General features: G+C 42.6%; 1 protein-coding gene and 1 long non-coding RNA gene across 5 annotated transcripts; both read right to left on the bottom strand.

The window, feature by feature from the left end:
* Positions 1 to 3,024: 3,024 nt before the first annotated feature.
* LOC133804034 (uncharacterized) lies at positions 3,025 to 35,992 on the bottom strand. Of its 2 annotated transcripts, XR_009878277.1 has the most exons (4): positions 34,300 to 35,992; positions 33,648 to 33,709; positions 33,407 to 33,548; positions 3,025 to 3,571 (listed from the first exon to the last, which is right to left on the bottom strand). It is a non-coding gene; the product is annotated as an uncharacterized LOC133804034 (long non-coding RNA). The 2 variants fall into 2 exon arrangements; XR_009878276.1 differs by lacking the exon at positions 3,025 to 3,571 and having other exon boundaries at positions 32,742 to 33,548.
* LOC133804994 (uncharacterized) lies at positions 19,194 to 27,348 on the bottom strand. Of its 3 annotated transcripts, XR_009878737.1 has the most exons (4): positions 20,540 to 27,348; positions 20,119 to 20,443; positions 19,876 to 20,033; positions 19,194 to 19,797 (listed from the first exon to the last, which is right to left on the bottom strand). XR_009878737.1 is itself a non-coding variant. In XM_062243094.1 (3 exons), exons 1-3 carry the CDS (start codon positions 20,258 to 20,260, stop codon positions 19,573 to 19,575), a joined length of 525 nt encoding a protein of 174 aa, XP_062099078.1. In that variant the 5' UTR covers positions 20,261 to 20,524; the 3' UTR covers positions 19,194 to 19,572. The 3 variants fall into 3 exon arrangements, 2 of the variants coding, with proteins under 2 accessions (XP_062099078.1, XP_062099079.1); XM_062243094.1 differs by lacking the exon at positions 20,540 to 27,348 and having other exon boundaries at positions 20,119 to 20,524; XM_062243095.1 differs by lacking the exons at positions 20,119 to 20,443; positions 20,540 to 27,348 and having other exon boundaries at positions 19,876 to 20,101.
* Positions 35,993 to 72,089: the final 36,097 nt, after the last annotated feature.

The following is a 72,089-nucleotide window of genomic DNA, read 5'->3' on the forward strand; positions in this document are numbered from 1 at the left end:
TCATGAGTAGGATACCGCTGTTCATACTCCTTTAGCTATCGCGATGCATAAGCTATAACTTTCTCATTTTGCATCAGTACGCAGCCTAAACCCATCCTCGATGAATCACAGTAAACTACAAACTTTCCTTCCTCTGAAGGAAGACTCAGCACAGGTGCAGAAATAAGTCGTCGTTTCAATTCTTGGAAACTGTTCTCACACTTCTCTGACCAAACAAACTTCTGATTCTTTCTTGTCGATTCTTTCATTGGTGAAGAAATCTTTGAAAATCCTTCCACAAACCGCCTGTAATAACCTGCCAACCCAAGAAAACTTCGCACCTCTGAGGCGTTTCTTGGCCTTGGACGGATCCACCTTAATCCCTTCTGCGCCAACTATATGTCCAAGAAAAGTCACCTCTAGCAACCAAAACTCACACTTCTTAAACTTGGCATTTAACTGATGCTCCCTTAACCTCTGCAAAACCTGACGAAGATGCCGCTCATGCTCTGCCTCTGAACAAGAGTATACTAGAATGTCGTCGATGAAGACAATGACGAACTAATCCAAGAAGTCCTTGAACACCCTATTCATCAAATCCATAAAAGCTGCCGGGGCATTGGTCAAACCAAAAGACATGACCAAGAACTCGTAGTGCCCATATCGCGTCCAGAAGGCCGTCTTCGGTATATCCTCATCTTTGATCCCCAGTTGGTGAAAACCAGATCGTAGATCAATCTTTAAGAACACTATCTTTCCCTGCAGCTGGTCAAAAAAGTCATCAATCCTTGGTAGAGGGTACTTATTCTTGATAGTCAACTTGTTCAATTCTCTGTAGTCTATACACATTCTTAGAGTCCCGTCCTTTTTCTTAACAAACAACACTGGACCGCCCCATGGTGAGTAACTAGGTCTGATGAATCCCAAATCTAGAAGCTTCTGCAACTGTATCTTTAGTTCCTTCAACTCTGCTAGTGCCATTCTATATGGTGTCCTTGATACTGGCTCTGTCCCCGATGATAACTCAATAAAAAACTGAATCTCCCTACGTGGCAGCAATCCCAGTAGCTCCTCAGGGAATACGTCCAAAAACTCACAAACCACCCTGGTCTCTCCCGGTCTTGCTGGCAACACCTTGGTAGTGTCCACCACACTAGCCAGAAAACCTATACATCCACCCTATAACAAGTCTCTAGCCCTCAAAATCATGCGTACGCGGGGTCCACACACTGCACCCACAAAGACGAAAGGATCCTCGCCCTCAGGCTCAAAAGTCACCATCTTCTTCCTGCAGTCAATAGTAGCCCCATATCTGACCAACCAGTCCATCCCTAAGATCATATCAAAATCCTCCATGTCTAACTTAATCAGATCTACCGAAAGTTCCCTACGATCAATCATCACTGGCAGTGCTCTAATCCATCTCCTAGAAACTACCAATTCCCCTGTAGGCAACAAAGTCCCAAACCCTGCAGTCCGATATTCACTAGGTCGACACAATCTATCAATCACTTTACTAGAAACAAAGGAATGTGTAGCACCAGAATCAATCAATACAGTAAAAGGAGTGCCGGCGCTAGAAAGCTAACTTGTCACTACCGAGGGACTAGCTTCGGCCTCTGCCTATGTCAAATTGAATACTTAAGCTAGAGTCAAGCTATCCACCTTTCCTGCTTCACCTTTCTTCACTGTTGGGCAGTCTTTCCTGAGATGCCCCACTGTTCCGCACACAAAATAAGCTTTGGCCCTACATTCGCCCAGATGATGCCTTCTACACCTCGGGCACTCTGGATAGGTCTGCCACGCCTCGCCGCCACCCTGACCACCCCGACCCCTCCTATCAGGACCAGCAGCGGTCGAAGTGTCAGGGGTCTTTCTCTTGAAGTCACTGAGGCCTCCGCCTCTACCTGTCCCTAAATAAGGAGGCACCACTCTACGGCCCTCGCGCCTCATCGCACTTTCCCTCCAAATCTTGTTCTCCGCTTCCTCAGCGGTAAGAGCCTTCTCAACGGCCTGGGCATAAGTTGTTCCTCCAGGTACCGTTGTAATCCTAACATCCCGGGCTATCATAGTATTAAGCCCCCTGATAAATCTATCTTGCCTAGCAGCATCAGTAGGCACAAGATCTGGTGCAAACTTCGCAAGCTTGTCAAATTTTAGGGCATACTCTGTAACAGTCATATTTCCCTACACCAAACCCACAAACTCATTAACTTTTGCTGCCCTGACTGCAACATTGTAGTATTTCTGGCTAAACAAGTCTCTGAAGCCTTCCTAACTCAAAACAGTGACATCCCTGGTATGTGAAGCCACCTCCCACCAGATGCGGCATCCTCTCTCAACATATATGTGGCACAGGCCACTCTGTCATGCTCCTCTATTCTCATAAAATCCAGAATAGTCAGCCATTGCTAGGCCTTCAATGGATCTAGTCCACCCTCAAAGATTGGGGGTTGCTGCTTTCTGAACCGCTCATATAACGGCTCCCACCTATTCCCAATCTCTCCTGACTGTACAACTGGTACCACTGCAGGTGGTACAATAGGGGCAGCACTCCCTGATGGAGCCTGCTGTCGCAGTAGACGAATCTGTTCATCTTGGCTCTGTAATCGAGCTTGCATATCAGCCATGAGTTGCTGCCAGTTCTCAGGAACTGGCAGAGGAATCTGGCCCTGGTTATCACCCCCGGTCCCAGACCTAGTGTCGGCTAGCCGTGCAAATTTTCTTGGATGCATAGCTATCCAAGTCAATCTGCAATCAACGACTCGGCATTCAGACCATGATGATAGGGCAAAAGCTTCTCCAAAATCCATCAAAGGAACATAACCAATCCCAAACACTCAAAATATAGGCATTCATCCACATGCACCGGCTGCTGATAAGCATGCCCCAACATTACCACACCACAACTAAGAGAAAAGCATTCACCAATACACAATGTGCAGTTAATCATCCAAATCTTCATTTACATGCACCGCAATGCTAATAAGCATGCCTTAATATTTTCATACAGCGGTCAAGGGCCAGGCCCTATCAGTATCTCATACATTCTATTAATCTAATGAACAACAACATTCATAATTCATTCCAAGCATACAAGCATATAAGCATACATACACATTACCAAACCCTGAATCGAGCTTGTCTCTAGCAGCGAATGTACATGTCTTGCCGATCTTCAGGAACCCTTAAACCTAGGACGCTCTGATACCAAGTTGTAGCACCCTCGATAGCCAAGACCCCTACATTGTGTATTTATAAAGGTGCAGGACTTGCTAATCAAGTCATTTAGTTAAAACGTGATACTAAAACCACTAATGAACTAGGGTTAAAAGGTTTTGGTCTCAAAAGTGTACATTTTATATAACAAAACATTTTACACATAGGATCCAAAAAAAAAACAGCGTTCGAAAGTCAATTTACAAAATTTCCAAAGTTTAAACAACCATTAGCCATTCTAAGGCAGAACAGACGTTTCTGGTTCCCTTGTTCCTATTTTCCCCCCAACCATGGCGGTTGAGCAGCTGGTCATGTACATTAAGCTCACAGAGCTCTCTAAGTCAGGGCTGATCGAGTTTGCCCTTGCCTTTACCTGCACCACGTAGCACCCATGAGCCAAGGCCCAGCAAGAAAACATAATATGCATCACAAACAACAATAACAAATGAATAATCCTTTAAGCGTGATCAAACAATTAACACTCATATTAAACACATAGCACGTACTCAGGATCAAGGATACAACTAAGCATTAATAACCATCAAGTTACATGTTAATCAAGGCCAACTACTTAGGTCGCACCCTCTGTTTACCCCACTGACTCTGACCCGCTTAAACCGAGCTCAGTGCATAATAAGCTGTCCTCGGGTACCAGTGCCCGAGCCGCGCCCTGTGCGCTAGTGTAACCTTGGGCACTCTTAGGCTGTGGTTTACTGTTTACATGGCATAATACCATCCTTTCAAAGTATACATATTAGGGAACCCTTAGTCCCATTACAAATATACAACCGGCTGTAGTTTTCTTTCCTTTAATTTCCATGTTCATTGACTACGAGCGACGACTCTCGAGCACGATCCGCTTCCCAAGCCCTAACTTAGCACCTAGTCACAACCAAGGTAATGGATTCCATTAATACTCAAATAACGGTTTTCGGGTATAATGCTAGCTTCCGGGACATTGAATTCCGCCAGACACGGTGGTGGAATCGATCCCGAGCACCCTAGGTTAGGTTCCCACGCTTAAAATCCCCAAAAGATCAAAGATGCACCTAAGGGTTGCGGCCCCTGAAACCTAGACGCGGCCCACCCCTGAAAAAGAAACCAAGCCCCTCTGAAGGCAGACACGCACCGCGGCGCTCCCCTTCGGCAGAGCCTCCCTGGCTCCTTTGCCTCGTAGGGTCGTACTGCTCTAGAATAGAGTCGCGGCCCAACCTTCCAAGCCCAGAAAATCCACCATTTATAACATCCTAACCTTATTCAAAACCACCCTAATAACAAAACCCATTAATCACAAGACTTTTAGCATGATCCTAACAACATAATCCAACAGAAATTCAGCTTAAAAACCTCTCAGAATCCCATTTTGATTTCTAAAACCCAACAGCTCAAAAACACAAAAACCAGTCATGCAAACTCAGATTTTAACCTATAAATTATGAATTGAAGCTTACCTTCTTTGATGAACCATTTCCTTAATAATTTATGAGCCAAAACTCAAGCTTCTCAGCTCCAATTCAATCCTTAAATATTCAAACCATAAATACCTTTAATATTCAATCAAAACTCAGAATTCTAATCCTCAAACATAAAACTCAATTCTTACCTTGGCCTTGTTTGAGTGTTCCTTGGTTAGAGCTAAGCTAATTCCTCAAACTTCAGTTCAAATCCTCTGAATTCCAGCTAAAATTTCTAAGTTCTGTGTTTTTCCTTTGAGGGAGAGAAAGAGAGGAAGATGGATGTGTCTGTCTAATTTGTTCTACTGTTTTCTAAAGCCTCTTAAGTCTATCCTTAAGTGAGTAAGCTAATCCCAAGGCTCAGGGTACCGAAAACGTCCTCGAGGGCAAAATGGTAAAATTCCCCAAAATTCCCGCCTAAGCTTCCTAACCTCAAATATATCTCCATATATTTATTTCCATAACCCGATAGTCTAAATAACCACCCGATACCTGAAATACCCCTGACTTGTCCAAAGTCAAATATTAAGCCCCTTTGTGACTTTCCCGCTAACTGGCTCCCTAGGATCGCCTCAAATCGCACGCTGCAGATCTACCCACATAATAATGTGGTTCTCACAGATATAACATTTAACCACATTTACATTCATATAATCATACAGGAATGCTTATCATATAATCATGCATTAAATCAATAAATTCACACATAAACCAATTGTGCCCTCCCGGCACACTAATCAAGGCCCTTAAGCCATATTAGTGATTTTGGGTGGTTACAGTTACCCCCTCTTGCAACAGACGTTAATGTCAGAAAAAGGCAAAGTGGGTCTCATAAGTCCCACAGGAATAACCGATCCAAACCAAGTCAATCAGTCAGAACTGCCACCCCAAGTTCTGTGCCTACAACGCGAGATCGCCAAAATGCTCAACCTAGTCGCCCTCATAGGGGTCATCAAGATGTCAGTCGATCGATTAGAACCGCGACCCCAAGTTCAGTGCCTCCTTTATAAGCGCCTAGGAATGTTTCAGCAAACCCTCCTGCACCGTGATCGGATCGTGAGGCACAGAGAGCTAGAAATAATGGGGCAGAACAGAGGCAGGCCAATTTAGTTCGCCCTGATGGGACAAGGATTGCCTCGCTAGTAAGGCATCCCATGTCACCTATTACACATCCAACACCACCTCAGCCTACGCGAGACACTCCTGCTTATGGAGACAGTAGGAGAAATCCTCCTCCGTCTATCCATACCTATGTCCCACAGACACGTGTTGAGAATCCGGATCCTCGGCCTCAACCACGAGTTGTAAGCTTCGTAAATGGAAGTTATTGGACTGAAAGTCGTCAAAGTGGTAGGTCCGAGGGCGATCTAAGAAATCATCTAAGTTCGGCACAAAGCCCTTGATACGATCCACAGCCTAATTTGTGTGATCGCCTGAATTCGCAGAGAAGAAATTCAGCTCGATATGAGGGTATTAGTTATACTCGTCAAGAGGGAGGTCCTTCTGAAGTACGTGATAATGGGAATGCCCCAAAAAACCAAGCTCGATCTTGGAGGGACAACAACCCATCAAACACGTATGATAGGATGGGAGCTGTTGAACAACCCCAAAATAACCTAGGGACCAGGGACAAAACCCTTGAGAGGCTAGCTTAGATGGAGGAGCAAATGAAGAAGCTCTTATCTGGAAAAGACAAAGAAGATTGTGACTCAGAGGATGAGCTCGAGCTTTTTGCCCCAAATATTGCGGCGGCCACATATCCGATGGGCTTCATAATGCCACACTTGTCAAAGTTTGACAGAGATGGGGATCCTTCTGATTACCTTGGGATGTTTAACACCATGATGATGGCCCACAACGTCGAACTCGATCTAAGGTGAATTTTATTCCCCTAAACTCCGATTGGGCCAGCCAGGCAGTGGTTTAAATAGTACAATAGGCATTCAATTAGCTCGTGGAAGAAGTGTTCTGTTGATTTCAAGAGAGCATTCAGGGCTTCCCAGACCTCTCGGGTTAAGGCTGATTCATTAGCTAATGTAAAGTAGCAACCTGGTGAATCGTTGAAGGCATATCTAAGTAGGTTTGCCAATGTCGCTACATGAGCTAGAGATGCCGACGACAGCTCCAAGCTCATGGAAATAAGGATGGGAATCCTTGTTGGAGGCGACCCGTGGCAGATATTACAGAGAAAAGGAGTTAATAGTGTGGACGAGTTCTTGGCACGAGCTCAAAGATGGGTTAACCTGGAAGAGGCACGAGCTTCTGTCGCAGGAAGCAAGCCAGATTCCTGTCCAGCCCGTTGGAACAGTAACAGATGTTGCAGCTATGGCTCAAACCGTTATCCAGAATAACCAAGGGGGAAATAACAAGAGGAAGGGAAATGGTGAGTGTGACCAGAGCAGAACAAAGAAAAATAAGTCCGGGGAGAAATTCAAGCCTATTTACGCAACCTATACCGACCTCACGGATACTAGAGAGCGCATCTTCCTAGCCAATTCTACTCGTCTTCCATGGAAGAAGCTAGAACCATTGAAAAACCAAAGAGTGAAGAGAGATTCTTCGAAGTTCTGGCGATTTCACAATGATAATGGTCATAACACTGATGACTGTAGACAGTTGAAGGATGAGATTGAGACTCTCATCAAGGCGGGACCTTTGGCCCAATACGCCTGAATCGAGTGGTCCCTAGTCAGCCCACTGGACAAAACCCTCCATCAGCTCCTGAAGCTCCAATCAATCAATCCGGAGCTCAAGCAAATCAGGACGACCCTCCTCCGATAAAAGAGGGAGATATAGCCACCATTTCGGGAGGACCTCATCTAGCAGGCACGAGAAGAGGTGCCCAAAAGAGGTACATTAACGAACTGAAATCCCATAACGGAGTGGAGTTCATCGCGGAACAGCAGTTATCAAAACAACAGAGATTGGAAAAACAACCAATCATTTTACAAAAGAAGATGCTAGCCATGTCTAGTTCCCACATAACGATTCTTTGGTCGTAACTGTTCAACTCGCCAACAGGAGAGTACGGAGGACACTAGTAGATAATGGGAGTTCTGTGAATCTACTTTTTAGGTCCACCTTGGAAAAAATAGGGTTGTCTGTAACTGAGGTGAAGGCGACCTCAATGATTTTATATGGGTTTTCTAGTGGAGGGTCGGCTGCCATCGGAATCATCGAATTAGTGGTAACATTGGGAGAAGGTTCACGAAATGTCTCCAAGCTGCTTGAGTTCGTGGTAATCAACTGTCCAGCCTCTTACAATGCGATTTTAGGTTGTCCTGCGTTGATGGCATTTGAAGCCATAACCTCTATCCGCCACCTAGCAATCAAGTTCCCCTCGGCTGTAGGAATATGCACTGTTAGAGGCAATCAACTCACTGCCAGGGAATGCTATAACATTTCTATGAAGGGAAAATCACAACACGGGCAGCAAACTATGGTCATAACTGACGGAGGTGAGGAGTCCTAGGGAGTTAAAGGTACTTGTGGGACGCAAGAACCTCAGCAAACAGAGGATAGTGACGTCGCCCCACGTTAAGACATTGACCCATGAATGGGTGAAGATAGGTCAGAGCTCCAAGCCATTGAGGAGCTCGAGGAAGTAAGTATAGACCCCAAAGAAGCTTCAAGACTTGTTAAGATTGGAAAAAATCTTGATGATGAAAGGAAGAAGGAGCTGATCAATTTCTTACAAAAGAATTTGGACGTCTTCACATGGTCACATGAAGACATGGTGGGAATAAGCCCAAGTGTAATCTTGCACACTCTAAACTTGTACAAGAACGTGCCTACAAAATCCCAAAAATAGAGGCGTTTGGGAACATTCCGAGCTGAAGCACTAGAGGAAGAAGTAGCATGACTGCTAAAGTGCGGGTTTATTCGTGAAGCAAAATACCCGATCTGGGTCTCCAATCCCATGTTGGTCCCAAAGACAAACGGGAAATGGAGGACTTGCATCGATTTCTCCGACTTGAACAAAACTTACCCCAAGGATTGGTTTCCATTACAAAGGATTGATCAGTTGGTAGATGTTATATTATTTTATAATATAATGTTTTAGATTAAATAAATGTGACAAAGAGTGTCACATATTGTAACATATAATAGAGAGTTACAATATTTAGATATATGAGAAATATCCAAATATGTAACATATTTGGTGTTACAAATTCAGCTACAAATTTGTAACTTCGAAATTTTACCCTTTATTGTGTAAATTTGTTGTTACACAATATTGAGATGAATTTCATAAAAGCCATATGTGAAATGGTTGTTAGAGATATGATTTTAACCCCAATAATGTGTTTTGGAGGTTACAAAATTATTTGGAAGGGTTTGGAACCGTTTGAAAAAACAACACATTTTTTTAGTGCTGAAATTGGTTAGTGGCCGCGGTCTATGGGACAGAGAGAAGTGGCCGCGGTCACTGATGTCCCTAGCCGCGGCCACAGGTGTATTTCTGACCAAATTTTTAGTTTTTTCAATCTTTGTTGAACGGTTCCAAAACTCAAATAACTCCCAAGTCTCATTTTTAATTCCATAAAAATCCAATTAATCATTGGTAACAGCCATGGGGGTTGGTGGAATTTGAAATTCAAAGGGTGTCTCTAAACTCTATAAATAGGAACCTATTGCTCACTTGAAAGACACAATTTTTCTATCCATTAGAGCACTTGGCTAGAAACACATTTAGGCTTGATAATTCCATAAAGCATTTCCTATAATCTGTGAGAGATCCCTTAGTGCTTTAGTTAGGGGGAAATAAGCTTTTGGACAAAGGTTTCAAACCTTGTTCAAGTTGGTGATCCCCAACACTCTCCACTTTGGTAGTGTGAGTGAGAGTTGTTTATCATTTGTTTCTTGTTCTTTTCTTTTATTCTATTGCTTTTCATCTTTAGATTCTTCTTCTCTATTTACTTGTATTTCTTGTTTAAGAGTTGTAATCTTTTCTTTTCTTTTGTTTCAAACACTTTACTTTATTTTTAATCTTTTGCTTAGAGCTGTATTTCACTATTCTCTTCTTCTTCTTCTTTTGTTCATTTGTATTTTCAGTTATAGAGTTATAACATTTTATTTAATCAATCCTTGTCTATTTTAATATTTTTGCATGGAGTTGTAATTTTCTTACCATTTCCATTGAGACAAATACTATTTTTCCTAACATTCAAAAGCTTATTTTTGTTTGTTTCAATGGAATGTGAAACCATCAAGATAATGAATAAGACCTAGTGAGATTGGATAGGTTTGATGGGTCCAATTTCACTAGGTGGAAAGACAAGGTGAGATTCCTTTTGACCACTCTCAAAGTCGCTTACATTCTAGAATCCACTCTATAACCTCTCCCAACGCCATCTGACAAGGACACTCCTGAGGAGGTGGAGAAAAGAAGGAAGAGGGAGGAGGAAAGTCTCCTTCGTAGGGGTCATATCCTCAATGCCCTTTTCAATAGGCTCTATGACCTCTACACCGAGACCAAATCAGCCAAGGAGATATGGGATGCACTTGAGACAAATTTCAAGGCGGAAGAGGAAAGTACCAAAAAGTTTTTGATATCTCAATACTTTGATTTCAAATTTTTTTGGTGATAAACCTATTCTTCCTCAAATACATGAATTGCAAATAATTGTTAACAAATTGAAAGTGTTAAAGATTGAGCTTCCCGAGGCCTTTCAAGTTGGTGCTATAGTGGCTAAATTACCACCAACTTGGAAGAGCTATAGGAAAAGAATCCTTCATAAAAATCAAAATTATTCTTTGAAGGAAATCCAAAAACATATTCGAATTGAGGAGATATCGATATGTATAGATAAACTTGTGGATGGGTCTAATGGAGAGACTTCCAAAGCAAATGCGGTGTCACAACCCAAACATCCCAAAAACAAAGGGGAAAAGGGTAACGAGAAATCCTTGGGTCCAAAAACCAACCCAAACAAGTTTAAGGGTGAGAAAGGTCATTGCTTTGTGTGTGGGAAAAAGGGTCACTATGCTAGAGAGTGTAGGCATAGAAAAGACCAACAAGGACCTAAGGTGAATGCAACTCAAGAGGAAAACATAGTTGATACCCATAGTGAGGTGAATGCGGTCCAAGGCAAGGTGAAAGGTGGAAGTATGATACATGTGCCATCGTTCATGTCACCTATGAAAAATCATTGTTCAAGACCTTTGAAGAGTCAAAGGCCAACCATGAGATTCAAATGGGCAATGAGGGCAAATCCAAGGTACTCAGCAAAGGTACCATTTAAGTCTTTTTCACCTCCAGCAAGAAAGTTACATTAGTGAATGTACTTTATGTTCCCGAAATAAGTAGAAACTTGGTAAGTGGTGATTTTCTTGGCATGCCCGGCATTAAAGCCATTTTTGAGTCTGATAAACTTATACTTACCAAATCAAATGTATTTTTGGGAAAGGGGTACTCTTGTGATGGTATGGTTAAATTGTGCACCAATGATGTAACTTTCAATGTTATCAATAAAAATGCTAATTCCGCCTATATTGTTGAGTATGATTCTTTATTTTTGTGGCATCTTAGACTATCGCATATAGGTTTTTCAACCATGAAAAGAGTAGTAAAATGTGGTATGATTGCATGCAATATTAAAAACTATGGTAAATGTGAAACATGTGTTAAGGCAAAAATGATTAAGAAACCATTTCCTAGTGTAGAAAGATCATCTAATTTATTAGATTTAATCCATAGTCATCTTTGTGAATTAAATGGTGTTTTAACTGGAGCTGGTAAAAGGTATTTTCTTACTTTTATAGATGATTTCAGTAGACATACCTATGTGTTTCTTTTAAAGCATAAAGATGAAAATTTTGAGGCTTTTAAATTGTATAAATTAGAAGTTGAAAATCAACTAAATAAAAAGATTAAGGTGCTAAGAAGTGATAGAGGGGGAGAGTACTTCTCTAATGAATTCAATACATTTTGTGAATAAAATAGTATAATTCATGAGTGCATCGCACCTTATACACCACAACACAATGGTGTTGCCGAAAGGAAAAATATGACTTATCTAGAGATGATAAATTCTATGTTGGTGTTTTCTAAGTTGAATTTCAACTTATGGGGTGAAGCGTTATTAACCTCTTGTCACATTCTTAATCAAATACCGATGAAGAAAATTGAGATATCTCCATATGAGTTATAGAAAGGAAGAAAACCCAACATAGGGTACTTCAAAGTGTGGGGGTGTCTTGCATATTGCAAGAAAAATGAACCTAATAGAACAAAGTTAGGTTCAAGAGCCATAAAGTGTGCTTTGTTTGTTATGTCAACAATAGTAAAGCTTATAGGCTATTAGACTTAGAGTCTTATATTGTGATTGAATCTAGAGAAGTTGAATTCTTTGAGAACATGTTATGTGACAACAATTCTAATGCTTCAACATCTCTAAAGGAGAATTTGTTACATGAGAACAATTCTCAAGCTTTTACATCCAAAGTTGATTCTCAAGAGGAGAATTCTCAAAAGAATGTAAAGCAACCCTTTGAACTTAGAATAAGTCAAAGGCTTAAAAATCATAAAAGTCTAGCAGTGGGTGAGATAGTTTCTCAATGAATTTCATTCTACATGGTAGAAGGAAATAGAGAGGAAGTCATTAGGAAAATTCCTATTGTACTTCTCGTTAAGGATGATCCTAATACTTATAGAGAAGCTATGCAATTGAGAGATAGTGCATTTTGAAAAGAATCCATTAATGATGAGATGGATTCCATTCTTTCCAACAACACTTGGGAATTGGTAGATCTCCCACCGGGTTCTAAGCCAATTGGGTGTAAGTGGGTATTTAGGAGAAAATACCACACTGACGGCACTATCCAAACCTTTAAAGCTAGATTAGTAGCTAAAGGATTTAGGCAAAAAGAGGGTATCGATTATTTCGATACCTATGCGCCTGTTGCAAGAACAACTTCTATAAGAGTTTTGTTCGCTTTAGCTTCTATAAACAACTTGTATGTTCATCAAATGGATGTCAACATGGCATTCCTTAATGGTGACCTCAATGAGGAGATCTATATGGAACAACCCGAAGGGTTTTTCCTACCAAAATATGAACATAAAGTATGTAGACTTGTAAAATCCTTATATGGATTGAAACAAGCTCCTAAGCAATGGCATGAGAAATTTGATCAACCCATCATGTCTAATGGGTTTAGACATAACAATGGAGACAAGTGTTTGTATTCCAAAACTTGTAAGGGATATGTGATCATTGTTTGCTTATATGTGGATGACATGCTTATTCTAAGTGATAGCATGAAAGGGATAGAAGAAACGAAGAGGTTATCAACAACCTTCAAGATGAAAGATCTTGGAGAAGTTGACACCATACTTGGTATCAAAGTAAAGAAACATAGTGGGGGTTTTGCGTTGGGTCAAGCCCACTATGTTGAGAAGGTATTGAAAAAATTTAACCATCTCAAGGTTAAAGATGCCAATACTCCATTTGATTACAGTGTAAAACTAGAGAAGAATGAAGGAAGAGCGGTGGCTCAATTGGAGTACGCTAGTACTATAGGGAGTCTAATATACGCTACCCAATGTACTAGACCTGACATAGCATTTGCGGTAAGTAAACTTAATAGGTTTACAAGTAATCCAAGTGTGGATCACTGGAAGGTGATTGGAAGAGTCCTAGGTTATCTCAAGAAAATCAAAGGACTAAGCCTTCACTACTCCAAATTTCCTTCAATCTTAGAAGGATATACAGATGCAAGCTGGATATCCAATCTTGGGGACAACTTGTCCACAACTGGTTGGGTATTTATACTTGGTGGAAGTGCAATTTCATGGGGTTCCAAGAAACAAACCTGTATATCTCATTCCACTGTGGAAGCAGAGTTTATAGCTCTAGCTTCTACCAGCAAAGAGGCCGAATGGTTAAGCGATATGTTGATAGAGATACCCCTAATCAAAGAGAATGTATCCACTATATCGATATAGTGTGATAGCCAAGCGACATTGGCTAGAGCGAGTGTATAATGGGAAGTCTAGACACATTAGTCTAAGACATGGATATGTAAGAGAATTGATTCAAAGAGGAATCATTTCAATATCCTATGTGAGAACAAGTTAAAATCTGCCGGATCCTTTCTCTAAGCCACTAACGAGAGACTTAGTGGCTACATCATCTCGAGGGATGGGACTTAAACTCCCTAAAGAGATTCACGATTGATGGTAATCTATCTTAACACTAGTTATTTAACTAGTGTTAGGTTCAATAGGTAACAACAAGTCAATCAAGTGATTATTAGTTGTACTCAAAACAAGTCCCATCTGAGATATTGAGTACTTGTGAGTTACCAACTTGAGGGTTAAAACCGAAAGGTTTTTTAATAGAATTCAGTCTTGTGAAGAAAAGTATTTTTGGTAACAAAATACGATAAAAAATTCTACCTATATGGACCTAGGGGTGGTGCCGCCTCTCATGAGAATTGGGAGTCTTCTCAAGAATGTCCATGAATGGAAAGTGCACATGGCCATTAACGGTGCAAAGCGAGACATAGAGGTCTCAAGTGAACATTGCAAATGTGTGTGTGTTATCACCAATTTGTTATCATGAAAAGATGGTTCAATGCCTAGTGCAACCAAATTTTCGACAAATTTTGTGATAATTACACTATAGTAAAGTTGAAGTTGAAAAACACTTTATTTAATGCACTAATGCAATGACTCCTATAAGAGAGAGTTCTTATTTAATCAAGCGGGGGATATGTTATATTTTAAAATATAATGATTGATTAAATAAGTGTCACAATAAGATAACTATTTAATCTAGTGGGGGAATGTTATATTTTTTTATAATATACTGTAATATTATATTATATTATAATATAATGTTTTAGATTAAATAAATGTGACAAAAAGTGTCAGATATTGTAACATATAATAGAGAGTTACAATATTTAGATATATGAGAAATATCCAAATATGTAACATATTTGGTGTTACAAATTCAGCTACAAATTTGTAACTTCCAAACTTTACCCTTTATTGTGTAAATTTGTTGTTACACAATGTTGAGATGAATTTCATAAAAGCCATATGTGAAATGGCTATTAGAGATATGATTTGAACCCCAATAATGTGTTTTGGGGTTACAAAATCATTTGGGAGGGTTTGAAACCGTTTGGAAAAACAACACATTTTCAAGTGCTGAAATTGGTCAGTGGTTGTGGCCATAGAATGTTGGTGGCCGTGGCCTGTGGAACAGAGAGCAGTGGCCGCGGCCACAGGTGTATTTCTGACCAAATTTTCAGTTTTTTCAATCTTTGTTGAACGGTTCTAAAAACTCAAATAACTCTCAAATCTCATTTTTAATTCCATAAAAATCCAATTGATCATTGTTAACAGCCATAGGGGTTGGTGGAATTTGAAATTCAAAGGGTGTCTCTAAACTCTATAAATAGGAGCCTAATGCTCACTTGAAAGACAAAATTTTTCTATCCATTAGAGCACTTGGCTAGAAACACCTTTAGGCTTGATAATTCCATAAAGCATTTCCTATAATCTGTGAGAGATCCCTTAGTGCTTGAGTTAGGGGAAATAAGCTTTTGGACAAAGGTTTCAAACCTTGTTCAAGTTGGTGATCCCCAACACTCTCCACTTTGGTAGTGTGAGTGAGAGTTGTTTATCTTTTGTTTCTTGTTCTTTTCTTTTATTCTATTGCTTTTCATCTTTATATTCTTCTTCTCTATTTACTTGTATTTCTTGTTTAAGGCTTGTAATCTTTTCTTTTCTTTTGTTTTAAACACTTTACTTTATTTCTAATCTTTTGCTTAGAGTTGTATTTCACTATTCTCTTCTTCTTCTTCTTTTGTTCATTTGTATTTTCAGTTATAGAGTTGTAACACTTTATTTAATCAATCCTTGTCTATTGTAATATTTTTGCGTAGAGTTATAATTTTCTTACCATTTCCATTGAGACAAATACTATTTTTCCTAACAGTAGACGCTACGGCAGGTCACGAGCTCATGTCCTTCATGGATGTGTATTCTGGTATAACGAGATCGCAATGAATCCTGCAGACCAGGAACATACTAGCTTCATGACAACACCGAACGTATATTGTTATAAAGTCATGCCCTTCGTGCTGAAGAATGTCGGAGCTACATATCAGCGGTTAGTAAACAAAATGTTCGCTAATCAGATCGGGAGAAATATGGAAGTGTATGTCGATGATATGCTTGTCAAATCCAAGACTGTTGATAACCATGTATCCGATCTGAGAGGATGTTTTGAAATTTTAAGGAAGTATGAAATGAGGTTGAACCCCCAGAAGTGTACTTTCGGAGTAGCATCGGGAAAAATTTTGGGATTCATAGTCAATACAAGGGGGATAGAAGCGAATCCTGATAAAATTAGGCCATTGTTAGAAATGCCCTCGCCCAGGTCGCATAAAGTAGTTCAAAGCCTGGTTGGAAAGGTGGCAGCTTTGAATTATTTTATTTCAAAATCCACTGACAATTGCTTGCCGTTCTACAACTTGATCAGAGGAAACAAAAAATTTGAATGGACTGAGGAATGCGAACAGGCATTCCTCGACCTAAAAAGGCACTTGGCTGAGCCCCCAGTATTGTCTAAGACTATGTCTGGAGAACTCTATTCCTTTATTTGGCCGTGACAAAAAATGCAGTCAGTGCCATGTTAGTTCGAGAAGAAGACCGTGCTAAAAAACTAGTGTATTATATAAGCAAGAGATTTCTCGAAGCTGAATAACGGTATCCACTGATAGAAAAGCTGGCATTCTGTCTGATATTGGCTTCCAGGAAGCTCTAGCCATATTTCTAGTCCCATTCAATTAACATCATGACCGACCAAACTTTAAGGCAGGTGTTGCAAAAACCTAAAACGTCGGGACGTCTTTTAAAATGGGTAATCGAACTCAGCCAATTCGAGATATTATACGTGCCACGGACCTCAATCAAAAGTCAGGCCCTTGCTGACTTTGTGGCTGAATGCACTAGATTACAATAGGAGCTTTTGAAGGAACTGGTGTAGGAGTTGTGGAAGATATTCATAGATGGATCATCAAACGAGAATGGACCGGAGCTAGGATCATACTAATCTCCCCAGAAGGGCATCGATTCCATACAGCTCTAAGAATCAGATTCGAAGCATCTAACAACAAAGCCAAATATGAGGCCCTACTAGTTGGACTAAGAGTGGTGAAGGAGCTCAAAGTGAAGGTCGTCCAGTGCTATAGTGATTCTCAGCTCGTGGTTAATCAGGTGTTGAGAGAGTATCAAGCTCGAGGCACCAAGATGGCGGCTTACCTAGCTAAGGTGAAGGGGGAGCTATCAGAATTTGAGTACATTACTGTTGAACAGATACCTCGCGACCAGAATTCTAATGCTGACACTTTGGCAAGGCTTGCCACCACCAAGGAAGTTGAGACCTTGAATGTAGTTCCAGTCAAGTTCTTGGAGAGTCCGAGTGTGACAAAAAAATGGTTGAGGTTGAGATGATCGACACAAGACTGACCTGGATGACCCCCATAATGGAATACCTCACAACAGGAAGGTTACCTGAGGATAGAAAGGATGCAAGAAAAATACTATATCAAGCTTTGAGGTATGTGATGGTAGATGGGACATTGTACCGACGTGGTCATTCATTGCCTCTCCTACGATGTGTTCTGCCCGAGGAGGCTAAAACCATTTTGCACAAAGTGCATGAAGGCTTTTGTGGAGATCATGCTAGGGGGAAAAACCTAGCATTGAAAATATTGAGGCAGGCTATTTTTGGCCCACTTTAACAAAAGACTCCATCTCGTATGTTTAGAAATGCGACAAATGCCAGCGCTTCGCCATAGTTGCTCGAGCTGCTCCAGTCGAGCTAACGATGATCTCATCCCCATGGCCATTTGCGGTGTGGGGAATCAACCTAATAGGGTCCCTACCTTTGGGCAAGGGAGGAGTTCGTTACGTGGTGGTGGCAATCGACTATTTCACGAAGTGTGTAGAATCTGAGCCTTTGGAAACCATCACTTCAAAGAAAGTCCTGGACTTTGTGGTGAAGAGTATTGTATGTCGGTTTGGGCTTCCTAAAAAGATCATGTCAGACAATGGGACACAGTTCGACAATGATCTCTTCACTAACTTCTGTAAAAAATACGGCGTTATTTAGAGCTTCTCCTCAGTAGCATATCCATAAGACAATGGACAGGTCGAGGCTGTGAACAAAACCCTAAATGCGAGCCTTAAGAAGAGGTGAGACGAGGCCAAAAGAGTATGGCCCGAACAGCTCTCGCAGGTACTTTAGGCATACCGAACTTCTAACAGAACCTCCACGAGACACACTCCTTTCTCCTTAACTTTTGGAAGCGAGGTCGTCCTTCCAGTCGAAGCCATGGTAACCACTCACAGGCAAAGGAAATTTAGCTAGGAACAGAATGATGAATTACTTAACACATCTCTCGACCTGATTGATGAGAAACGAGAGGATTCATAGTTACAACTCTCCCATTATCAACAAAAAATAACTCGTTACTTTAATTCTAAAGTCAAGAGGTGTAGGTTCGGATTGGGCGACCTAGTTCTCCGAAGGGTCTTTCTGGTGAATAAGGATCCGAAGGATGGTGTCTTGGGCCCGAACTGGGAAGGACCGTATCAAATCGTGGAGATTCTGCGTGAAGGAACCTTCAAGAAAGCTCGACTGAATGGGGAGATAGTCTCACGGACCTGGAACGCCATGCATTTAAAAAAGTATTATCAGTAATACCATCATCCATGTAAGGCTTGAGTATAAAAGCCATTTGATTAAATAATAGATGGATTTTTAAATAATTTTTCTTGTTAAGGTTGTATCAACTTGCGTATTTAATTATTCTAAAAGCAACCGAGAAAGTTTCTACATTCTGGTCACTTGGGGGGCATATAACCCAAGATGGGTCAGAGTAAGATCGATGGATAAGTTGAAATTACTTAAAACTCTGGATACAACCAGGTCTGAAACTTAGAAGCTTGGAAAAATTGATTATTCGACAGCTTTTTAAGAGCTCGAGATGTCAATAAACCTAGCACGAACTAAGTTTAAATTACTTAAAATCCTAGATACAACTAGGTCTGAAACTTAGAAGCTTGGAAAATTGAGTATTCGATGGCTTTTTAAGAGCTCGAGATGTCAATAAACCTAGCATGAACTCAGTTTTAATCATTTAAAACCCTGGATACAACCAGGTCCAAAACATGGAAAGTTGGGAAAATTGTTTAAAATCAAGGGCTTTTTAAAGCTCGAATTATCAATAAACCTAACACGAACTAAGTTTAAATTATTTAAAATCCTGGATATAACTGGGTTCATGGCCTGATTCGTAATAGATATGATATAAATCAATACATAAAGTTTGGATATAACCGAGCTCAAAATATCTATCTCGATCTAAAAATCAATTCCTAAAACTCGAATGTACAAGTCTAAGGAGTCATAAACATGAGAGATAATAAAGGAAAGATAAATAGATAAAATAAATAAATAAATTATCTCGAGGAGAAAATAAATATATAAATTGAAAATAAAATTATCTCGAGGAGAAAAACCTCAAACTGAGCCCAAAGGCAATTGTTTACAAAGAAATAAAAAAAAACCAAAAAAGGAAAAAGGGTGCCACTAAGCTCCTCCAGGTCGCTTTGAGGATGTAACCTCATTGCAATCTTGCTCGCCTACCGCAGAAGCATCCCCCATTTCTGATGGTTCTTGCAAAATCTGAACCTTGAATTTTTCAAGGTAAGGATCCCATAGCTCGGGAGCCATGAAAGAAAAGTTCCCATCCTAGTTAAAGGCCCACAATGGTACAACATATCCTCCATGGATGACAATGAGACTGCCCTCTCTTCTTTGACTACGGCCTCGGCCTCGAGCAGTTTAGCTTTGGCTCCATCAACCTCGGCCTGAAGTTGTGCATTTTGAGCCTAGAGGGCAGTCAAGCCAGTCTTCGCAGCCAGCTCGCTTTCTTGGGATGAGGCAAGAACAGTCTTGGCCTCGTGTTCGTTTTTATGAGCAGCCGCCAAGGCAGTTTTGGCGACCTGCTCGGCTTCTTGAGCGGCTGTCAAGGCAGTATTGGCAGCGTTGTCGGCCTGGAGCTCATCATTTCTAGCCCTAGCACGGGCTATACTACGATATTGAGCCAAAATAGACTGCAAAATAACAAAGCAAGTCAGATATATCCTTAGATGCAATAAAAAGAAAGATGTCACCAAGGAAGGATAACTTACAAAAAGGTTCATCCCCATGGCTGATTCCAGGACATTCTCCTGGCTCTGCTCCTCAATAGTCCTCAAGTCCCTCGAGCTGGCCCTATAGGCATGCCCCACCATATGACTCGCCGTCTCGTAAATGATCCCCCGAAAGGCTTCAGGGAATTGTTCCATCTCTTCGCTTGAAAAGAACAAAATGGGATTAGTTCACAACTAAAGTAAAAAACATATACAAGGAAAGAAAATAAATGAAGACCCTACCCTCCGGGCTGGGGGAGGAGTCTATAATCACGACATCTGGCCTCGGGAACTCGCCTTTTCGGCACAAGAGGCACCTCGTCCTCTTCCTCATCCTCGCCTTCAGTGGCTGGCAAGGCCTCCTCTTGAGAGGATGGGAGCTCATGGATTACTAGGAGGATAGCCCAGGTCCTTAAGGCCAACGTCTGGCCTTCACCAATCAACTGACACGCCAGCATCGTGACGTCATTCATGACTTGGCAGTAGTCCTTCTCGCTAGGTGGAAGCCCGGACAACGTCTCGTATTGACTCCCGATGGCCACAGACTTCGCCGTCCTCGCAAATATGGCTGCACGAGGAATAAACTCAGTTAATACATGTACAAGGGAGATATCTTGGAAAGAATAAAATTTCACGAGCTGAGGTCAAAGAATAAATAACTTACGAGGACGGTTGAAGTATTTGTGTTCACAATTTTGGAACCCATTCGACATAAAGAATTTGTCTTTATAGTCGTTGGGGTGGCTGGGAAGCTCGATGACGGGAGCAGAGTTAGGGAATCTGGTGAGATAGTAGAACCCGTCACCTCGACCACTCTGTTCTGGGCTAGCCTTGAGGCAGAAAAAATAGAGGATGTCTACCGGAGTGGGGACCTCCCACTCATGCTTCAAAAATAAATATTTCAGCCCCGCTAAAAGCCTATAAGAATTTGGGGGGAGCTGAAATGGAGCCAACTTCACGAAGTTCAAAAAGTTCACGAATTATTGGTCCAAGGGGAGAAAAGCTTCTGCCTTCAGGTGTTCGTCACTCCAGGTCGTGAAGTCATCCTGGAGAGGGGAGCAGCTCCATTCCCCTTCAAAAGCAGGCCGAGCAATGAGAACTTCAGTCCCGACCTCAATATTGTGGCTCAGCATGATCTTGTTCACCCTCTCTTGGGTCGTGATCTTGGATATGATGTGTTCAACCTCGACAAAGGTGTTGGGGTCAACCACCACCTCCTTTTCCACCACCGGACCAAAGTGGGGAGTGGGAGATTCAGGGGTGACCTCCTTCCCCTTGTTCTTTTGCTGAGCAGATGAGCTGGATGCCTTCTTCTTGGGAGCCATCAGATCGCCTAACGAACAGAACGACCTAAGAGGATTTAAAGGTTACGACACGGGAGTATGGAGGGGGAATGGTTTACTTTTGATATACGATCTAAGTTAGACTCAGCCCCATCGCGTGATGCCACGCGCTACCCTAAGTTACGCACCTCGGTTTCCTAACAGACCCCTAATATTTAGGGATTCGTGTGTCAGAAAATCAGACCACTACTTTCCTTGGGAGGTGGTTTAGTGCAAAACCACCCAAGAAGCGTGACCCCTAAGCAACCTGGTTTGAACCCTAAAAAAATTTCATCTCCTATATCCCGAATGGGTATTTTTGAAATTCACCTTGGAGATTACCCAAGTTTACCTAGAAATTACCCAGTTTTATGAATGTCATAGTTCTAAAGATATTTTAGGACCTACCCATTGAACCTAAGTCGAGGCCAATTCGCTAAAAACATTCAGGAAATAGCCTAATATTGACTATAGTGAATAGTGCGGATGAGCATGGTGAAGAACAAAAAAGACCAGTAAATTTTTTTTTTCAAACCAAGATGTCAGAGGTACTTACAGTATGTTCTTTGACGGCAAGACGTAAGATTTTGCAAAGGGAAGTTCTTGGAAAACTCCTGAGTAATGGGGTACAGTGAATGATTTTTGGAGAATTGTGAGAAAGAAGAGGGATTCAAAAATGTAGAAGAAGAAAATTTTCAAATGAAAGGTGGTGAAATCTGAAAATTGCCTATCCTATTTATACGTAAACTGCGTAAATTAATTTGGGTCGTCCAATTCGATTAGTACAAGATCCAAGGGCCATGGTTAAATAGACAAAACGGCGGCAAAAAGGTGACAAGACAATTATTGCAGTCCTCGAATCCCGAATAGACGCCAATTGCGGTATACCACGTGTCCAGTACTCGAGTAGTGGGCAGGCATGGTTTTGTGTAATAGAAGACTAAAAGCCCCTACTGTGTAGGTCAGAAAATGATGACGTCATACACGAGCAGGAGCTTGGGGGGCAAATGTTGTACCTTAATTGTAGCTCAAGTCATTCACTCAGTTCGGGTATAGCTGGCAAATAAATATATGGAGAAATAACCAAGGGAATGATATCTGCTTATTATCCACGTAAGCAACTCCAGTTTCACATGGGCACGTGTGGTGTTAGGCGTCCTGGGTTTAACCCGAGCTATAGACACGAAGGTTGTGAAGTGTGAGCTCATAATATTCAAACTGCATTTGAAATACAAGCTTGGAGGAGATGTTCATCTCGTGCTAACTCGAATGTATTGCATACTCAATGATCCCTGGAGACTCAGAATCCCATTATATGATTATTTATGACTAGGCTGTCATATTTAATGTCTCATATATTAGGAGAACATTTACTGTATGATCAAATCATATCCCATTATAAATGAGAAATATATGTATTAAATGTAATAAATATGTGATAACTCTATATTTTAGAGTTATTAATTGAGCTTCTGAACTTAAAAATTTAAGTGAAATAGAGTATTTGTGTTATTATTGTATGGTTTTAGTCATTTTGTCTTTTAATTTTGTTTGTGTATTTTGTTTTAATTAATGATAACTCTTGTGGAAAATAATGGGTTTATGTTCTAAAAATGTGTTATCTATTTTGAAGGCAAAAAGAAAGGGTTCTTGGAAAGCTTAGTGAAGCATGTGCAAGGAAATCATTTTGGACCTGAAATTCTGGCACTTTGTTGTAGCATCAGTCAACTTTGCTGCAGCAAAGTGTGGGCAGCCAGCAACATAAAGTTTGCACACTTGGCATGTGAATAAATGAGATGGAGAGACTTTAAGAGTGGGAGGATGAGGTGGAAAGGAGCTGAAAAAGTCTGAAAAGGAGAGTGGTACCTGCGTGTAGAGAGACAAGGAGAGGGTTTATACCCTTTTTGAGCCCAAAAAGAGAAGAGATCTTCTCCAGAAAACCAACCCAGCCGCCCATCACCATTGAAAGAGTTTTCTGCACCTTTGGAGCTGAAACATCAAGAAAAAAAGAAGAAGAGAAATACCGAGGAGGAGGAAGCTAGAAGAAGAAGAAAAGTTAGAAGACAAAGAATAGAAAATCTCTATCATTTTGGCTTGTCTTCCTAAACTCTCTTTTCCTATAATTTTCTTTTTTCTCATCTTGAACTTTTGAGATAATGCTGAATATATATTGTGGTGATTTGGGTATTTTTATTATGAGTTAATTGGTTTGTGTTAGGGATATTGATGAACCCTAATTTGTAATTAACCCCAAGGTGTTGAATGTTTTATGCAATTGTTCTCTTGTTCATTTGAGCTATATTTATTGTGCAAACTCTTGCTTGAGAATGATCAACTTAGGTGAGAAACAAGGTAGTTTTAATTCTGGAAGGGTTAGAATTAGTGGAAATACTTGATTGATGCATGTTGATAATTTTGTTATTGATTAGTGGATAACTTAGGGATATTTTATTCACCTTGCAAACTTGAAAGATTAATGCTTGAATTTATGTTCTTGAAATTAAATTTAGCATAGGAGTATGTGAATTTAATTAATGAACTTTAACACGAGCATTTGGAAAAATGGCATGTGCATTAAATTGGAAATCCTAGTTACAAGAGAACTTTGCTATGAACTTTATTGCAACATCAGGGGCAAAACTACAAATTAGGGGGATTTGATATGTCGAACTTTTATCATAATATTAATCACAATTTGTCATTTTCTGGCTTAGTGTTGAAGACTTATTTTAATTAATTAAATCATCAAAAAAATTTAATTGTACCCCAAATTGTTTGGTGTTGATTTTTTTACAATATTTGCTTGACAATCCTTGAGGAGACGATAAAAATTACTTCATTATATTATTTTTTTTGACGATTGTGTACACTTGCACACACATAAGAACATTCGCAACAATATGTATATGCGTGATTGACTCATGCGATTACCCAAACCTGTCCATGGAATTTTTCTATAGATACTGAGAACATTGGACAGGAAAAGAGACCAATTATTCTGTAACACTGAAACTCTGCCAAAATAGAGAGAGAAACAATAATAATATAGACTCGTGGACTAGGTGGATTTTAACTACTGAACTATGTAAAATATTTGTGTTCTTTTGAATTCATTTCATTTTTTTATTAAGGTTTATTATTAAATACTAATCTACATTATTATTTCTTAAAAAAAACCGCGTCAACATGTCCGATTCCATGGGCATGGAAAGCTGTACACAGTCCGTGAAGAAAACGACATTTCCCCACTCATGATCTGAAGCAAAACTTAGAACAAATTTGAAGGCTTTCAATTTAGCTTTGAATGGAGTTTGGGAGACAAGAAGGGAAGAGGCAAGACCGACCACTGCATCATCACCATTCTGCACCATCACTCCTGCCGTGCCATTCCAATATTTGAAAGCAGTGTCAAAGAAAATCCTCATTCTGCCAGGTCTTGGATTCAGCCAACGAGAAGAGATGATAGGGCGTTGTTGTATATGAGAAACATCATGAGCCCTACTCTAAATAAACTAAAAAAAACTTCAATTAGTCCTACATATTGAAACCTGGGGAAGATCAAGTTTTCCGGAATGGAGACAAAGGTCTCTAGAGTGCCATATATTTTTACAAATAATAGCAATATATAAAGCATGGTTTTCAGTAGCTGGGCCTAGAAGGGGAATTGTAGTATGTTGAGAAAACATCCAATAAAGAAGGCTCATATGAGTAGTATATACAAGTGATCCAAATTCTTCTAGCGTACTCACATTGGAAGAACAAATGCCATAATTTTTCTAGGCCCGACCTACATATCGCACATATCGACTCCACCCCAAACAGGGACCTGAGCTGATATCCAAATAGCAAGATATCCTTGGAAACCTTCCAGATGAACAATTTTAGGCGCACATGAAGGCTTGAGTTCTAAATCTTTTTCCAAATAATTGGAGAATCCTGGAAACGACTTTTATTTAGACTCATGTACGCTTGATGAACTGAGAAGTCCCCATTAAAATCATCTCTTCAAATCAATTTATTAGGCTAATTACCACTAAACTTGGAGGAATTAAAGACTTAAATAGCCACCTCAGGTCTCAGCTAAATCAGAAGAGCATGAAGGTTCAAGCTCCCATCGGGATAATTCAACAGGAAAGCCATATTGGAATACGACTTTATACAAGAATTGAAATAACACCATAATTCTCCCAAAGAAGGAGACATAGCCACGGGAATGACTGATTAAAGCCTATAAACCATTCCCAATTGTGTAACTAGAATTACTACATATAAAGTCCCTTGTGCTCCAGATTCCCAGTCAGCAAAAGATACTATTGAGGAAATTTTAGTAGGCCAGAAATCAGCACCCCTGCAGTATTTATTGCGAAAAGCAGTTGCCCAGAGAGAATCACTTCCTGAAGCAATCATCCAACCAAGTTTTTTTATATATGCGAAGTTAATATCTGCAATTTTTGCTACACAATTTTTAGGGTTGCAAATAGAGTCACAACTTGTAAGAACCAAGTAATGAGAATTCTCAGAGTGTCCGAGCAGCAAAACTTCATAACCATCTTATCAAGCTCTACACATATAGATTTAGGAAGTAAAAAATTGGCATGCAGTAACTAAGAATGCCGTAAACTAATCAAGTGATCAATGTAGTCCTTCTCGCTTGAGATAGGAGTTTACCTTGGGAACTTTCCAGATGATTCATATAAGACAAACTTGAAACTCTAGTGCTTATTTCTATTGATGAATAAAGGATTGCCCAAGAATCTATCTAGGTTATCCGTGAGTATAAACCTCAACTGATTCTACACATTATCTCTAAGGCTTTGCCGAACATTCTGAGAGAAAGTAATAAATGACCTACTCATGTTAACCGATTTTCCTGACCAGTAGCCATATTTATAGAGGCATTACTAGAAGATCCGAAGTTGATCTAAATTAGCTTTACAAAACAAAATAGTATGATCAGACAGAGGCAGAGGGTTCTGATTTATTTGGGAAAGTGCCTGTAAGGGGGCATTTATATGATTTTAATGTTGAGGTTATTTTTAAGGCTTTAGATACTCCTTTAATGAATTTCACTAACCCCTCTGATCAAGCTGTTATAAATGATGTTGTCGCCTCTAAATTGATAGGTCAGAATGCTGATGGGCCAGCACATGCTTCATTCAAAACCATTGACATGACACATAAATACATTGTGTTGCATCATTTTGTCATGTCATAGAGGTTTCCGACCTCACACACCTCTACAATTACGTAAGAGATGACATTCTTTCTCCATGACATTGGCAAGGGGAGCCATTCAAATCTGGTTGAGATGACAACATTTTTTCTTTCAGTGATTGTCAAAAGGAATCAGTAACGCTCCAACAACTTTCTAATCTATGACGGTTACACTGTGTACTTTAAATAATATCAAACTAGATAATAAAGTGATTTGGTTATAAACGTGTAATTAAGGTTAATACACCACAAGAAAAAATATTATGAATAACTCTGAAAAAGTCCTATAAAAAACAGTTTATAACACTGTTGACCCTGATTTTGGTCAACTGACACGGAGTCAGAATATGCTTGATGTGAATGAATGCGTTGAAAAGAATCAAATGACAAAAATAATAAGAACACGATGTTTTATAGTGGTTCGGCCCCAGGATCTGGTAATGACCTACGTCCACTTAAATTGTTATTGATGTGGGAATCAAAGGAGTGATAAAAAAACTAGGGTTCAATGAGTTTCACTAACCTCTGAAGAACAATACAATATCTTAGAGAGAATTACTCTTGTATCAAATAATTCAAAAGCCAAAAAGGGTCCCTTCCTTGAGCTATCTTTCTCTATTTATAGGCTTAAGGGGGATTACACGAGATTGTTACAGATATTCTCTCCTGAATAATCGGATACTCAGGAGATTGTGTGAGTTAATTTCGGGATTTACAAAGATCTTTATTGGAACACCATGCTGCATGCGGATCCATCGACCAGACTGGTCGCAGGAAAGACTGGGCCGCCTTCTGCCTATAATGTACCTTCTGGTCGATACACTAGCAGAGTTCCTCCAGATGTCATCCACGTGTCCAGGGATCACTTGCCACGTCATCAATGCCAGTTTTTTGGATAACAAACACTTTACCCAATACTAACATAGCCCATGTTATTAAAAAACTAGAGTTTTTTATAATAATTTTCAAGTGTTATCAATAGTATTATAATTAACTATTCCATAACAGTTTTTCTTTGTTAGAAAATACATACAATATCTATTTATCAAGTTTATAAATATTTTGTCAAGAGTCGAACATTATACTTATTTCATGATATTATATAAGTGATATAAAAAATGTCATTATAGATTTTTTTATAACATTTTGTGCTTGTTATATTTATTCAACAGTCAAACATTATGCTTATTTCATGTCATTATTTAATTGTTATAAAAAAAATTATTATAGATTCTTTTATAAGTTATTATTATATTAATGATAACTTTTGGTTATATTTGTTATTTTTTTATTTATATTATATTTTAATAAAATTTAATTTTTGTACCTTGATAACAATATAATGATAAAAAAAAAGCATTAGATCTTAAAAAATGTCAATATCATCATATTAAGTAACTCGATCCAAATACATGTTTCACTTAAGTGAACCATCTTTCAAAAAGTAATAAAAGTTTAAAGAATCAAAGTCATCATAAAAAACTTATAGCTAAAAGGTTTAGCTAAAATTTGAAAAAACTTCCATGTTTCACTTTAAAAGTGAACAACGAAATCTAAAGATATTTTTATGCTTTGTTATTTCCACTAGATTTGAAAGCCTATTGCCGAGCCCAAAAAGTGTACCACGACCTTCCATTTGATTCTATCTATCTGTGTCTTGGTCAGAAATGAAACAACAACAACAATACTAAAGTCCTATTAATGCTGAAAGGCATAAATATTATATTCTTGCATGGTTTATACTACTAAAGCAAGCCAAGAAGATATTTTTCATTATAAAGAGTACAAGGAAAAGAAAACACAACTCAAGAGCCTAACTATATGAAGATGTATGGCATCACAACCTAACTATTGCCACTATTCTTAAAGAGTGTAAGGGATAACATATATGACCAAAAATACAAAATATTGGATTGGACTATATCTGTAGATATTATGGCAGATGGATACTTAATTTGGCAGTTTACACATGTATACTAATATAAGTAAATAATAACAACTTTGTTTGAAATAAAATAATATACCCACAACTTATTAATTATTATTATTATATATAACTGAATTGATTTAATTTAATAAATAATTCACTTTTTCCAAATTACTTTCAACTATAACAACTTTCCTTAAATAACTTTTTTTTTAATCTAATTCCTTAAATGGTTTATTTTTTTATCATACTTAAATCACATATTAACAAATCATTAATTTTATTACGAAATTTACACTAGTTACTAAACGTGAATAGCAAGAGATTACCATTAAATGGTTTGACTATTATCAATATATCACCATTGTATGATTTGAGAAAAGTGGAATATACACAATTTACTACCTCACTTAACAATATATGATATATTAGTGAAAAGATGAAAATGCATACTCATTGTAGTCAACACAATAATTTAGATAATCATTGGTAATTGATGCAATTGTTTAGATACTAATATATAGTGGATGACGTTTATGGTATTCTTTTTTTTCATTCAATTTTTGGATACCAATCTATAGAACAATAAATTGAAAGAGTATAAAATAGATTTTATAATTAGTAGAACAACAAGAATTCATTTATATAAAAAAAATAGTAAAAAGCATAAGTTAGTAAAAAATAGACAAAAATCAGTCAATGTTATGTTTTGAATACTAATTCGCATAAAGAAAAAAAAACTCATTATAAAACTTTAACTCCAAAAAGTATGCCAAAAGAGTAAACAATTAGACTAAAAGGTGAATACTATGCTTTAGATACTAATTAGTAGAAAAAATATCATTAAGTATCAAACCCAAAAACATCTCAATACAAACAAAGAGTAGAAAAATGGACCAAAAATGCTATGTTTATAAATACCATAATTTTTGGATACCATTCGTAGAAAAAACTTGACAATATAAACTTATAAATACCACAAAACAAAGAATACGATTATTTTCCTACCAAACATTATTTTCTTACTTTATAATTTCTCAAGATTTTGAAGCAAAAACATATATATAGTATAAAACATGTCCTAACTTAAAAACTTGCCAAATAAAAACTGGAATCAATCCAAAGTGTTGTTTCCTAAATAAATAGTATGTTGGATACTAGTTAGTGGAATAAAAAATTTGGTATAACACAAATGATACTATATACCATATAGTATATATTCTCAATCAAGTAATTTGAATAGTAAATAATAATAAATAAAATAGTGTGTAATAAAATCTATTGGATATACACTCGAAAGTTACATCAAACACTAATAATAATAATAATAAGGCAATAAAAACTACTCATTTGTTCCTTTCCAAGATTCGACAGTTTCTTTTTCTTTGATTCAACCACAATTTCATTTTTTTAATTATATAAGGGTTTATACCTTTTTAGACCTTATGTTTTGCCTCATTACCTGTTTGACCCTGTGTTTTGATAAATTATTTTTTGGACCATGTGTTTTGTAAAATAGTTCAAATAGGCCCCTAAACCTGAATTTGATGAACAAAAAATTGAATATAACAATACCGTTCTTAGGCAGAATGACTGTATTTTTGTTCTGAGTTGTTAGTTTGATTAATTATTTGTGATTTTAGTTAAAAAAAACTTTGATCAAAATCAGGTTTAGGGGTCTATTTGAACTATTTTAGAAAACACAGGGTCCAAAAAGTAATTTTTTAAAACACAGGGTCTAAACATGTAATGAGCCAAAACGCAGGGTCTAAAGAAACATAAACCCATTATATAATTGCTTTCAAGTTGATATTACAAATATGGTATTGTTGTATTTAAGAGAATTGTATTTTAATTAAAATATAATGGGTATAATTAATTAGAAAATAAATTAATAATGTTGGTTATTTATGTTATTTAACATTAATATCTCCACATATAAAAAAATAACTAACATAGTTGATATTATTTTGTTATATATGTGTTAGGATGTAAATGTTCCTACTTAATTTCTAGTGACCCAAAAGATGAGGTCCATCATGTTCCTCTTGGTCCAAATGCCATGAATGTGGGAATAGATTTTGCAAGAAATCCCAATACATTTCTTTGGAGGCATACATCTAACATTTGCCATATGGAAGATGCTATTGGTAGTATAGTTTCTTGGTAAAATATTTAATTATTTCCTTATACCAGTACTAAAATATTTAAAATTATGAGAAAAAATGCTTAGTAAAATACAAGTTTTGCTTTTAATGTATTATTTTCACAAGATCACCAAGCAACATAGAGATGAAATATTGTATAATTAGAAATATATATGTGTGTGAATTTACACTAGTCACAACTTTATTGTATAATTCACAAAATAGTACTTACCAAAGCGATCATTTTTTGAAGGTAGGTCTGAAAAGTATTAGAGAAAGTGTTTATTGTATAATGTATACATGCATTTAATTTAGATAATTTATGTTTCTTTTATTATATAGTTTTATAAAATAATGAAGTTTTTGTTTTTCTATCTGTTGAAGAGGAACTAATTCTCTAAATATAGATTGCAATAAGGTAAAAAATAATTAGACTTCTAGGTAACCCTTGGGAGAGATGATAATCAACCTAGTTAGTTAGACAAACTAACGAATTAATAAACCCAGCAATTTCTCACACGGATCTGCACAACTTACACACTCCAAATTGATTTGTCAGAGAATTACGAATCAATAAAATATCAGAGTGTTTATTGTCAAAAATATTTTTCTAAATCCTTCCTTTAAAGATTTCTGAAGTAGAGATAGTATGCAATATAGATCATATCTGAAGGCAACTACTATTATAAGTTTTTAGATTAACCTTCGAGATAATTGATCTAGCAATCTATCATTTATGATCGTAAGTCACACAATTGACTTGTCTTTTTCTATATATATCAATCACATATACAAACATATGTATATATTGGAATTTGGAAACAAATTAATATTTTGACTAGATGATAGCACATGCAAAAAAATAGCACAATTCAATATACCATTCAAATGCTAATCATCCAAAGTATCCATTTGCACAAATCATACCTCTTTGAGATGTTATCTTCACACCAAAACTAGGAGCTCATCTTTTCTGGTATTTGGCCAGTGTTTTTACCATAGTTGTCGAGGTACAAACTATGGCCTTGCACACATCCATAAAATCATTCTTGGACCAAGAAAGGTTCAAACCAGCTTACCAAGTCCAAATGGACATTCTGTCCTGGTTCGCTCCATTGGAAAAATGGAAAAAGGTCCTATCGACTGAATGGAAAAATGTCCAAAATAACAGGCTCACTTCTATCTACCCACCAAGCCCAAATGTTGTCAGCCTAATGAACTATTATACTGTTCTCTTTCTTAGTCTTAATGCCAAGTTTGATGAAGAGCAGAATATAGTTATCAATCCAGCATTCGAAGTCTACGGGTCAAAAGAAGAACCATTATGTGGTCTTGGGGGCCAAAAATACATGGACATCCAAAAAAGTCTATTTGAGAAAAATCAGATTATACCTCCTGAATTATGGCCCAAGCCAGAAGAAGATGCTCCTTGGGAGACGTTCCCTTTCGACTATACTCGCAAAATAACGAGGGCCCTTGAAGCCTTCCATATTTCATAAAATGAAACAAATCAGGCCACCAAACTCGAAGAAACATTAGAGCAAAAATATCCATCACTGTACAAATTGACTGACACTGAAGGGGTAATTTTGCAAAAAAAAAATTACTTTGAAGATTCACAAGACCCATATGTTGACACTGCAGATATGCAAGATCCTTATCTTTTCCAATACACAGGAAAAGAATGGAACATGGGGTATACAGACTACGACGCCTGCCCTCCAGCTGCCAGTGATCAGGATGAAGAACCAACAGGATGAAACTCACTTCATGAACACCCAACATATGACTCGGACTATGAGGCCAGCCATGAGACAATCTTTAATTAAGTATTGTGTCTTTTAGTCTTTGGTCACATTACTACAAAAATGGGATTTTCCGACAGTTTTTAACTGTCGCTATTGAGCAATGACAACAGTCGACTAACAGTCGTATTTGCCTATGCCGGCGTAGGAGTAGCTACGCCAATAGTTATTAGGTGTCGTCGTTGCTGGCTACGCCGACAGCTATTAGGTGTCGTTGTTGCTGGCTACGCCGACAGTTATTAGGTGTCGCCGTTGCTGGCAACGCTAACAATTATTAGGTGTCGTCGTTGCTGGCAATACCGACTAATCTTTTTTAGGACGCACAATGCGTGCTCTTAAAAGTTATACTTTTAATTTTTAAAAAATTAATTTATATTTATTTTAAATTAAAAATTATGATTTAAATGAAACATTTGTATACAAATTTAAAAACTTATATAATAACAAAAATTTTACAAGGAGCTAATTATATTAACAATTTAATTATCTTCCTTTTAAAAAAAGTCTAACTTTTACAATTGAAATTAATCTATCTATTACATACAATGGTAGAACACAACAAAACTATATACATAAATAAAAACCTCACTGTACATAATTCTTACAAGCATGAAAGAAAATAATACCCAACAACTTGAAGAAGAATTTCTTGTTGCCTTGGTTGGTTTTTGGTCACAAAAATAATTTATATAAAAGTCGTATTTTTCTTATCAAACTGGATAGCCTCAAACATAAAAGACCAAAATTTCTACATTTCTATTGAAAAATAAAATAAATTAGCAACATTAAACAAAAACAAAAAAGATCGGACAAAGTTAAGCTATTCAAAATTAAGTCTTAAATTCTAAGCATTTAGTGCTAAGAATATCACCACTTTCTCAAGGCTTAAGTAGTTACTCTTGGTTCTTTAAACTAAGGAATACATACCTATCAGTCTCGATTTAAAAGTACTCAAGCTAGTTAGCTTATCAAATCACATAAACATTAATAAACCAAATTACCAATCATTCATAGCACATTGGCAAATATACAATAAACAACGAGAAATTAATATACATATATACACACATATAAGACATGCACTATGTATGTAATATACATCAGATATATATATACCAGGAACGTGGGGGAATTTGCGAGGGAAAATGGGGTGAAACATGCCTGTCTGAATTTTCCAATCAACTAGATTCAGAGCCAAAGCTTCCACATTAACCAAAACCTCATTCTTCATCGGAATAGGCACCACAACCTCAACATGCTGAAACCAATAAATATATATATTGTGTATTTATATATTACTAAAATTATATCCTGATTGATTATATATAGAAAACAATATCGAAAAAGAAAAAAAAACCTTTAAAGTAGTAGCAGAAGCTGTGCCACACTGATCATAGTGAAGCCCATGCATAAGCTTCCCTGCCAAAGATGCCATAAGAGCAAGAGAAACTAAGAAAGAGTTATGGTCTGGTAAATAGTATTGATAACCATGGCATGGTCCAAGATATTCCTATATTAATTATTTATAATTACATTTATTAATTTAGAGATGAGTAGTCTGTAGACCACAACATTAATTAAGGTAAATCAAATCATAAAGATTAGTTAAATATTAATTGAGTTTTGAGTATAGCTAAGCTAAGGAGGACTGAGTCCAGTTAAGAAGCTGATTGTGATTGTTTTACATTAGTACTACTAGTTGTACATTTCAAGAAAAATTACATAATCCTCAGCTCTACAAATTCATGTTATACAGTTACAAAGGAAGCCAAGATATGAATAACAACTAACATTTTGTGCACACAAGTTTCAAATTTGGACTAATATACAGTTTAAAGAGATCACTTAATATGACATGAAAAAGATCACTCATAAAGCCTCCATAGGGCATTCCTATCCTTGCCGACATAACTCACTTACAAATAATAAAATTGTAACTCAGATGATATATTAATACATCTTTGTTTCTTAAAAATAAAAAAATGCAGCAAAAGCACTATACGGAATACCTGGAAAGCTGTTTTAAGTAGAGGTTTCTTTGTAGCATGCTCCCGACCAATATCATGGCACCACCTGTAAGTGAAATTCAATCTCAGAAAGATTATTTATGAGTACCTTAAAGGCATGTTTATTCAAATCCTCACATCATAAAATCAGTTCCAAAAAATCATTAGAACTGATTAATGTAGTTTCATTGGTACATTAGAACTGTTGAAACCCTAAACTAAAGGCCGAAAATATGCTCCTTTATTTAAGAAAGATCAATCCCACTAAAAGATCTAAAAAAGTTGAATTTAGAACCTTTTAGTAAATGCACAATAAATGAGAAGATTTAAATTCCTTCCAGCTTTGTCTAACAATAACAAAGCAAACCCAGTTATAAACACAAGCACAATCTCAATTAGAGTATAAACACCATTGATCAAATTCAATAGGAAGGAAACAAAAACAGAAAATCTGATTGATATTACTAGAGCAAAAAATTTGCAACACTAATAACAATTAGATCAAATTGGTGATCGATTTGAAATCCTATAAGCAACCATACAAATGTTGAAAAGGTCTTTCCCCAACTAACTCCCAGGCGAATAAAAAAGAAATTGTTAGGGCAACGATAGGGTCTCAAGAAGCAATGCAATGCTAAAACATATTAGAAAATTTAAATTTCTACCATTCAAACAATAATTATGATATGAATCTTGTCCAGGCTAGAAAAGTTATGTTAACAAAAATAGTCAACATAATCCAGAACAGGCCTAAGATACCACTAAAGGGCTAGGATAATTTCAATTTTCTATTATTAATTTTATCTGAGCATGGTTTGACCAGAAACTTAAGAACAAAGGAAACTCATGCCATATATACCAACTAGTGAAATAAGGAATATAAGTACAAAAATATCACCCACATTCAAACTTACATGTTTATCAGTACAATATCTGAAACTGGTAAAGCAAAAAGAAAATAACAATATTATAAATTTCATATATCTGTGTGTGTAATTATTGATTCATCAGCGACAAAGCTGAGTTATGTAATGAATCTTTGGAACACCAATATAAAGTGCTAAGTAGAGACTTCTTTTATCCTTTAGCTAATTAAAGTTTGAATAACGATATATAATATAAACATTTAATAATTTTGAATTATTTTTTCAGGTTAAAAGAAGAACTATTAATAGCAATTTCGGAGAGGGGACATCTCAATAATCTATAAATAAAAGAAAAGCAAAAGCCCAATGACTAAAATTATGCAGCAAAATCTTCTTAAACCCAAAAGATTTGGATAATACAATTTCGTGAACAACATAATAATCTAAGATTTCCATGATTCTCATAAGCCCATGGCAATAAGATGAGCAGGTGAAAAAAAAATCTGACAAATAACAAGACATTGAAGTATATAGAGATGAGCGGCTCAACGAAGACGCCGAGGACAACCATCGAGCCATCGTCTTCATCGTGACCTGTCCCCCATCACTAGAGAAACGGCTCACCGTAGAAGCAGCCCATCGCGCCACCCACTGTTGCGCAAATCTCCTTCGCACCGTGGCCGTCACCGTAACCTTTGGATGAGTGAGAGAGAGAGACGCTAGGTTTAGAGAGATGGGCAGCTGGGGTTTTCTTTGGGGAGAAGGTGAAGTTCAGGTAGAGCAAATGAAGGGTTTGGGGGAGGGATCGGTGAGTAAAGGATTTGGGCTGTTCTCTTATTTTTTATTTTTTTTACTTTGGGTATGTGTATATGTAAAAAAAATTAATATTTCAAATTTAATATTATAAATTTATAAAATATAAAATAAAAAAATTACAACTATTAAATTTATACAAATTTTAAAATTATTTTACAATATTTAACCAATTAATAAAATCACTCGCTTCAATTAATACTAAATTTATAAATATGTTAAACAAAATAAATTTAATAAGTATTATTCTTAATATCATAATAAGTTTAAATTTTAATACAAAAATTATTATAAAAACATATAAATTCAAAAGCTAATAATATTACAAATTTAGAATAATACTATCAAGCTGTTTGGAGTAAACTAACTCTTCCTAAACACAGATTTTTACTATGGCAGGTGGTTAATTCTCAGCTCCTAACCAGGGATAATCTCATCCGAATGCATGTTCAAGTGACCAATATAGTCTGCCCTGTTTGCGAGAGTCATCTAGAGAGTCATCCTCACCTCTTTTTTGATTGCTTCCTCTCTAGAAAGATTCTTAATATCATCTTTGACTGGCTTGGATTCAAAGCTTGGCCTATTGAATTTAGTGGACGGCTAGAGATTGGAAGGGAGTAATGGCTTCAATCTTGAATATGGTAGTGGCTGCTGTTGTTTACAGCATCTGGAGGATTAGAAATAGATGCTTTTTTTATGGTTATTCTTTGACCGCTTCTAGCCTAGTTAAGGAAGTTAAGTACATAGTTAAATATAGGATTTACTTAGTTATAAATAGGCAGATTTCAGTCCAAGAGCAATTGTACATTCGGAACCTCCAATGTAATTAGTTGAGTGGTTGTGCTGGTTTGTAGCCTGCTGTATAGCTTGCTTGTTCTTGAGCCTTTGGCTCTCAATTGTTTTGTTCATTTGTTCAATGAAGTTAATTTTCTTCTTGATTAAAAAAAAATATATTAGAAACTCAAAAAAATCTAGTTTTAAATTTTTTTAATTAATACATAATATTTCTAATATATTAATTTTTTTACAATATATTTTCAATTAATAAAACAATTATTTTTTAACTAATACAAATTTTATAAATATGTTAAAGAATAATATAGTTAATTTTATAAATATGTTAAAGAATAATAAATTTAAATTTTGATATAAAAATTATTATAAATACAAAAGTTAATAATATAGAAAAATTTAAAAACAAAAAAAATCTAGTTTTAAATTTTTTGAATAAATATAAATATTTACATAATTTAGTTTATTTTTAAAATTATACTATTCATTAATTATAATTTTAGATTTTTTATTTGAATTTTGGCGACATTTTATGACTGTCGGCATTGGACTTTTATTAACTATCGGCGTTGGGATCAATAATGACAATGTTTAACTATCGGCATTGGTCTTAAATTAATTGTCGACGTTGGGGTCAATAGCGACATCTTTTAACTGTCGGCATTGGTATCGAATTAACTGTCGGCGTTGGTCTCGAATTAACTGTCAGCGTTGGGGTCAATAGCGACACATTTTAACCGGTATAGAGTCCCGCTAAGCAATTACGACAGTCAACAGAGTTAACTGTCGTGGTTGGGTGTCGGGAAAGCTCAGTTTTGTAGTAGTGTCAGGGAATCTTATCCCTTATCTTTATGTGTTTACTTTATGCTTTTGTCGTTTAGCCATTATGCTTTTGTCGGGGAATCTTATCCCTTATCTTTAGGTTTTACTTTATACTTTTGTCGTTTAGCCATTATTCTGTTGTTGGGGAATCTTTATCTCTTATCCTGTCCCAACCATAGTTGGTTTTTACTAGGGTGGGTTAAGTTTGTATGATTGAGTATATGACTATATAAGATCATCATCTCTCTTTGTGTAAGTCAGAGAATTACGAAGTAATAAAATATCAGAGTGTTTATTGTCAAAAATGTTCTTCTAAATCCTTTCTTCAGAGATTTCTGTGTTAGAATTTTATATGGACCAATATAATTACAAACATAATTCTATTATCACAATCATTTTCTAGAGTGCCTACGAATAGTTAAAGACCATAATGGGATGGTTAATATTAATCTAATTGCAATTGAGGCACATGGTAGCACCCTAAAGACTATAGGTTGGCCCATTAAATCATAGTCCACCATATATGATAATATAAGCCCAATAGGCCCAATATACCCCTTAGGGTAAGAAGGCATATGAGACATATATATTGAACATATATGTTGTTGGGAAATATACAGTGGCATATGGTTTGGTAAGGGTTGCTCTCCATAAGATCTCTCTTGTATTGTTTTTCTAATATTGTTTTGTGTAGATCGTGAGAGATTCAAGGATGAACATTGGAGACTCAATGTCAGGTATGTTTCATCTATATGTATTCAATTCAATGCTCTAAATAAAATGCGTTCCTGGATTGTTGTAAGAGCATGCTATATTAATTTGAATCTGATTTATGGATTTATGCTCATAGTATTGTTTTATATTTAGCAATTGGTATCATGAGCCAGGTTATTTGATTTTAGGGCTTGAAATTTTGATATATACCCAATTTTTCAAAATCTAATTTTTCACAAGAAATTTCGAAATCATTCTTTGTTAATGGGAAATTGGATTTGATAATGAGTATTGGATTTTTTTTTTTTTTTGTGGCTATTTTTGGGCAAAAATTTCATCTATTATTGTTGTGAAACCGAGCTCTACATGGAACTCAAAACTGGTGGAAACCCATTTGGTTTTCATGTTGTTTTGACCCTTTTTGTTGTGAAATGAGGAGAATGGATATGGTAGAGTGGTCGGCGACAGTGAGTGGAGGAAAACCCCTCAAAACGGTGGCCAAAACAGTGGCCGGAACCACCTTTTTCAGTCGGGTCGGACCCACGGACTGAACCGGGTCGAGGCGACCCGTATGCTGAAAAATCAAGGTCAGGGACGAAGAAAACGACATGTCGTTTTGTCTCTGTCAGACAAAAACGACGTGTCGTTTCTTCAAAAAGGGGCTGTTTTCTTTCCCAAAACGACACGTCGTTTTTGACGTATGGGGTCGTTTTTTATATGAAAAACGACAAGTCGTTTTTGTAAAACGACACGTCGTTTTGACGAAAGGGGGTCGTTTTTGATATGAAAAACGACAAGTCGTTTTTGTAAAACGACACGTCGTTTTACGAAAGGGGGTCGTTTTTATATTGAAAAACGACAGTCGTTTTTTAAAATGACACGTCGTTTTTTGAAACGACATGTCGTTTTCTGGGACTGTTTTATTAAAAAAAAAAAAATTCACTCAACTTTTAATACCCTATTTTATATATGTTTATGCACAAGATTAATCCATGAATTATATTCATAACTGTATTTGTATTTAATCTTTTGTGGCATGAATCTTATTATATATTGTCAACAATTATTGTTTATTTTCTTGCCTGTCGTAAGAATAAGCATGGAAATTGTTTGGTAATGAGGAACATTTAAATATTAATTTATTTAAATTTTGTATCATCCTCCAAACTTGCATTAAGATCCATACAAGTAATTACTTATCCTATCGATAATAATTGCTTGCTAAGGATGCTTAATATGGTGAAGAAAATTTATTAAATATTATGAATCACAATTTATCTATCCTTTCGATAGTAAATTAATGTATTTGATTATAATGTTTAATAGATTGTTCTATCATGTGTATGAGTTCTATTTTGTGTGTTTGTCTAAGAACTCTAGCATACATAATGATCATTTGTTATTTTGCGATCATATATTGATGAGAAAAGAGCACAAATGACATGGTTTATCATAACATGTATTTAATAGTTATTGCTCTTGTTTCTCATTCAGCTGTAAGCATTCCTAGATCTCCTGCCGTCTTGACGCTGAATGCAACCAACCACAAGCAGTGGATTGAAAATATCACGATGAACTTGACCTTCATGAAAGTGGACTTGGCCTTGAGAATTGATGCACCATCTAAGCCTGCTGATGATGCTTCTGAGAATGATAAGAAATCTTACGAGGACTGGGAACACTCCAATCGTTGTTGCTTGATGCTTATGAGATATCACATGGATGAATCCATTTGTGATAGTATTCCCAAGTCTGAAAATGCAAAGGATTTTCTTGCTGCCATTAAGGAAAAGTATAAGAAATCGTTGTTGCTGATGATGCTTCTGAGAATGATAAGAAATCTTACGAGGACTGGGAACACTCCAATCGTTGTTGCTTGATGCTTATGAGATATCACATGGATGAATCCATTCGTGATAGTATTCCCAAGTCTGAAAATGCAAAGGATTTTCTTGCTGCCATTAAGGAAAAGTATAAGAAATTCTCAAAGAATGAGAAGAATGAACACTTGAACATGCTGCATCACACTGTTTACGATGGTTCAGGTGACATCAGGGCTCACATTGACAAGCTCATGGGCCACTATCATAAACTTAAGGCCATGGATATGGACCTTGGTGAGGATTACATGGCGTGGTTAGTGATGGAGAACATTCCATCTCAGTTTGATTCAATCAGATCAAGCTACAATGCTCAGAAGGAGCAATGGACTGTTGGGGAGATGTCTGCTATTCTTGCCAAGGAAGAGGAGGACATGAGAAAAGGTAGGGCAAGAAGTATCTCCATGGTGACGAACCCAAACAATCCTCACAAGAGAAAGTTCACTTCCAACAACTCTAGTGACCAAAAGCATCCTAAGAAGAAAGCCAACCATCCTAAAGGAAATGGGCAAGCTAGCTCATCTTCAACTGGTCATAAGAATGAGTTTTTCAAAGGGAAGTGCAACTTTTGTCAATGCTTTGGGCATAAGATGTTAAATATAAAACAATACTATGAGCATAAATCCATAAATCAGATTCAAATCAATATAGCATGCTTATACAACAATCCAAGAACGCATTTTATTTAGAGCATTGAATTGAATACATATAAATGAAACATACCTGACATTGAGTCTTCAATGTTCATCCTTGAATCTCTCACAATCTACACAAAACAATATTAGAAAAACAATACAAGAGAGATCTTATGGAGAGCAACCCTTACCAAACCATATGCCACTGTATATTTCACAACAACATATATGTTCAATATATATGTCTCATATGCCTTCTTACCCTAATATTTTTATTTTAGATTAACTTTTGAGTTAATTGATCTAGCAATCTATAAAGTGACGCAATTGACTTGTCACATATACAAGCATATATGTATATATTGGAATTTGGAAACAAATGAATATTTTTACTAGATGATAGCACATACAAAAAAAAATAGCACAATTCAATATACCATTCAAATGCTAATCATTGTTAAATTCAAAAATAAAAATAAGAAAAATAGCACAACTCAATATACCATTCAAATACGAAAAGAAAACTCTCTCACACATCAAGTCTCTGTTTCTCTCAATTAGCATTGCATTTATATAAATATATTGATTTTGTTGTGTAGCATGCTTCGACCAAAACTAAGGAAATGGTTTGATATATAAATATATTGATTAATATATTAACTTACTAAGAAAACAAACTAAGATTTTCAGATCTATAATTCTAAAATGAGCTTAAAGTAAAGATTAATTAACATTTTTCAGATCTATAATACTAGGCACATTGAAGAGATTAAGGAGTAAGAGAGGTAAAGAAAAAAACCAAAAAAAGAAGCTAGGATAAGCGTGACCGACCAGCAAGGAACAATGGTGGAGGAGAAAAAATATGATCGAAATAGCAGAGCAGTCTCCGCCGCGGGGAACGAAGGAGCAGTGAAAGCTTCGAGAATCTTCTCCAGGAAAAGGGCTCCAACGATCTTCTCAACAGTAAAGGGTTTTATTTTTCTACCGTAAATATTATATCACTATTATCTAAGCCCAATGTTTAATACTTTAAGCCCATGTTGTAACACTTTCAACATATAGGCCCAACTTTTATTTTTTAATAATAGCATTTTTAAAAGAATGTCATTTTTTAATGGGTTATATAAGCTAAAATGTTGTCGTGATGTCAAGGGTTAAGATTAAAATTTTTTGTCAAAGGAAATATTGACTTTTCATTTAAAAGTTTAATACATATATGGGATCCCAAAATGTTGCAAACAGACGTTTAAAAGGGTATATACAAATAATAAGTTACAACCAGCCGACCTAAGCAGCAAAATAAAGGATGCAACCCTAGTTCCCCTGAGATATCCTCAGCCGTGGTGGACGAGCAACCGCTTATGTACACGCCGCCACCAAAGCTCTCCAACTCATGAATGGTCTAGCTTTCATTTCCCCTTACTTGCACCACATAGCACCTGTGAGTCAAGGCTCAGCAAGAACACTTAAACATGTGCATAAATAGTAAATACAAATTCCATATACATGTCCAACATGCCCAACAGTAATAACCTACACATGCATGCATACAATTACAAATTAATAATCATTGGATCATTCTGGCGCTCGCTGCCCTGAATAGATGACCATAGAATCAACCCGGGGCCCTATGCCCTAGCTATGTGACCATAGAGTCACTTGGGGCCCTTGACCTTAGTTGTGAGTAACTAGCCATAGAGCTAGCCAAGCGCTTTGTTTTCCAATGACCATAGGGTTGGCCAACATAATAGTACGTCCGTGATTGGGCTTAAGCCTCTCGACCAGCATGCAACGTGCAATTGCCGCCCTCGACTAATAAGTCAAGGCCTTAACCAGATATTCAGATAACCAGACAAACAAATACATACACATATAAGCATACTTCATAAAATACAAGTATGCATACATATTAGTCATATATCTCAGTCAATTAAATACAAACATAGTAATAACCATGTTCCTTAATGGGTTCGAGCCCTAACTACGCATGTAATGCATACAATCAATAAACAACTAGCCAGACATGGAGCATTCAAGCATGTTTAATCAACGAGCACAAACATTACTTAATCATGTTTGTCCTCAGGGACCGAGCCCTATTTATAGTTATAATCAACAACTAGTCCAAGCCTAATCACATATATCATGTATTGGGTGTAATTTTCTTACCTTAGGTCCGAGTGCAATGTATATTAAGAACAACCCTCGAGCACGATCCCGGTTCTGAACCCCTAGCGATAACCTAGTCACAACCAATAGAGAATCTCGTCAAAATGAGCAAATAAAGGTTTCCGGACCAAGTCCTAGCCTCTGGGATGTCGAATTCTACTAAACAGGGTAGTAGGATCGGAGCCGAGCCCTTAGGTTTGAGTTCACACACTCAAAACCCTCCCGGGGCTCAAAAACCCTTCAAGCATCGTGACTGAAAACAAAAGAGTCGTGACCTACCCCAGTCAGAGAGCCCAAGGCTCTCCTCTATTTCGACATGTGTCGCGACGTGCCTCTATTGGCATCGCGGCTCAAATGGAGGTTCAACACCTCTATCTCCTTCTTGTTCATGAGAGCCGCGATGCCCCAAGAACAGGGTCGCGGCTTACCATGAAAACTCATAAATTTCCCCGTTTTCTTCAAGCAAAAACCCACGAACAACCTATCCAAACATAGCTAAATCCCCAAGGTAAAGTTCCTAATCAACTTAGCACCTCAAAACGCACAAAACCCAAGCCTAAACTTGGCAAAAACCTCATGAAATCCCAAAATTAAGAACTAATTTTCTAAACTCCAAAACTTAGCTAAAAACCAGAAAAAAATAGAGGGATTCAAGGTTGGAAAGCATTACCTCAATTGCCCCAAGTTATGCTAAGCTTCTCCCCAAGCAATCCTAAGCCTAGACTAGCCTCGATTCCTCCTAGATCGCAAGAATTCTAGTGGAATTTGAGCGAGTGTGTAAACGAGAGAGAGAGAGAGAGAGAGATTGTTGAATGAGTTTCTCTTCTGTTTGGATGTTTGTGAGGTTTACTTAGACTCTAAGTAACCTTAGGCAAATCCTGAGGCTCGGTGTACCAAAATCATCCTTGAGGGCAAAATTGTCAAAACCCCCAAAATTCCTTCCTAATCTCACTAACTCCAAATATGTCATTGAATATTTATTCCTGTTACCCGATAACCCGATAATGTACTAGATACCCAAAATACCCCTTGACTCACCCCGAGTCAGGTATTAGGTCCCGTTGTGACTGTAACGCCCTACTTCCCTAGAGCAGTTACTAGGTGATTTAAAAATGTTCCATTAACTCTCTAATTGAGGTTTTAGACTAAAAAGTGTGAGTAGATCAGAATAAAGACTCATTTAATGAAAATTATGTATAAAAGGGTTTGGACATTCATTAATGTTATCCCCATTTCTTGCCTTGGGCCCGGGACGGTGGTCCAGGCCCACTAACTGGGCAATTGGGGTTGGGCCCAGCCCAGGCCCGTTTGGCAAGAAGTGATCGACATCAACGGCCCAAGTGTGGGTCCAGACCCAGACGGTGTCCAGGAAGAATGATCCGGGAACGTTCATCCAGGAGACGTACAGCTGTTTGGGGTTACGATCAGGATGTATGCAAAGGGTCCGGGATCCTGGTAAACGATCCAGGCTCTTGGTGGATGATCCGGGCTTACAGTAAACGAAGAGGGACAGAGGTAAATGAACCCGGGTCGAGTCCTCAGGGTTGGTAGGATAAAGCATCCGTGACCCTGACTTCGCCCCATGAAGCGTGGGAGTTGTCCCCATGTCTCACCTATGGAAAAGGCCACCTCGAGATTGTACACCGCTGGTTCAGACTTGCGCCGCCACTACTCTGACCGATCTTGTCCCCTGAATCTGCCTTGTAACTCAGAATGCCCAGACCAAAAGCCCCAATTTGTCGGGTGACGAATAGGCTTTGGGCTGGCCCAGTGGGCTCTGGTTACTGTTTGTCTTTTATGTTGTTTATCCTATGTATTGGGCTTCCAATAGAGAAGCCAGTGGTATTTATACCTTTGTTGGGCCTGGGTCAGCCCGGGCCAAGCTCAATGCTCCTATGAGCCTATAAATACATGTGATAGAGCACTAGAGAGGAGGATCTCTTTTTGGCTTGTATACAGTTACTCTGCTAAAACAAAGAGAAAAACTCCATTGTTATAAACTTTCCAAGATCTAATACAACTGTCTCATGGACTAAGGCTCATTAACGCCCCAACCACGTAAAAATCTTGTTTATACCTTCTAAATCCCTTATCATTAATCTCGCTTAATCTTTATTAATATTGTTGATGCGGTTCTTCGCCAACAGGTAATTTAAGAAAGGAAGAGAAAGGGATTAGTGCTAATAATGAACCGAAACAGATATACGATCTTAGGAAATGGAAAGGTGACTCAAGACACGGTTTTTAAGTGGTTCAAAGGTTAAAATCCTTCTACTCCACTAGTCAATATTATTGCTCTATTATGGGAATATCATTACAGGATATTTCTTACAAGAGATAATCCAACCCCTATCAACTCCCAGGGTCTCCATATTTATAGGAGAAGGCACCTGGGAGTTGGTAAGAAGGTCATCCCGTGACCTTCTTACCTATCATATCAACTCTGTGACATTCATGATTAATTCCTAAACCTGACACATAAGTGTGGTCAAATCGATAGGTAAGGAGATAATGGGTCGCACGGCCCAACCCAGTCGTGGGTGTCTGAATACGCACGTTCCTGCTGTGTGTCCGAGAAGTCAGGGGCATATCAGACACGTGATGTCTGATATATGCATGTTTACCTTGCGTGTGTTGACTTTACGAAGGGTCATAACCTCCATATTCAGCTCGTACCATGAGCTGGATACTTAACTCGACCTTCGGCCTTCAGAGTCCAGGCTCAAGTCTTGGGCAATCTTGGCGATCCCTTGGGATTCCTCGAGCTAAGGAGGTACGACCTTATGACGGAAGCTCCGGTCTTGGGGATGTCCACGAGTAATCGTGATTAGGCCGTAGCTCAGCTGGCTAATCAGCCTGTGGGAAGATCAGAGCGTACATCTGCCCCCCAAGCCCCTGCTCGTGGTATACCATGTCGTATAAGATCACAGTAGGGGCTTTTAGGCTTCCCCACGAACTCTTCACATTCCACCTCTTACGCAGGCGCCTGATACGTGGATCATTGTGGTTGGTGACAGTACGTCTTACGAGAACCGCATTTAATGGCCTAGCCTATGCCCAGCCGTCGTTTCGTATTTCGAGTGGAGGGCCTCGGATCCCTCATCAGGGCCATCCAATGGCCCTCTACACGTGACCCTTCACGTATATATAAAAAGGGGTGGCCACCCTACGCATGGGCCACCCTTTCATTTGAAACTTCTTAGAACTTCTCTCCTTCTTCTCTCTTCCTCTCAGAAGAAAAACCCCTCTTCTCCGTGACTGCTACACTCAGCGTTCAAGAAGCTCAGACGTAAGGATTTCTTCAAAGCTTTGGAAGCCAATACCCCAACGAAGCTTTCACCTAGGCGATACCTTCACCCACCTCCTAGCCAAACACTGTAAGTTTCCTGACCATGTGTGTGTTGAAAATATATTTCAGTGTAGCTTAGGTAAATATTTTACTGTGGGCGCATGCAAGGGTTTTTTGGGTTTTGTGGATACGGAGGGTGAATGCTGTTTTAGGTTAGGGTATTTTTCCTGTAGGAAATCACTTAAGAGTATGGTTTACAGGATGCTTTTTCTGGGGAAAATTTCTGGGTAGGAGTTTTGGAACTTTTGGGTGCAAAACCGGGTAGCTTAGGGAACACGCTTCACAGGTGGTTTTACAATTTTTGCCTACTGAAACTTTCCCCCCAAGGCAAATTCTATCCTGACCCTCCTGACACACGAATTCCGAGTAATCAGGGATCTATTGGGAGCACAGGCGTGTGTTCATTGAACTGCGTGGTCCCACTCTCCACGGGCTGGGCTTACCTCAGCTCATGCAAATAACACTTTGCTTTTTCCTCATGCTTGGGTCGCCTTTTCTGAAATATTTTCTTTTGTTCGTTAGGTGACCAGATGGCATCGAAAAGGAACGCTCCCAAGAAGACCGTCAGCAGCTCGGCCTCACAGCAGGACAAAGGAAAGGAGGTGATGCCGGACTCCCCAATCCCCAACTTTGGGCCGGCGGTGGAGTAGGAGGTCGAGGTTGCCCCTGATGCCTTCTTTGAGGCGGAGATGATCGTCTCAAAGGTCACCGACCAGGCGAAGATCAACAAAATCTTTCTCTCCCACAACATCGCCCTGGGGAGAACATCTGTGGTGGCCCAACCTCCTGCGGAAGGCGAGCGGAGATGCGCGCCGCTTGACGAGGTATTCGCGGCCTGGAGCGCCGAGCATTTCAAGGCGGGGGCATTCCTCTCGCTGGACCAGTATTTCGCAGAATTCCTCAATTATGTGAGGTTGGCACCATTTCAGCTCCCCCCCAACTCCTATCGGTTGTTGGCGGGGTTGAGATATTTATTTTTGAAGCACGAGTGGGAGGTCCCCACTCCAGCAGACATTTTATACTTTTTCTGCCTCAAGGCCAGCCCGGATCAGCGGGGGCGAGGCGACGGGTTTTACTACTTAACCCGATTCCCCAATACGGCTACGGTCATCGAGCTGCCCAGCCACCCCAACGACTTCAAGGATCAATTCTTCATGTCGACGGGGTTCAGGAACTGCGAGCTCCACTACTTCAATCATCCTCGTAAGTGTTTTTCATCCTTAGCTCGTAAGTTAAGTGTTGTTTTAGCTCCTCCCGTACCCCTTTCTGACTTAGACTAATTCTGCAGCCATCTTCGCGAAGACAGAGAAATCTGTGACCCTCGGGGCCCAATACGAGACGCTGGCGGGTTTGCCCCCCAGCGAGAAAGATTACCGCATGCTCGTAACAGACGAGACGATGATAGCCTGCAAGCTGATTTTCCCAAATCAGACTTTGAACCTCAGGAGGCCTCGGGGGCTTCCCCCAGCTCGCGACACCAGACCCGTCATCATGGAGGAGGTCGTGGGAGATGAAGATGAGGAGGACGAGGGCGACGAAGTTCCCCTCATGAGGAATAGGAAGCGGACCTTGGAGGTCGCCCAGAGGACGGGCGAGGAGAGGATCCAATCTAGAGCAGCCGTGGGTCCTTCTGGCCAAGGTAACCCTTACATGTTTAGGAGTCTAGATAGGGCCACAGCAGACCCCCGGCTGGCTAGGTTCAATCCTAGGCATCTCATCCATCGTCACCGAAGTGATCCGGACCTGAATACCACCCTGCTCCATTGTGTCGACCGGCTTGTGCTGGACTACCAAGATAGCCGGCCTAGGGGTACCGTAGTAGTAGATAATACCCTAGCCTTTAGGTCGATCCTATTCGAGGAGTATGGGACTAACCTTCAGACATGGCCATCACTTCGGAGGGGTGCCGTAGCTCCAGGGCTTAGGCAATAAATAGAGGAATCTAGCCCTGAGTCAGTCTCGGAGCCAGAACCTGCGCCAGTTTGGGAAGTAATCGACTTAGATTCTTCTTCGAGCTCGGGGGGTAGGATTCCCTTAGTATTCATATACTTTTTATCTTTACCCCTTTGTTTTTGTATCTGTATGGCTGCTAACTCGTACTAACCATGTTTTTGTTTTGACAGAAGAAATGTCTCAGCCCGAGGAGAGCCTACGAAGTGCGGTCTTTGAGGGGAACCCCTCAGCTGGGCCAAAAATGAAAAGGCCCCGGACGTCCAAGAACGCCGCTGGGGTCCCCACCAAGTCTTCGGCAAAGGAGAAGGAGCGAACCCCAGCTGCCCAGGTCACGGGAGAGATTCTTGCTGCTGCAGGGGGAAGCAACATGCCTCCACCGCCCCCGCGAGCTCCAGCCGCCGCCCAGGACGCAGGAACAGAGCTCGGGACTTCGACAGTTGTACCCTCCGATGTACGCATCCCAGTCAATCCCCAGGACCTGGAGAAGATCCCTGAGGCCTTCCAGGGAATGTATGAGTCGGTGAACTACGCCGTCAGCCACATATACAGGTTCATTGAGAAGGAGCTCCAGGCCATCGAGACACTGAGCCCGGTGGGCGTGCTGGAGTCTTCATTGGGCATGGCCATGACAGTAAGCTAGCTTACTTTTTTGTGGTTTTTATCATTTACACTTTGCTCTACTTTTCCTTTCCCTTTTTTCTAAGGCGATTGTCTTTTCAACTTCGCAGAGCGCCGTTGCCCTTCACCGGAGATCGTCAGGACCAAAACTCAGCTCGAGGACATGAGAAGCGAGCACCAGACCACCCTGCAGGCAGCTAAGGATGCCTTGGCGGCCTCGCAGGTCGAGTTGGAAAAAACCCGCTCGAAGTTCCAAGAGCTCGAGGCCTCTCTTGCCACCTCGCAGACAGACCTAGATGCCGCGAAAATTGAGGTCCAGGTCGCCCAGGCTGCCCTAGAGGCCGAGCGGACAACTTCGGAAAAGTCCATGGAAGATCTGTTCTACCATTGCTGGGTCTACAATCCAGATGCAGACTTCTCCTTCATGTCAGCGAGCCTTTGGGAGCGCTTGCTGGTGAAGTTCCAAGCTCGCCTTGATAAAGAAGCGCCCTCGGAGACTGGGGATGGTTCTGGCGCAGCTGAGCAAGGCGAGACGGCGACTTCCAAGGGGCCACCTGGCGGAGCTTAGGGCGTTTCTTCTCTTGTGCCCTTCAATATTTTTAAATACTTTTTATGTAACCTTTGCATGAGGTGCTTTCACCTCGAGACAATTTGATTTAACGCTTTTAATTGATCCTCTTTCTTGCCTTTACGCATTTTGGTTACAACTTTTTTTTTTTGAAAAGCTTAGTTCGCGTTAACTTTTAACCATATCTCGAGCTCTTAGGAAGAACAATGATCGATAGATTTAAATCAACTTCTAAGTTTTATGACCCGGTTAGGACCAGGAACTTAATTTGAAAACTTAGTTCGTGTTAACTTTTATCCATATCTCGGGCTCTTTAAGAAGAAAAACGATCAATAGAGTTAAATCAAATTCTAAGTTTTATGACCCAGTTAGGACCAGGAACTTAATTTGAAAACTCAGTTCGTGTTAACTTTTATCCATATCTCAAGCTCTTTAAGAAGAACATCGATCAATAGATTTAAATCAACTTCTAAGTTTTATGACCCGGTTAGGACCAGGAACTTAATTTGAAAACTCAGTTCGTGTTAACTTTTATCCATATCTTGAGCTCTTTAAGAAGAACAACGATCAATAGATTTAAATCAACTTCTAAGTTTTATGACCCGGTTAGGACCAGGAACTTAATTTGAAAACTCAGTTCGTGTTAACTTTTATCCATATCTCAAGCTCTTTAAGAAGAACATCGATCAATAGATTTAAATCAACTTCTAAGTTTTATGGCCCGGTTAGGACCAGGAACTTAATTTGAAAACTCAGTTCATGTTAACTTTTATCCATATCTCAAGCTCTTTAAGAAGAACATCGATCAATAGATTTAAATCAACTTCTAAGTTTTATGACCCGGTTATATCCAGGATAGGACTTAGTTAGCGTTTAATCCTTCTCAATATCTCGCGTTTTTTAAGAAAAACAACGGTCAATCGATATGAATCAACTTCTAAGTCATTATGGAGACCTGGTTATATCTAGGCACCATATGCCCCCCAAGTAACTGGGAAAGGGTCTTTTGTGGTTACTTTAGATTACACTTGCAAACATGTACAAAAAGCTGATTCTCATTCATACATAAAAAATGGCCTTCCAAGCCTTACAAGTGAATCATTGATAATATTTCTTTAAGTGGATGGCGTTCCAAGTCCGCGGGACCGCCCCTCCATCAAGTCGAGCTAACTTATAAGTTCCCTCCTTAATGATTTCGATTACCTGGTATGGTCCTTCCCAGTTTGGTCCTAAAACTCCATCTTTGGGATCTTTCCCGGCCAGGAAAACTCTCCTTAGGACCAAGTCGCCAACGCTAAAGGCGCATTTTTTGACTTTGGTGTTGAAGTAGCGAGTGATTTTCTGCTGATAATGGGCGAGCTGGAGTTGCGAATCCTCTTGCCTTTCATCAACTAGATCGAGGGAATTGCACAGGAGCTCGTGGTTTCAATCTTGGTCGTAAGACTGGACTCTATGCGAAAGCACTTTAATTTCCACGGGGAGGACTGCCTCACTCCCAAAGGTTAGGGAACAGGGAGTATGACCCGTAGGAGTCCGATGCGAGGTCTGGTATGCCCATAGGACTTGGGGGAGCTGTTCTGGCCAGACCCCCTTTGCTTTGTCTAATCTCTTCTTGAGGCTCGCCTTTAGGGTCTTGTTGACAGCTTCGACCTGGCCATTAGCCTGAGGATAGGCCATGGAGGAGAAATTTTTACGATTCCGTATCTTTCACAAAACTCGGTGAACAGGTCGCAGTCGAACTGAGTGTCGTTGTCGGAAACGATCTTCTTAGGCAGGCCGAACCGGCAGATAATGCTCTTAACCACGAAGTCAAGCACTTTTTTGGACGTTATTGTTGCCAAAGGTTCTGCCTCAGCCCACTTCGTAAAGTAGTCGATGGCTACCACGGCGTAACGGACCCCGCCTTCTCCAGTGGGGAGGGCGCCAACCAAGTCTATTCCCCAAACGGCAAACAGCCATGGGGACGAGATCATCTTTATCTCGACTGGAGGAGCTCGGGAAAATGCGGCGAATCGCTGGCACTTGTCGTACTTCTTCACGTATGAGATCGAGTCTCTGGACAGAGTTGGCCAGTAATACCCCTACCTCAGGACCTTTAAGGCCAAGCTCTGCCCCCCAGTGTGGTCTCCGCAAAATCCTTCGTGCACTTCCTGCAGGATGGCCTTTGCTTCGCCTGGAAGAACACACCGGAGGAGAGGTAGGGAGTGCCCACGTCGGTACAACACCCCATCGACTATCGTATATCTAGGAGCTTGGTATAGGACTCGCCGTGCATCGTTACGTTCTTCAGGTAACTTGCCCTCGATGAGATATTCAAAGATGGGGGTCATCCAGGTCAGCCTGGCATCGATCATCTCGACCTCCGTCCTGACATCTTCTACGCTTGGTTTCTCCAAGAATTCGACTGGTACTAGACCTAGCGTCTCCGGTTCCCCAGAGGTGGCGAGCTTGGCAAGAGCGTCTGCGTAAGCGTTCTGCTCCCGAGGTATCTGTTCGATCGAGCCTCGCTCAAATGCGGACAGCTCAGCTTTTACCTTCGGCAGATAGGCGGCCATCTTGGGTCCCCGTGCTTGATATTCGCCCAGGACCTGGTTTACCACGAGCTGGGAGTCACTGAAGCACTGGACAGAGCTCGCCTTCAACTCCTGGGCTATCTTCAGTCCTGCGAGCAAAGCTTCGTATTCGACCTCGTTGTTGGAGGCTTTGAATCTGAATCTCAGTGCCGAGTGAAATCTATGTCCCTCGGGGGATATCAAAATGATTCCAGCTCCGGAGCCGTTCTCGTTGGATGAACCATCTATAAAGACCCTCCATGAAGCCTGGGGTGAGCTGATTTGGGGTGAGTTTTCTGCGGGATCCTCCTGGAATCCCGTGCACTCTGCCATGAAATCGGCCAGGGCCTAGCTTTTTATAGCAGTTTGCGGAGTGTACAGAATCTCGAACTGACTGAGTTCGATGCCCCACTTTAACAAACATCTCGATGCTTCAGGTTTTTGCAAAACCTGCCTTAAAGGTTGATCGGTCATGACGTGAATCGAGTGGGACTGGAAGTACGGCCTGAGCTTTCGCGAAGCTGTGATAAGGCAGAACGCCAATTTCTCCATCAACGGGTATCAGGATTCAGCCCCGAGAAGTCTCTTGCTGATGTAGTAGACTAGCTTCTGAACTTGGTCCTCTTCTTGTACCAGTACGGCACTAGTTGCGTCCTAAGTGACAGCCAGGTAGAGGAAAAGGGACTCTCCTGCCTTGGGTTTGGATAGCACGGGCGGCTCAGCCAGATGTGCCTTCAGGTCGAGGAATGCGCTTTCGCATTCTACTGTCCATTCAAACCTCTTGTTTCCTCGGAGCAGGTTGTAGAAAGGCAAACACTTAATGGTGGACTTGGAAATAAACCGGTTGAGGGCTGCCACTCTTCCTGTCAGGCCTTGGACATCTTTTCGCGACCTGGGCGAAGGAAGTTCGAGTAGTGATCTGATCTTGTCGGGGTTTGCCTCGATTCCTTGGGTATTGACTATGAACCCCAGGAATTTCCCTGACGCGACTCCAAAAGTGCATTTCTGTGGATTGAGCCTTATGCCATATTCCCGTAGTATCTTAAAACATTCTTCCAGGTCAGAAACATGGTTATCGGCAGTCTTTGACTTGACTAGCATGTCATCAACGTACACTTCCATGTTTTTTCCGATCTGGTCTGCGAACATTCTATTTACTAGCCTTTGGTAGGTAGCTCCGGCGTTCTTCAGACCGAACGGCATGACCTTGTAACAATAGCGTTAGTCGGGGTCATGAAGCTGGTGTGTTCCTGGTCCGCTGGATTCATCGCGATCTGATTGTAGCCTGAGTACGCATCCATAAAGGACATGAGCTCGTGCCTTGCCGTGGCATCTACCAACTGATCAATCCTGGGCAATGGAAAGCAATCCTTGGGGTAGGCTTTATTCAGGTCGGAGAAGTCGATGCAGGTCCACCATTTCCCGTTAGGCTTCAGGACCAGCATGGGATTGGCAACCCATATTGGAAACTTGGCTTCACGGATAAAGCCGCATTTTTTGAGCCGGGCTACCTCTTCCTCTAGGGCTTCAGCTCGAGCTGTTCCTAAACGCCTTTGCTTCTGGGACTTGGCGGGAACGCTTTTATCTAGATGAAGTGTATGCATGATGACACTGGGGCTGATTCCCACCATGTCCTCATGGGACCAAGCAAACACGTCCAGGTTACACCGCAGAAACTTGGTCAGCTCCGCCTTCCTCTTGCCACAGAGGTTTTTCCCGAGCTTGACCGTCCGTGACGGATTCTGCGGATCAATGTTCACTTCCTCGAGCTCCTCAATCGCCTGGAGCTCGGATCTGCCCTCGCCTATTCGGGGGTCAATATCCTCACTTAAGACGACATTTTCCCCCTCAGTGCTTTGAGGTTTTTCAATCTCAGGATCTACCAAGGGTTCCTGAGATTCCTCTTCACCTTGAATGGCCATTGCCAGCTGCCCGGGTATAGATTTTCCCTTCATGGAAATGCTGTAGCATTCCCTGGCAGCAAGCTGATCGCCATGGATAGTGCAGATTCCCGTCGAAGTAGGGAATTTCATCGCGAGGTGGCGAATGGACGTGACGGCCTCGAAAGCTATGAGCGTAGGTCGTCCCAAAATGGTGTTGTAGGCAGCAGAGCAGTCAATGACCACGAACTCGAGGAGTTTGGAGACTGTTCGAGATCCTTCACCTAGGGTGATCACCAGCTCGATCGTCCCTATCGCTGCTGATCCTTCTCCCGAAAAACCATACAACATCATGGAGGTTGCCTTCAGCTCGGCGATAGTCAAACCCATCTTCTCTAAGGTGGATCGGAATAGGAGGTTCACCGAACTCCTGTTGTCTATCAGTACCCTCCTCACTCTCCTATTGGCGAGCTGGACTGCTACGACCAGAGGATCATTGTGAGGGAACTGGACATGGCCTGCATCTTCCTCCGTAAAAATGATTGGCTGCCTCTCCAACAGCTGCTGTTTTGACTGACGCTGTTCCGGGACAAACTCCTCTCCGTTATGAGCCTTTAGTTCGTTCACGTATTTCTTCTGGGCGCCTCTGCTCGTGCCGGCCATGTGCGGACCTCCAGAGATGGTGGATATCTCTCCTTCTACCACAGGAGGAGGTACATCCTGGTCTACCCGAGACCCGGGCTGACTGGCCGGGACTTCAGGGGCAGGTCGACTTGCTGGAACCTTGTTCCGTGCGTATTGAGCCAAGGGGCTGGCTCGAATGAGAGTCTCAATCTCATCCTTTAGATGTCTACAATCGTCAGTATTGTGGCCAACATCGTTATGAAAATGGCAAAACTTGGAAGCGTCTCTCTTCCCCTTGTGGTGCTTTAATGGCTCCGGCCTCTTCCAGGGGACTCGGGTAGAGTTGGCTAGGAAGATATTCTCCCTAGACTGGGTGAGCTCGGTATAAGTCGCGTAGATGGGCTTAAACTTGTCTATGGACTTATTCTTCTTTTGACCGTGTTGGCTGCCTTCACCATTCCCCTTTCTTTTGCCTCCTCCGAGCTGGTTGTTCTGTGTGACGTTCTGGGTCGCTGCCACGACCTCCGTCCCCACTCCAGCGGTCTGTTCGGGGGCCTGGCTGGTTCCCGCAGCTGATGCTTCGGTCTCCTCCAAGTTAATCCATTCTTGGGCCCTGTTAAGGAATTCGTTAACCGAACTGACTCCCTTCCTTTGTATATCCTTCCAGAGATCTCCTCCAACGAGGATTCTAGTTCTCATGGCCATGAGCTTGGAGCTATCATCCGCGTCTCTGGATCGAGCAGCGACGTTCGCAAATTTGCTCAGGTAGGCCTTCAGAGTCTCACCGGGTTGTTGCCTCACATTAGCCAGGGAGTCGGCTTGAACGTGGGCGGCCTGGGAGGCTCGGAATGCCCTTTTGAAATCTGCCAAGAAAGTCTTCCAGGAACTTATTGACTGTTTTTTACCTTGTTTGAACCACTGCCTGGCAGGTCCAGTCAGTGTGGAAGGGAAGATTAAACATCTCAGCTCGGGGCCAATGTTATGGGCCATCATGAGGGTGTTGAACATCCCTAGATGGTCCGATGGGTCTCCGTCCCCATTGAACTTTGACAAGTGAGGCATACGGAAACCAGATGGGTACGTCGTTGCTGCTATACTGGGGGCGAAGAGTTCCATCTCATCCCCTGAATCGTATACATCTTTTTCTTTCTCCGTCAGGAGCTTCCTCATCAGCTCCTCCATCTGAGTTAGGCGTTCGAGGGTTTGGTCCTGGTGTCCTTGGTTATTCCGGGGCTGTTCAACAGCTCCGGATCCATTGTACATATTTGGTGGGTTATTGCCCCTCCTATCTTGAGATAGGTTATTTGGGGCATCCCCTCCGTTACGTACCTCGGACAGGGCCCCCCTGAGCGAGCGTGGCTATCTCCTCCCACCTGCTCCCCTCTATGGGAGTTGAGGCGATCTCGAAGGTCGCTTCCTTGGGTGACTCGAGGACTTTGCGCCGAACTCAAACGTTGGTGCAGGTCTCCCCCAGAGAGATCACTCCAGCGACTGCCGGTCCAGTGGCTCCTGCTAGATAGGCTTGGAGTCCGCCTTTGGTGGTGAGGACCTGGGCTTTCCCCTGGTGCCCTACTACGCCGGGAAGGTCCAGCTGATGGCGGATCTCTCCTGCTATTTTCGTAGGCAGGAATATCTCGAACGGTTCGAGGAGGAGACGGATACCTGATCGGAGACGGAGGATGCCTGACTAGAGAGGCGATCCTGGTTCCGTCAGGTCGGATTAGATTCGGTGCGGGCCTTTCGGCCCTGCCAACCCGCTGGTCCCGCGCCTGGCGATCTGGACAAGGCGCAGGACGGTTGTTGGGGACAGGCTGATGCTGTGAGCCCTCCCCGGATTTCCTTCGGGAATTTCCTCGAGCTCTCCTGGGCGCGCTCGAGGATGGTTGGGAGCTAGAAGTCGACGTTCTGACCGAACGGCTGTACTGCTGTTGTTCGGCTCTAGGCATTCCTCTGAAGTTTGCCTCTCGATGATGTGATGAAGGAGTGGAGTTGGGCGTCGGAAGTCTGTCTGAACGGCTACGCCTGGACCGATTACCTCGGTGAGACTTAGAAGCCTCGCGTTGCCTCTCTCTGACGTTAACGTCGGTTGTGAGAGGGGGTAATTGGGCCAGTACATCCTTGATCTGCTGACTAGCTATTGCTAGCTGGCTCCTTAGCTGAGCATTCTCCATTTCCATCGCAGTGTAATAACATGGGTTCGGGTTAGGCGGCCGAGGCGCCGAACATCCGGTGTAGTCTTGGCCCGCCGGCTGTTTTCCTGGCCCCTGCTGGACTTCAGGAACTTGTTCACCAGGGGTGGAAGTATGATGAGCCTCCTGCCCATCATGTTGCTCTGCCTCGTTACCGTGCCTGGATCGAGTTGTCACCATAGTTGGATGTTTGCGACAGCACTGAATCGGACTTGCTCTCAATGAAAGCACCAAATTGTTGACGCGGTTCTTCACCAACAGGTAATTTAAGAAAGGAAGAGAAAGGGATTAGTGCTAATAATGAACCGAAACAGATATACGATCTTAGGAAATGGAAAGGTGACTTAAGACACGGTTTTTAAGTGGTTCAAAGGTTAAAATCCTTCTACTCCACTAGTCAATATTATTGCTCTATTCTGGGAATATCATTACAGGATATTTCTTACAAGAGATAATCCAACCCCTATCAACTCCCAAGGTCTCCATATTTATAGGAGAAGGCACTTGGGAGTTGGTAAGAAGGTCATCCCGTGACCTTCTTACCTATCATATCAACTCTGTGACATTCATGATTAATTCCTAAACCTGACACATAAGTGTGGTCAAATCGATAGGTAAGGAGATAATGGGCCGCACGGCCCAACCCAGTCGTGGGTGTCTGAATACGCACGTTCCTGCTGTGTGTCCGAGAAGTTAGGGGCATATCAGACACGTGATGTCTGAAATATGCACGTTTACCTTGTGTGTGTTGACTTTACAAAGGGTCATAGCCTCCATATTCAGCTCGTACCATGAGCTGGATACTTAACTTGACCTTTGGCCTTCAGAGTCCAGGCTCAAGTCTTGGGCAATCTTGGCGAACCCTTGGGATTCCTCGAGCTAAGGAGGTACGACCTTATGACGGAAGCTCCGGTCTTGGGGATGTCCACAAGATAATCATGATTAGGCCGCAGCTCAGCTGGCTAATCAGCCCGTGGGAAGATCAGGGCGTACAAATATAGTTTCCGAAAATCTCGGTAAACATTTTGGTGCTTTCATTGAGAGCCTGAGAAAGCTAGTGTTAACATCAAACCTCTACGACAATGGTGAATACAAGTCACACCACTTTCGACCCTACTAACCCTGAGCAGGGAAATGGAGAGTTGCTGCCCTCCTAACCTCTTCCTCAGAATCCACCTGAGAACGCTCCTCCTCAAACGTCCCACCCTGACGAGTCACAAGACTATGAAGATGGAACAGAGTACGAGGAGGACTATTACGAAGAAGAGGGGAATGAGGGGGAATACCACGACGAAGCTGCGGATCTCGAGATCCCAGGAGTGGACCCCAACCAAGAGGATATGGAGGTGACTAGACTGAGGCAGCAAGTCCTGGACCAAGAGGCCAGGATTGTTGAGCAGGTAGAGGCATCTCGGCGGATGCAAGAGTCCCTCCAAGCCCTGCAGGCATTCATAGCCGCTCAGGGTCTGACGACTAATCTCCCAGCTGGCCCGCCCCCAGGAGCGCAACAGCCCGCTCCGCAGGCCAAAATTGGAGCCCCCGAAGATGCGCAGCCAGCCCCTCCCCCAGAGCAGTTTCCTGAGCCAGGCCCAGGATACCCAGACCGGGAGAAAATGAAGGCTGGGGGAAAGACCCAAGGGAAAAATACCCCCGTCCCAAGAGCTGGGATCCATTCCCGGCCGCTCCCTAGGAAAGAGAAGGTGCGCCCCATCCCAGGACGGGCCCACCCGATCGATCTGCAAGGGACGCGGCCGCGAGATGCCAGGCCCCAGTATGCCCCAGGGTAAGCCGAACGGGAAAGGTCTTTGCACCCCAGTGCTTCAGTGAACAAGAATCGCCGAGAGCGCCCGCATAGCGATGAATATCATGCCCTTAGCTCCGGGGACGACACGTCCTGGGTGGACCTGCGCGATGGGCTAAACGCTTGGAAAGAGCGGGCCTGTAAGGAAAAGATCCTCCCCCGAGGTGGTGACCTTAGGAACAACATCAACGACAGGAGGAACGAAAGAATCCCCCTGGAGGATGGCGTGGCCAGGCAGCTCATGGAACCACTGGCCGCTTTGAAAAAAGTCACGGACCACAGGAAGGAGCGGACATCGACTTCGATGAAGAGGACAAAGAGCCCTGTGTGAGGCACATCCTGGACGTTGTGCTCCCCAAGGGGTTCAAGATGCCAAGTCTCACGGCCTATACGGAGAACACCGACCCCAGGGATCATCTGTCCCGGTACAACTGACTTATGACCGTGGCCCACGTCAGTGATGACGGCAAGTGCCTCTGTTTTTCGATCACTCTAGGTGGTCCCGTCGAGGAGTGGTGGAAGAGACTTAAGCCAGGATCAATCCAATCCTGGTCAGGGCTGCAGTCGGCGTTTTGCAAACAGTTCGTGGCTGCCATGAGGATGGATATGCAAATCAGCGCCTTCGCCAATCTTAAACAGCTCCCTGCGGAGACACTGAGGGCCTACATCCAACGTTTCACTGAAGAGGCCTCCAAGACTAAGGTGGAAGATGGGCAGCGCCTAATGGCATTGCAGTCCGGGATCCGGCCCGGGTCCCCTCTCTGGGATGACATGCAGCGTAGCAAGGCGGCTACCTTAGAATAATTCATAAGGAGGGCCCAATGATTTATCAACTGGGAGGAGGCTCATATCCAGGCTTTCGGATGGTCTCCGGCGCCTCAGCCCAGTGCCCAGACGTTCTCGGGATACGGGGTGCAGTTCCCGGCACAGCCCTACATCACTCCCCCAATCGCCCCAGGTACGGCCATTACGCCCAGGGTTACCTACACCACACCTACGGTGTACGGTCCCGCCTTTTCGGGATATGCCCCGGCCCAGTCCGCCCCTTTTTCCGGGTATGGAGCCACACCGGTCGGGTACAGCGCCGCCCCTGTTGGGGCCCAGCAGTCCCAGGCGGGGGGAACAGAGGCAAGTGTAAACCCCTCCCGGGGTAAGAGATCCGGCAAAGGCCAAAATCGGTTTGAGCCGACTAAGAAAGGCAAAAGGGGCTACGAGCCCCAATATTCAGAATACACCAATTTGGTGGACACCAGGGAAAACATCTTCCTGGCCACGGAAAGGGCGGTTCACTACTGGAAGCCTAACCCCATGTTCAAAGGGGGGAGAAACCCGAGGGATACCAACAAATGGTGCGCCTACCATAAGGACGTGGGCCACACGACCGAAGAGTGTCAGCAGCTCAAGGATGAGATCGAGAATCTGATCAAGCTGGGGCATCTCCACCAGTGGGTCAGGATGCCCGTGGGTGTCCAAGGCCTGTCAGTAGGTCCTGAACAACCTGCGGTCCCGGGTACCCCCAGAGCATATCCGCCTTAGGGAGGGTATGCACAGGGCCCGGCGGCGCAAGCCCCTCAGGGGGTCCCCGTCGCGCAAACACCCGACCCCGGAATTCCTTATCCCTCCAGGACGGCACCCCCTCGCGTGGACGGACATGTGGCCACCATCTCAGGCAGACCTCACCTGGGAGAGCCATCCAAGAATGATCAGAAGCGCTACCTGGGCAAGTTCGACCACTATCAGGAGGTGTGTGCTCTGGTCCAGGCCCCGGCTCAGCGTCCGAAACTGATGAACCTCCCTATCACCTTCATGGAGGACGACGCCCGTAACGTCCATTTCCCGCACCATGACCCGCTTGTCATAGACGCCCAGATCGCCAACAAGCTGGTGTCCCAGGTGCTGGTGGACGACGGAAGCTTCGTCAACATCTTGTTCAAACCCGCTTTTTCCGCGATTGGCCTGACCGAAGCAGATCTGGCATCGTGTCTAACGCAGATCTACGGCTTCAACGGAGATGCATTACTCCTCGTGGGAAAGATCCAGTTGCCCGTAACATTGGGGAGCGAGTTGCAGCACTCGTTCAAGTTCTGCACATTCGTAGTGGTGGATTACCCCACTGCTTACAATGTCATTTTTGGTCGGCCCGCACAAGTCAAGTTCGAGGCGATCACCTCCATTCGTCATCTTTGCATGAAGTTCCCTTGTGACAACGGAGGGGTGGGGACAGTCCAGGGAGATCAGAAGAGCGCTCGGAAGTGCTACCACGTGTCCGCCCGACCAATATACATGGTCCGGGACGAACCCTTCAAAGAAGTCATCGGCCCGGTTCCTCCTCCCCCCGTAGGAAGAGTGATCCAGGAAGAAGATGAGCTGGACCCAAGGATAGGAGACGATCGCATCCTGGAGCCCATGGACGAGATTGAGGAGGTGTGCATTAGTGACATTGATCCGACCAGGGTAATCCAAGTCTGGAAAAATCTGCCAGCAGAGGTCCGAGCCGCCATAATTGTTCAAGTTAAGAAGAACCAGGATATTCTGGCCTGGTCTTACTCAGATATGATGGGGATCGACCGCAACATCATCTGCCATGCGTTGAACATCGACCCGAACTCAACCCCGATCCGTAAAAAACAAAGGCCCTTGGGAACGGAGAGGGCCAAGGCCCTCAAGCTGGAGGTAGAGAAGCTGTCCTCAATCAACTTCATTTGCGAGGCTGTATACCCCGTGTGGCTGGCCAACCCCGTTCTGGTGCCGAAGCCAAACAGGACAATTACGGTGAACGGTGAACCGGAAATTTGACCCGCTACCCGAGTACTTTGGTTAAAAACGTGCTATAAATGTGATTAACAGGTTAAGGTGGAAAATCCAATAAAAAGGAAAGGGTATTTTTCATTAGAAAATGCTCTGCAGAGCTAATCAAAACATTTACAAGTTATTCTCAGTACAAAGTGCTCATTATTGTTTCAAATTTTACAATCCCGCCGACCTAAGTGGCAAAAATAGGGTAAACCCCCTAGTTCCTCTGAGTACTCCTTGGCCGTGGTGGTCAAGCGGCTGCATATGTACACATCACCACGTAAGCTCTCCACTCAAGGCTGGGTGAGCTTTTCTTTCCCTTTACCTGCACCACATAGCACCCATGAGCCAAGGCCCAGCAAGAAAACTCAATATAGCATGATATAATATTAACAATGATCATAATAATCATTCAGGACTATCAGTCCAAAACAGATAGGTGACAGTCGCAAAAGTCAAAAAAGTGGGTACAACCCCCTCTAGCCATGTGACGGTAGGGTCACCAGGGCTTCATAGATAAGTGATCCTTTCATAAGTTTGAACAGGATAGGTGTATGGTGAATAGTCACCAACATAACCTTCCTCATGACCATAGAGTCATAACCCTGGAACATCGTTCCCTAGCCATGTGACAACAGTCACCGGGGCCTCATGCCCTGACTCTGAGTAACTAGTCTTAGACTAGCCAAGCGCTTATAAGTTTCATCAACCTTAGGGTCAGTCCAGGATTAATGCCATAGAGCCATTCAATGCTGATATCAATTAGATATAATCTTCATTTGGCCTTGCGTTCATGACGCTATGCCATTTCTGACTCATAGGTCAGTATCCCTGACTAGTCCGTACATATTCAAGTATACAACATTCACTAGCATATAATATGCAATCCATGTCCACATTTATCATTCAACATGCCTCAATAACAAATACACATGTCATATATACACAGGGTGCAGTTTTCTTACCTCAGATTCGAGCTAGAATGATAAAAAGAATGACCCTTGAGAACGATCAACCTTTAGTCCTTTAGCGGTCACCTAATCATAACCAAACACAGGACATCATTAATAATAATGATCAACATAGGTTCCCAAACCAATATCTAGCCTTCGGGAGATCAATCCAAACTAATCCAAGTAGTAGGAACACTCCTGAGGCCTATAGCTAAGTTCCCGGGGTCATAACATGCAAACGGGGTGAAAACTGGGCAAGGGCTGCGGCCCTAGCACCTTGGGCTGCGGCCCCCAGAATTTCCTAAAGCAAGGGCCGCGGCGCCCAGCAGGCACAAAGAACCCCACCTGCTTCTTCAAGGCAGGGCCGCGGCACCCCAAGAACAGGGCTGCGGCCCCCAACTCTGGGCCATTCCCAAATGTGTTTTCAACACTCCAAAGCCTCCAAAATCATACCTAAACATTCCCCAATCATCAAAACAAAGTTCCCAAGCTTCCCAAAGCTCCAAAACCCTCAAAACCCAAGGTTCAAACCAACCAAAAACTCAACAATTTACAAAATCTAATTCAAAGCTCAGAAACTCAAAAAACTCAAAACTTAAACTTCGATTACCTTCGATTGAGTTATTTTCCGTCAAATCCTTCGGTTAAGAAGCTTCTAATCTTTCCTAGGATCGTTATGCCTCGATCCTCGCTTGATTCTGACTCCTAGAACTCGAGATTTCTTCGAAAAGGCTCAAACGGTAAAACGAACTAACGAAAGGGCAAACGAGAGGTTTTCTAACGTACGTTCTATCTGATAAGCTACTTCAAGCTTAAGTAACCTCAAATAAAACCTAGTGCTCGGGGTCCCGAAAACACCCCCGAGGACATTATAGTCAAAACCTCCGAAATTTCCTCCTGATCTCAAATATTCCCAATTTATCATCAAATAAACATTCCTATTACCCCAAAATTGACCCCGTTATGACAAAACTGCTAATCCATTATATATGACCGTCTCATGCCGAATAGCTCGAATATATCTCCATAATAATGGGATCTCATTCACAATTCACAATACGCACCCAAATATACAATTATACCCTTAAAGGGCCAAATTATCAAAATATCATAATATTCAAATGTGGACCCACATGCACGCATATAACATCATATCATAATATAATTCACATATACATGCATATTATCAATTAATGGCATAATTAAGCAAGTATGGCCCTCCCAGTCTACTAATCCTGCCATTAAACCAAATCGGAGAATTCGAGGCATTACACTCCAGCTACAATCAGATTTCCATGCATAAAGCAGACCAGGAGCATACCAGCTTCCAAACCGACAAGGGAATATACTGCTACATCGTCATGCCCTTCGGGCTGAAGAACGTCGGGGCCACCTATCAGAGGCTCGTCAACCGAATGTTCCGGGCCCAGCTGGGGCGAAACATGGAAGTCTACATAGACGATATGTTGGTCAAGTCCAAGACATCCGGGAAACATTCGGACGACCTGGCCGAAGCTTTCGCATTCATTCGGAAGTATGGGATGAAGTTGAATCCCAAGAAATGTACTTTTGGCGTGGCCTCCGGGAAGTTCCTGGGGTTGATAGTGAGCTTCCGGGGAATAGAAGCCAATCTAGATAAGATCAAGGCAATGGTTGATATGCCCTCTCCCCGGAAGTATAAAGACGTGCAAATTTTGACCGGGCGAATAGCCGCCCTGAGCCGTTTCATCTCTAAGGTCACGGACAAGTGCATCCCGTTCTTCAATGTTCTTCGGGGAAGCCAATGTTTTGAGTGGTCAGTCGAATGCGAAGAAGCTTTTCAAAAGCTGAAAGAGCACCTGGCCCGAGCGCCGATCCTGGAAAAACAGGTGGATGGGGAGCCTCTGTACCTCTATCTGGCAGTGACCGAGCAGGCGATCAGCGCCACATTAGTATGGGAGGAGGAAAAGACCCAACTCCCGATATACTACGTGAGTAAAAGATTATTGGGGGCTGAGTCTCGATATCCGCTAATCAAAAAACTGACTTTTTGCCTACTGACGGCGTCCTGAAAACTCTGGCCTTACTTCCAGGCCCACGCTATAAAAGTCCTGACCAACCATCCCTTGCGGCAAGTGTTGCAGAAGCCCGAGTCGTCAAGAAGACTCTTAAAGTGGGCCATGGAGCTAAGTTAGTTCGATATAGCATACATTCCTAGGGTCTCCATCAAGGGGCAAGCCCTAGCCGACTTCATTGTGGAGTGTTCCGGGATCACCTAGGGGGACGATCCCGCGGCCCCTGCGGCGCCCGTATGGAAGGTGTTTGTGGACGGGGCCTCGAATGAGAATGGGGCCGGGGCCGGGATCATCCTAGTATCGCCACAAGGACACTAATTGCAAAATGCCCTGCGTTTCTAGTTCAAGGCATCAAACAACGAGGCCGAACACGAGGCCATGCTGGCCAGGTTGTGTTTGGCTTGGGAGGTAGGGGCCACGAACCTGGAGATCTACAGCGATTCCCAGCTAGTTGTCAGGCAAGTCTCGGGGGAATATCAAACCAAAGGGGAGAGAATGGCGGCTTATGTGACTCAGACGAGAGAGATGCTGCAGGCGTTCAAGAAGCACTCCATTTGCCAAATCCCCAGAGAGAAAAATGTGTTCGCGGACACGCTAGAAAAGCTAGCCACCGATGCCGAAGCAGAGCTGTCCAGACTGGTCCCCGTTAACCATCTCCCCCTCCCAAGCATTCGAGTCTTCGCGATCAATGCCATTGACCACTCCATGTCTTGGATGGGACCCCTTACCCGCCATCTGACAACTGGTGAGGTGCCAGCAGACAGGGTCGCAGCCAGGAAGCTTCAATACCAGGTCCACAGATATGTCATGATGGATGAAAAACTCTATCGCTGAGGGTTGTCCATGCCTTACCTCAGGTGCGTGTCCGGGACAAAACTAAGCGCCATCATGCATGAAGTGCATGAAGGCTTCTGTAGAGACCATACAGCCGGACTCAGTCTATCCAAAAAGATCTGCGCCAAGGATATTTCTGGCCAACCATGAAGAAAGACTATATTGACTACGTCCGCAAGTGCGAGCAGTGCCAAAGATACGCGAAGGTCCCACAGGCTCCGTCAACAGAGATAACCTTGATGACTAGCCCCTGGCCTTTCACGGTGTGGGGGATCAATCTGGTAGGATCGCTCCCGACCAGGAAAGGAGGAGTGAAGTACGCCATCGTGGCCATCGACTACTATATCAAGTGGGTTGAGGCAGAGCCCATGAACACGATCACTTCGAAGAAGGCCCTGGATTTCGTCATCAATAATATAGTGTGTTGGTACGGCCTCCCCTACAAGATTGTATCCGATAATGGGAAGTAGTTCGACAGCGTCCACTTCACAGATTTTTGTGAAAGACATGGTATCGTCAAAAGCTTCTCCGCAGTTGCCAGGCCCCAAGCAAACGGGCAGGCAGAAGCCGTCAACAAAATCTTGAAGGGACGTTAAAGAAAAAACTCCAAGCCTGCAAGAGCAAGTGGCCCGAAGAGCTGCCCCGCGTGTTATGGGCTTACCGGACCACCGAGAGGACATCCACCGGGCACAATCCTTACTCCATGCTCTATGGATGCGAAGCCGTCATCCCCGTCGAAATGACCATCCCGTCTCACCGAAGAGACACGTATGATCCCGTCTAGAACCACACTTTACTCCAAGAATCACTAGATCTCATCAAGGAGATCCGGGAGGAGTCACAAGTACAGCTGAAGATGTACCAGGGCAAGATCACTCGACATTTCAACTCAAAAGTAAAATTCCGAAGGTTCAAAATCGGCGACCTAGTCCTACGAAGAGTCTTGCCTGCTACCCAAGATCCGGGAGTAGGGGTTCTGGGCCTGAATTGGGAAGGGTCGTACGAGGTCTAGAATGAAGTATGCCCCAGGACATACCGTTTGAAGCGGCTCGATGGCACAGAAGTCCCAAGAGCCTGGAACGCGGAACATCTCCGTAAATACTATCAGTAGTCAGGAGAACGTGTTCCAATTTTGTATTTTCGTTGTAAATAATGTACGCCTCAGGGCGATTCCTTGAATAATAAAAATGGCGTGTGCAAAACGCCATAAAGAAATGTTATCAGACAAGGAAATTATGCTCAAGTGACCCCAAACCAGTCTCCGCTCACTTGTGGGGGGTATCCTTGGTATGAACAAATACCAGGCGGAGCGCGCGGCTCAGGCCTTGTCCCGACCCCAGACCGGCAAGGTCTGGGGGGTACAAACCCCGTTGGACCAAGCTCAGGCTAGTCCGCCCTGGACGAACGATGTTCGGGGGTATAAAAAAGAGGACCAAGTCTCAGGCTGGTCCTGCCCCAGACGAACGATGTCCGGGGGTATAATAAAAAGAGGACCAAGCCTCAGGCTGGTCCCGCCCTGGATGAACGATGTACGGGGGTATAATAAAAAGAGGACCAAGCCTCAGGCTGGTCCCGCCCTAGATGAACGATGTCCGGGGGTATAGTAAAAAGAGGACCAAGCCTCAGGCTAGTCCCGCCCAGGACGAACGATGTCCAGGGGTATAATAAAAAGAGGACCAAGCCTCAGGCTAGTCCTGCCCTGGACGAACGATGTCCGGGGTTATAATAAAAAGAGGACCAAGCCTCAGGTTGGTCCTGCCTCGGACGAACGATGTCCGGGGGTATAAAAAAGAGGACCAAGCCTCAGGTCGGTCCCGCCCCGAACGAAATATGTCCGGGGGTATAAAAGAGAGGACCAAGCCTTAGGCTGGTCCCGCCCTGGACGAACGATGTTCAGGAGTTAAAAGCATCCGGTATGCCCCAGGGCAAGGACATAGCCCGCGAATGGTAGAGTGAGTAATAGTCTACTCCAGGCCATTGGAACCGAGAACAAACCCTCAGATCAGTCATACACGGTGATATAAACAAAAATAACATAAACCGGATAAGGCACTACAAATAGTCTTGGATGCGTACGCATCCATAAAAGTTATTACAAAATAATGAAAAAAAAAGGCGAGGTGAAGATCCGGGTCTAGGCTTCATCATCCAGGAGCTCCGCATCTTCTTTCTCCATGGCCTCGAATTTGGCTCTCTTTGAGTCCGGGTCAGGAAAGATCAGGAGGTTCATGCTTTTATCTTTGCACTAGGCCATGTAGATGGCCTCCTCGAAGGTGACGCGCAGTATGTCATCCGCCCGCTCCTTTCCATGACGAGTCTCGTCATGCGCCACCTTCTCATCGCGAAGAGAGCCATCCAGCTCACGGACCCGGGCCTCCAAGCCTTGGACCCTCTCCCGGTCCCGGAAAGATTAAGTCGCAGTCGCCTCCTGTGCAGCCTTTGCTCTGAGAAGCTCCACCTCCAGAAGGGCTACCTTCTCATTAGCCTCGGTTTCTTTCTGGGACATGGCCTCTTCAAGCCTAGCCTTGACTCGGTCAAACTCCGCGCGGTCTGTGTCGGCCTGAGAAACCGCTTTGTTCAAGGACTCCTTTGCATGGGCCGTCTCCCTAGCCAGGGCCTCCTTGGCAGCCTCCCTTTGATTCACGGCCGCCTTCAGCTCCAGTTGGAGCGTCTCCATCTTCATGGCCGTCTCGGCCACTAGGTCAGCATCCCGATGGGATAGCAGAGCGTCCTGGAACAAAGCAAAGTTAGAAGAATCCTTACTAAAAAAAAAGGAAGAAAAAGACACGAAGCGAACTTACAGCGGTGGCCTAATGGCGGAGAGTCTGGGAGATGAACATCATGTCCGGGTAGGCGATGGTGGCATACCATTTCAGTTGAAGGTTGGACATGGTGTTCCCAACCTGGTCTAGCAGGTCCGTCGCGAATGGGGCCGTGTCCTGCCCCAACTTAGGGCGAAAGCCCGTCTCGGCGGCTGGCCGATCCACGATCGGCTGTGGGACACTGAAGGCCGCCGGGCGCTCAGCGAACTCAACCTAACGACGAATCGTCAGGGCCTTGTATGTCTCGTCCCTCCTTTCCCGGCCACTCTCCCAGGTCCGGGAAATGAGCTTAGACTGCTCATCCCGCAAGACGGCTTCGCCCTCCTCAGGTAGGGCCGGATGGATGGGAAGGGCTGGTGTCGCCGGAATCTCCTTCGCAGCGAGGCGACTTTCCCCGAATGACCCTCCGGCCGAGCCAGCCCGCCTCATCCGGGGCCTCTTGTTCCCGGTTTCGGCCTCTGCTGCGCCCAACTCCGCGGCCCTCTTCCCGAAACTCTGGCTTACCACAGGTTCTGGCTCCAAATCGATCATCGGGGGTTGAGCGAGGCCGGGGACGGTGGCCGGGTCCATGGCCATGACAGGAACCGCGAAAATTGCGACCTGACCGGGTCGAGGATCAGCCCCTGGCATCTCCTTATTGTGGGAGAGGTCCGGGCCCGGTGCCTCAGATGTTTTCTTGGCAGCCTTTTTTCCCGCGACCCTGGCTGCCATGACGGCTCGGACCTCAAGAAGCTGCCTCATCTCATCCACGGGATCAGACATGTCGGAGTCTCCTGCAACAAACGCAAATGAAAAGGAGTCAATACAATTAACAAGAGAATAGAGAAGTTAAAACTAAGAATGGCCCGGGACGAACCCTTATCTAAGCCCCGGACATGACTCAACTCATCTAACGCGAAGGAGTAGACTCGATCCCCCATGTCGTCCAGGTCCAGGAAATTCCCATATTGGAGGAACCCGGACAAGTACATGAGAGTTTCTGAGCCTACGGGGACGAGTGACGAAGGTCTCGTCTCCCCGTCAGCCCCGAACGCGGGGCCTCGAAGTGTTAGCCTATCCCTAGCTAAGTCCCCAACTTGGGGAGCATATGTTAAGATCAAAGGTGAGTTACCTCGCCCTGATACGCTAGCCCCGGGTTTCCGCGTGTTCGGTAGTGCCTCTTCGAAGAGTGCTTCCAGCTCCTCGGAAGTGGCCGCCTCCTTTGACTGGGCCAAGTCCTTCTTCTGCTTGGCCGTGCCCGCGCGTGACGCAACCTCTACTTCCCTGATATGCTCCAGGGCCAATTGCTCCCTTATGATGGGATTTTTCTCACACTGTATGCCCCGAAGGCTCGGGGCGTCGATTGTTTGATGGGCCACGAGCATCCCAATCAGTCGGAGATTTTCAGTGTTGACGTAACCTCCTACGTCCAGGTCCTCTACGCTCAGCCTGGAGTAAAGCCTCTTCCGGTACAAGATGAACTGGGTGAGAGGAGTCTGGGCAAAAGGTCCTGCCACCCAGGTAATACAGTGAGAAATAAAAAAGGAAAAGAAAAAGAGGAACATGCAAAATAAGATTGGGAAAGCACTTACCCACTCGCTAGAAGTCTAGCATCAGCATGGGGTTATTCTCTACGAGGAACCCAAACGTCATGAACCAATAATGTCGAACGTCCGGGGGGTGCTTCCAGGCGCTTGTGGGAGCAGGGTAGCTGCCCTGCGGCTTCAGCCTATAGAAGTTGTCCAAGGTCTTGTCCTTGGCGTTGACCTGCGGTTCCATCTTGTAAAAGTACAAGATTTCTGCGGGGGTCGGCTCCGCGATCTCCTTCACGGCGCAGAAGACGCACCATCCCGCAAGCAATCGGTAGGCTTGGGGCAGAAGCTGGAAGGGCGCAATCCCCACGAATGTTAGGAGCCGCACAAAGTAATCGTGAAGCGGGAGTGTAGCTCCCGCACTAATATGGCCTGCGCTCCATGCCCCAAACTCGTTCACAGAGGTGTGCACCCGCTCCTCTCTCCTAGCCAGGCGGTTGTAGAAGAGTCTGGGAGTGGACTCTATGCCCAGACATTTCTCCAGGACATACATCATCCGGTAGTTCCGGAATAGGTTCAGCACTGTGTCCATCTCCCAGATGTTGCCTTTGGGGGTCCGGGACCCGGGAAGGAGGATGCCCGATGTCATGGCCGAAGATCTGGGAGCAAAGAAAAGACAAACCAAGCAGTCAATACCAAAACCCAAGAAAGTCGGTTAGGGTACGGGGGGCCTCCTATAGACTGCTTAGAGTCCCCTCCGGATCAGGTCCGGGTTCACCAGGGAACCACGAGACCCAGATCGGGAACGAAAAGTGGGCTACTAAATAGGTTCCACCCTTGGTCCGGGAAGCATCCAGACCTGGAGCGACCAAGACCAGGCAGTCTCCCAAGCACTAATCCTAAGCATAAACAAGTTCTAGCAGCCTAAACATATGAGCAAAAGGACAGAACCTACGTTCATACACCTATTAAGGCAGAGGACAGAAGGACTTACTGTGAATGGCTGGTTGTGAAAAATGGTGGTTGTCCGGCGATAATGACAGCAGAATCTCGGTCTTGAACTGGCGAAGGCGGTTCAGCAGCTCGTCGACAGGATAGGCTGAGGACATGCTCTCAGGCAGAGGTGCAGATGCCGGAACTGTTGGAAAAAGGCGACGGCACAGGATAAGCAGACGGTAGAAGATGTCGTCGGCAAGATTGGACATAAACAAATCCTCAGAGTTCTTAGAATGGCTCGAGAGTGTAAAAGTTTCAAATGGATGCCTGAGGAGTATTTATAGAGACCCAAATCCTGGTCTCTGATCCAGCGGATAGGAAATCCCCCATCGGATGGTCCAGGATCGTGCAGAGGCAATAATGGATCCACTCGAGTGCTAGATCTGTTCCATTTTGATTCGACGTCCCAAGAGAGGGGAATTTCAAAGGTCGCCCCATCCTATGGTCCACCTCAGCGCAGAAACATTAATGAAGGACCCCCATGCAGATGGGACGCTTCAGAATCTGTGCTGACGCACTAGCCTAGGCCTAGCGACCCTTGAGGTGGTTAGTGAGCTTTTGAGGTCAAGTGCCATCGTTGCAGTAGTTGCTGGGCGACACGTGTGTCCTTCGTCACAAAACGGGACTTCGGTAAACGGACCCAGACATTGGTAAATGGTCTGGGCTCCGCATGCACCCAGTGCGCACTGCCCCTTGCCACGGACCCATGATTCTAAGCAGGAACTGGGAAGATAACTGTGGAGTATCCGAGAACATGGCAAGCCTCCACCTCACAGACCCAGGTGAAGGCTTGGGGGTAAATGTTATCCCCATTTCCTGCCTTGGGCCTGGGACGGTGGTCCAGGCCCACTAACTGGGCAATTGGGGTTGGGCCCAGCCCAGGCCCGTTTGGCAGGAAGTGATCGACATCGACGGCCCAATTGTGGGTCCAGACCTGGACGGTGTCCAGGAAGAATGATCCGGGAACGTTCATCCAGGAGACGTACAGCTGTTTGGGGTTACGATTGGGATGTATGCAAACGGTCCCGGATCCTCGTAAACGATCCAGGCTCTTGGTGGATGATCCGGGCTTATAGTAAATGAAGAGGGACAGAGGTAAACGAACCCGAGTTGAGTCCTCATGGTTGGCAGGATAAAGCATCCGTGACCCTGACTCCACCCCATGAAGTGTGGGAGTTGTCCCCACGTCTCACCTACGGAAAAGGCCACCTCGGGATTGTACGCCGCTGGTTCAGACCTGCGTCACCACTACTCTGACCGATCTTGTCCCTTGAATCTGCCTCATAACTTGAAATGCCCAGACCAAAAGCCCCAATTTTTCGGGTGACGAATAGGCTTTGGGCTGGCCCAGTGGGCTCTGGTTGCTGTTTGTCTTTTATGTTTTTATCCTATGTATTGGGCTTCCGATAGAGAAGCCAGTGGTATTTATACCTTTGTTGGGCCCGGGTCAGCCCAACCCAAGCCCAGTGCTCCTGTGAGCCTATAAATACATGTGATAGAGCATTGGAGAGGATGATCTCTTTTTGGCTTGTATATAGTTACTCTGCTAAAACAAAGAGAAAAACTCCATTGTTATAGACTTTCCAAGCTCTAATACAACTGTCT

The sequence above is a fragment of the Humulus lupulus genome, chromosome X (assembly GCF_963169125.1).
Source record: "Humulus lupulus chromosome X, drHumLupu1.1, whole genome shotgun sequence".
In the NCBI taxonomy this organism is placed as follows: Eukaryota; Viridiplantae; Streptophyta; class Magnoliopsida; order Rosales; family Cannabaceae; genus Humulus; species Humulus lupulus.

Coding starts and splice junctions, on each gene's coding strand:
- LOC133804994 (XM_062243094.1), bottom strand. CDS start 20,260: ATGAGCTCCCATCCTCTCAAGAGGAGGCCTTGCCAGCCACTGAAGGCG. Junction 20,034..20,118: donor CTCCTCCCCCAGCCCGGAGG/GTAGGGTCTTCA, acceptor TTTCAAGCGAAG/AGATGGAACAATTCCCTGAA. Junction 19,798..19,875: donor CCATGGGGATGAACCTTTTT/GTAAGTTATCCT, acceptor GTTATTTTGCAG/TCTATTTTGGCTCAATATCG.